The sequence below is a fragment of the Colobus angolensis genome, unplaced genomic scaffold (assembly GCF_000951035.1).
Source record: "Colobus angolensis palliatus isolate OR3802 unplaced genomic scaffold, Cang.pa_1.0 Scaffold503, whole genome shotgun sequence".
NCBI lineage: Eukaryota > Metazoa > Chordata > Mammalia > Primates > Cercopithecidae > Colobus > Colobus angolensis.
The window spans coordinates 1,403,030-1,472,336 of NW_012118522.1; the positions used below are offsets into that span (position 1 = coordinate 1,403,030).

Sequence of the window (69,307 nt, forward strand, 5' to 3'; positions counted from 1 at the left end):
TCTTGTTGCTCTCAGCTTCCAAAGAAACTGGAGAAGTAATAGGGTTCCCTAACTAGGCTCCCTTATATCAGTAGAAGGCCCAGCCTTAGCCTTCAGATTCCCAGGCCCACTCATGTCCTGCCTCAGTTCGCCTGAGGTCAGCTTAGTTCCTGACACCTCTGACTCTGGACATCATGCAGTCATGCTCTGGGGATGGTTCTGTGTAACCAAGGTGACAATACGTTGCCTTAATTACTATTTGAAGATGTTTGTTGTGAGAGGATACCAAGACAGCTTTTCCATCCCCCCACTGTTAAGAATTCTAAAGGTTAAGGCCTCTAGTAAACTGTGATTAGGAAAAAATCAACGGAATAACTGCATAATCATCCACTATGTTTAGTAGGCAAGTGATTTCCAGAGTAACCTGACATCTCTGCCCTGCAGCCTTCTTCAACCCCTCAGGAAGGCTTCTGGCCAGAACACGTGATGTGTTTCCAGCCTGGCACAAGAAATTCCTTTCTCTTCCTTTCAATGCTGGTTTGCTCTTCTTCTCCTCAAAAAAAAAAAAAAAAAAGCTGCTTTTCAGAAATTCTGTAATGTGTACCTTAGTGTGCCCTGAAATTCACTTATGGGAGGAGAGAAAAGATGATTTATTGAGTACCCACCATGTGGCAGGAACTGTCCTAGGTGTGCCATATATATAAATCGACTGAAGTATCACAACCACCCAATGAGATACTTTGCTATTATCTAATTCCCATTTTACAGATGAGAAACTGAGGCACAGAAAGACCAAGAATCTTGCCTAGAGTCACACAACTAGTAAGTGGCTGAACTGATTGCAAAATTCATACTCTCAACCTCTAAACTATTCTACATTTCAGACACTTTTCACCACCAGCAGCCCTCATTTATTAGGAAAGATTGGAGTAGAATGTTAAATCTGGCCCCTTAGAAGAACCTTTCAATCCTAGCTATGCCTGTTTGTAACCAGTGGATTGCAGGCACCCAGAAGAAAAGAATGGAAGCAGAATAGGACCAAACTGGTTTTCTAAATTATAAAGGGAAACTGTGAGAGCTGCCTACTGGGACTTTCAACCCACTTTTCTCTGCCCCCAGAATTTTATCACGGTAGAGGGGGCAGGGCTCCAAGACTCCCTGCTTTCCACCAGGCCCTCACACACTGGGTGTCTGGGTAAGATTTTGATTTAACATAGAAATTCCAGCTCAAAAAGGTCCGGAAACCACTGGGGATGGAGCAATCTCCCAGGTGTCAGCTTCCTTAATTGCTAAGCCCTTCTCATGGCTGATTTACACAGTTCTGTACTCCCTGGAGAGGCAAGGTAGGTGGGTGTAGACCCAGGGCACATTCTAGAGTCTGTCTCCCCATTACTGCCTCTGCTACTGTCAGCTGCCCTCCCTGGAAGCAGAGAGAGAGCTCCTAAGGGAAGGGGACACACTAAGGAGGACTGTGACTTTAACGTCAGCCCAGATAGGCAAGCCTAAAACATGTCTAAGGGTAAATAAAAATCAGATGAATCTGTGTGATCCCTTTCAGCAAGTGCAAAGCATTTGGATATTCATTTCTTCACCTGTCTTCAAAATTCCTTAATTTAGTTACACAGTGTTCCCCTGTGGTCTTCGTGCTATTTCTCACCTGCCTGTCTAAGCCCTGTGAAATGTTTAAGACTACCCATAAACAGGTGTGTGTGCGAGCAGGAGAGATTTCAGCCAGGCTAGCTGGCTTGTGTTCTCTGAGTACCTCTCTCAGCAGGGCTTCTGTGGATCAGAGAACCGATGCCCTGTTCCCAACATGCATCCGAACTTAGAAATTGTATTCAGGGCACTCTCAGCTTTACGGGCTCTAGGGAGGCAACAAGGCAGAGGCCCAGGGGAAATCCTGGAGCCAGAATGACGGGGCTGAGTTCACGTCCCAGTTTTGTCACTTACAAAGCTGTGGGACTTCAGGAGACTTCCTAGTGGAACCTGTTTGTCCCAGGTTAATCATCTGTAAAATGGGGATAATAATCGTGCTTAGTGGTGGAGTTGTTGTCCCATGCATAAAATGCTGGCACGTGGCAAGAGTTCCATAAGCATCAGCTATATATAGCTATGCAGCACTTCCCAGCCCCCTTGGGCCCTGCCGTGTTGGCCCTTCCCGCTCCAGTAAGAGCGTCCTGGCTTCTGTCGCTGCAGAGTACAGACGCCCACAGTTAAACAGGAAGATTAGCGCCGTCCTTGTTGGAGACAATCAGAAGTTACAAGGTTCCTGGGGGAGGCTGGCACTTCATTAGGCTTTCTTCCTGGTGTAACTTAAAATTGAAAAGGCTGCCTGAAGCATCTTGCGACTGGAACAAATATTCTTCATTCATTCACCCGTATTTATTGAGCACATCTTAAAAATATAGCCAACACTGCCTAAACACTCCTATGTAAATGCTGTGCTAAATGATTTCCATCTACTCACAACAGCTAATGTTCTTTTCGTTTTGCATATGAGGCTCAGAGAGATAAGGGAACATGCCTCAGGCCACACAGTACATGGCAGCACTAACATTCCACAGAGTGGTCTGTGCTTTCCCTCTCCTCTTCCCTGTCCCCTCTCTTATCTGTGAAATGGGAGGTTGCAAATCCTACCTCCTTTCTTGCCAGCTCATGGAAAAGTCCCTAGGCATCTGTCTACACACTGAAACCAGAAGGGAACAATGCTGGAGTAAGCATTGCTATTTAGCCACACAAAATCCAGGCTTCAGTTTAAACTTTACACACAAAACCTCTCTAATCTCTCTGCCACCACATTCAGACAGAAGGTATAAAGAGAAGCTTCCTTGTTTTCAAGCCATACAGATGTAATTGTGATAAAAAAAAAAAAATAAATTGTCTTGGGTGTGCCTGTCATAGGCTTTTTTTTTTTTTTTAATTTCAAGTAGGTAATTTGGTCTGCTTCAAGCAGAGATCTTCTTTTTTTTCCCAGAGAAATAAAATCCTTTGTTTATTGTAATTAGCAGTTAGTATTTTGTCAACTGAACAGTAACACTGGGCCCAAAGTATAGCTAGTACAATTTACACAGTATTCAAAAAGTCTCTAAAAATATTCACAATGACATTAAGTTAAATCTGTACCCCATCAGTACCCCCCACCAGCACCACTACACACACATACACAGAAAGAACGCAAGGATGCCTTGCTTGGTGATTGAGCTATACAATTCCCACACAAACTCAGTGAAACTCACATAGCTAACACCCCATGCAGTGTTCTGAAAGTTTTATTAATAAAAAATCCCATAGAGCAAATCCTGTGGTTGAAAGCATTTTTAGCACAGACGACCAGACAGGCGGCCCCGGGGGGTCTCTTGAACACAATGTCAGTCAGGCTTTTAGTCTCCCGCACACTCCGCAGTCTAGCAGGTGCTGTGTGCACCTCGATTCACAGCTACCCCACTCAGCAGGGAAGCTGTTCATTTCCCTGGCTCAAAGAACACAAGAGCTTCCCAGGCCTCTCCTGTTTCCCCAGTGGCCCAGTGAAGCTCTCTGGCCCTGAAGTGGGCAGCAATCCCAGCCTGGGTTCAACCATCTCACAGCCCACCTCCAACTGGAGGCTCCATCAGGATCACAAACCCCAACCTACTCTAGGGACAGCATGGCAGGACCAAGGAACATGCACACTAGGGGCTGGCACACTTGTGTAGGGGATATGACTCTGTCTTTTGCTAGGTTTGAGATCTCAGGCCTGTTTCTGGTCCTCTCAAAACATATTTTATCAAATACTAGGTGGTGACAGTAGTAATTACCCCATAGAGCAGTTGTCAGATAAAATACACAAAAATACTCGGTAAACACTCAATTTAATTATTCTTGCTACACTTCCCCTTCAATATATTTCCCCTCCTTTTCCTAATAAAATTTAGAATTAAAATAGGGCCAGGTGCAGTAGCTCACTCCTGTATCCTAGCACTTTGAGAGGCCAAGGCAGGAGGATCACTTGGGCCCAGGAATTCAAGGTTGCAGTGAGCTATAATTGCCACTGCACTCCAGCCTGGGTGACAGATTCTCAAAAAGGTAAAGCTAAGAAAAGAATGAAATCCTACCTACACAGAATTAGAATTCAGCTTGCCTACAGCTAGCAATGGAGGGAAAATTTATATGTGGGAAGTGGGCACGTAGACTCTGAGGTTTGCCTTCTTCTTGGAGTCTTAGGGCGACGTCCACTACCAGCATCACTCTTCTCAGGGACTTGTACTTCCCCTTTATACTCTCACCCAGACATGTACTCTCTGATAGTTCCATGTGACAAAGCAGAGACCCAGTCATAAAATTTTTAGAAAGTTAAAGTAATGGTTAAGGGATCAAAAAAGATAAATAACCAGAAAATAATAAGCAAACAGATCATCTGGTTTACACAATGTAGTTTATCCATTTTTATTTAGTAAGGGGCTAAATGTGCATGGAGATACAAGGGCACATTTAGTCCCTGCCATCCTAGAGGGTCCTCCTGAATCTCCACATCAGGGATGACCAATCCATAGCCTACATGCTGTAGTCTTCCCTAGGCTGCTCATGGCAGACAACACTAATCAACCGCACCACTCTCCCTCATTGAATGAAGACTTAGTCTTAGCACTCCAGCATCAACTACCAATCAAAGGTAAATCAGCTTTATGATCCCTGCTTGAGACCGCTCAAAGTTATTTTCAAAAAGGCCAAAGCTCAAAGAAGACCAGGGAATGCTTTTGCATGCCTGCCTAAGGTCCACAAGTCTTGGTTTCCTGTCTAAAGAACCCCTAGCCTCCAAGGGAATGACCCGCCAGGAACAATTTATGCCACGGCAGCCAACATCTGCCCACAGAGATATCCTTCTCTATTCACCACTCAAAACCACACATTTATGGGAAAGTCAATAAGAGAAAGATCCTTTCAGGAATCTCCTCTTGTAGCTTCCACCTTATCCCCAAGTCCAGAATCAACACCAGAGGCTGCTGCAGTACTGGCTGAAGATGGATATCTTCATCATGTTGCCATAAATCTACCCTGCTGTTATCATCCTCACTGGGACAAAGAGAATTCCTTTGTGCTCCACACTATACCTCCTCAAAGTGCCACCACAGAGGAGGGAAAAAATTTTTTTCCTAAAACTGGGTGAGCACCCATCTAGGAATGTGAAAATTCTGATTCTTGTGGCACAGTTATGTCAAGACCAGGCTGGTACCAGGGAATGTAAGGACTGCTCCCGCCTGTCCTCGAGTTTTCTTCTTGACCCCTTACCCCTTCCTGGGCTTTACTTATGTCATTCATTTTCACACCAACTCTGTGAGGTGTGTATTCATGATGTCCGTTTTACAAATAAGATAACTAAGATTCACAGAGGTTAAAAATTTCTTCCCAAAGTGACATTGCTAGTAAACAGTTGAGCAAGAACTTGAAAATGAGACTGTACAGCTTCAAGTCCCAGGCTCTTATAACATACTAGCCTTAGTGTCAGATCTTTCAGGGCCATACTCAGATCCAGACTGGCCCAGGACCAGGGCCCTGTTGCCATCATCCTTGGCCTTTGGGAGTACAAGAAAAAGTCTGAATCCCAAAGAAGGGCTTCAATAATATTGTACACATAATAAAGTGTTACGGGGTTGTTCGTGGAAATAGCTGGTGATGACCGAATTCTGGACTTCCTCAGTGACTCAAGAGTACCATCTCAATGCCTCTGCAGCCATCAGCATGATACAGAGAGGCAGGCAGATGATAATCATGGCTTAAGACTATTCCAGACCAAGGATGCTAACCACAACCAGTCCATCAACAAACACTGGCAGGTTACCCCTAAAACAAATCAGTTCACCTTCCTTCACTTCTACTGCCACCATCATCATATCTCTCCAGAAACTACAGTAATTCTTAAATTCATGTCCCCCTCATCTTCTCTGTGCCAAACTCATGTACACACAGCCATCACATTCCCTCCTTTAAAGCCACCAATGGCTTCTGGTTATTCTTTAGAATAAAATCCAGGAACCTTATGATGGCTTTCAAGTTTCTACCTGATCTGGCCCCTGCCTGCTGTCCTCATATTTATTTACTTCTTTATCTGTTTTGTGTCTGTTTGTCCAAGTAGAAAGTTTATTGTAGGGAAGGATATTTTTGTCTTGTATACTCCTATAATTGTAATGTCTAGCACAGTGTTTAGTTTATACTAAACCCATGAAAATATTGGTTGGGTATATAAATTACTGTCATCTGTGACATGTAGGTGAATATAAACTCTTCCCTAAAGCAATTTCCTAGAGTTGTTGGTTTGAGGATCTAAAGAAGTATAATGGCCTATAAAGCAGAAGACTTGGGTTTCAGTCATTGCATCAGTACTTTAATTAACAGTATGAGTCTAGGGAAATCCTCAACCTCAATTTCCCTATCTGTTAATGTTCTTTCCCGTGATGGATGTGATAATTCTACTCACTTAGCAAACTTTATTGAATGCCTACTATCTTCAAGGCACTATACTGGGTGCCAACAAGGCCAAGATGAATACGACACAGCACTTGTCTAGGAGAAATGCACAGGCTATTTAGGGGTGAGGTGAGAATATGTAAACAAGGAGTAAGTAAAATAATCTTATTGTGTGCTCCAACAGAAAACCAGTGAAAATACAATGCAACACAAAGAAGCAAGTACTCATTACCATTTGATGTTCAGAGTGGAGACCACCCTTGAGCTGGATTTTGATGACAGGTAGAATTTCCCCTGACAGGAGGGTCAGATTACTGCATGGACCACATGCAAAAGGAGGCGGCGTCATGTCCAGGAAACAAGAAGTAGTTCCAAAACGCTGGTTATAGAGAGTATAGAGAGGTATAGGTGGCAGGTGAGATTGCACAGGTAGAGCCTGGAGCTTTTATATCAGGCTAAGGAGTTTCCATCTTATCCTATAGGAGAAGGATTTTAAGCAGAGGCATAACTTAACTAAGTTTGTCTTTTAGAGAGTTTAGTCTGATAGCAGCCTGGAGGGTAGATTAGGAGGAACGTACAATAAAAATAGAGACTAAGGAGGGCAAGCTGTGGTAATAATCCAGGCTAGCAGGGTACCCCAGAGTATCAGAGAGAGAGAAAAGGCAGAAGAGACACGACCATTGAAAGATCAGTTAAGTCTCCACTGCCCAAGAGAGTGGAAATATCCAGGCTTGGGTGATTGGTTGATACCATTTTTCTAAACACAGGGTACAGGAGGAGGAGCCCATTTAGGAAGAAATATACAAAGTTCCTTCTTGAACCTGAGTCTACTTCTAGAAAAATACACAAGGGCAGGATATGGCTAGTGCTCTTGTTGTTTTAGGAGGGCCATAGTAGCTGGGACTCCTTAAGCAAGTGGCCGCCCATTCCTTCATCTTCTCAGCCGTGGTGAAAGCAAGTTATGATTGCTTCTTTCCTCATGGGGGTGTAGTGAGGCTTTGTTTCTCTGTTTAAAGAGCTGTGCCACATTCCGATGAAAGGAACTCTGCTAGGAGCGTAAGGAGACCATGCACAAAGGAACATTTAAAGGCTGCCTGAAGGGTAAGAGACAGGATTGCAGGGGGCTCGTTCTGGCTTCATAATTAGATTTAAAAATCCAGAGATGAAACACAAAAGATAAAGACAGCAGAAGATATGGATTAGTTCCCTCTCCAGATGGATTAACATTTGGGTTGTTTTTCCCAGATGTGACTGGCCAGGATTAAAAACCTTCCATGCTTCCCGCAAGGGGACATGCACACGGAGGCAATGAAGACCCGGGGGGCCTCTGAAGAGACAGCTGTCAGCTCATCAGCTCCCCATAGGGACCACACTCTGCAGAGGTGCAGAGGCTGGGACCTCAGGCATGAGATGCAGCCTTTTACAGCCCAGGAAGCCACCACCAGTCCCTCCACCCTCGCAAAGCCCAGGGGAACTGTGCATCAGCCACCAGTGCCCAGAAGCCTGGAAAAACAGAAAGAAGCTTGCTTGGTACTAAGCACCAGATGGCTCCCTTTCAGAAAAGACTTTCTAAGTGTCCACAACAGACTTTCTTCTCAGCTAACCTTTGAGGCAGCTTCTCCGACTGCACCTGGCTTGCACTAGTTGTTCCTCCCCACAGGCTCTGTGAAAATGGGTCAGACTTTGTGAACTCCAGAAAAACAACTCTTCTTCCAGGTTACAAATCTCTGAAAGAAACAGCCCCTTCTTCTGCTTGCATGATATGGCTTCTTCACACTCACTCTTTCCCTCCACTCTCCTCTGCCCATTTCGAGCACTTGAGTCTTATCTATCTTTAAAACCCTGACAAATCACACACTTACCCCCAAAGCCTTCCCAGATTTCCCAGTAGGATTTTCTCTCTCTCTCTCTCTCTCTCTCCTGTTGCATTTTGTTCATTATAACCCTGAGTTGTCTACCTGCATTATAGTTTCTGTGGTTCTAAGTTTCTCTCCCACTGTTGATTTTCAACCCTTTGAGAGTAGAGCTATGTTGAACTCACCCTGGTAGCCTCCAGGGAGTGTTACATTGAAGCTGTTCAGTCAATGTTTGTTGAATTCATTAGAGTAGGTGAGTAAAAGCAGCAAGTTGTGCTGCTGCAGTGAGAAGAGGCAGGTATCCTCAAAGTGATCTGTTTCTACTAGCTGCCTAGATTTCATAACCCAATGTTATTGCAGGGGGACTTAGGGATGTCTGGCAGGAGCCACAGTTATAGGTCTGAGAGTATCCACTGGCCAGACCTGCCAGCAGTTCACAGGGGCAGAGTTGTGCCCCTAGGAAGAGTTCTGGCTCAGACATGGCTTGGTTGATTCCTGGCTCCCTCCACCAATTTTGAACCCTGGAAATAATAGGCAAATCTCTCACTCTACGATTCTTCATTTCTTCATTTGTCAAATCATGATTCCTACCCTTGCAGATAATTGTAGGAGTAGTGTGAAATCTGTAGTGAGTAGGCACTTTGCACAGTGCCTGACACCAAATAGGTGTGCACCCAATTCTTTGAATAATTCATTCATTGATGGGAAATATTAACTAAGAGAAGGCACCGCCTGGAGGTGGGGATGCCCAACCTATAAACAAGGCTGGTTTTTGTGGTGCCGGTTAGTGAAAATGGTTAGGTGTCAGTGCATCTGTAATCTGAGACATGAGAGCTGAATTCTGACCTAGCTCTCCTGGCACCCCAAGAATATACTGAATAACATTTCTGAGTCTTGATCGTACCAAGTCAAAGCCATGGTTCTCACCATCTCCGCAGGGTTCTTGTGAGTAATAAACCAACACAAGGCTGTCGACTCTCTTATGAAATGCAGATGTATTGCACAGCCCCATGCTCAGCCCCTAGTAAGCAAGCCATGAATAAGAGTTAGTTTCTACTGTTATCTTTTTTCCCTCTAGACTCTAAACTCCTTGGAGCCAAGAACCATTTCAGTTTTGCTTCTCATTCTGTCCCCACATCCTTAACTCAGTGCCTGACAGATAGGGGCTCTCAATGAATGAAAAAAGAAATTAATGACCTGTCTGGTGTCTCTAAACTCTGAAGCATGGAGGCTGTGATAATTAGTAATGTTTATTTCATTGTAGTGGCATTCAATGATTGCTAGTCAGACGCAGTGACCAGTTCAAGTCAGAAAGTATTTCAGCTATTGAGTCTGTGATTGCATTGTACCATGAATGAAAATAAATCAACACTTTTCTTTTCTTTCTCAATCTAGTTATTATCTCTGTGCAATAATTGGGGATTAGGAGAAATTCTGTGTTTCTTCTTTTTTAATGTTGACCAACAAACTTGTGATCTTGAATGCATATTAATAATTAGTATTTATTAACTTGATTTATAAGCTTCGGCACATAGCTTTATATTGGAAATTCTGCAAATTATTTTCTTGACCACGGGTGCCGATAGACAGAGGACAACCTGAATCCATGACCGCCATGAGTTTTTTCTTAACCGAAGAACCACACTTCTGACCTTGTCCAAATTCATGACTCCAGAAGTAAAGAAGAAGAGGGAAGTGACCATTTTTAATGTGTCCAGACTTGTGCAAGGACGTTGCATTTGGGTAGCAGTAATTTGTGCCACCCACCAAATAAATATTTCTGGCTCTTCTGGGCACATTTCACTTCCCTCTTGAAGTTAGGTTTGGCTACATAACTTGCTTTGGACAATGAAATGTGAGAAGAAGTGATGCATGTCACTTCTGGGATGAAGTTGGACTGGAGTTTGTAGAGTCAGCATGCAATTTTGCACACTCACTTGCCCGCTGCCATGGCAATGTGCCACATCATGGCACTTCCTTCAGCCTGGGAACCAGAGTGAGGCTGATGTGAAACAGAGTCCCCAGCCAATTCCCCATGAATATGTGGCATTAGCAAGAAATCTTTCATGGTTTAAGGCACTGTGACAGTCATGTGTTGCTGCAGAATTGCCCAGCCCATTCTAACTGATAAAATATGTTAGTTCTTTAATTTTCACGAAACAAAATATATGAAGTAGATTTTGGGAGACAATCCTTCACTGGTTTCATGCATTCTGTATGTCTTGCAAGCATGGCAGTATCACCCTTTGTTCCAATATATCTTCTCAAGGACATGTGGAGAGCGAACAGCCTGAAAAAGGGAAGATAGCATCTTCTGCCAGAGAAAAAGGCAAGCATGCTTACCGCCCATTTTAAATTCCAGACACCTAAGCTTGGGGTCCCTCTTCTTTAACACAGCTCACTCTGTGAACAAGCATACATCAGAGCCATTTGCAAAGGAAATAGATACAAATATGGTGATGTTCATGTTTTGCCATGCCATGAGTAGTAAATTCCATGTATCTGACCCAAAATACCCATGTCTTCTGCAAGCATCTTTGAAAATGTGTCAGGCCACATTAGCTTGAAAGAAGGTAAAATCTCAGATTTCCCATAGTTCTTGACAGTGGGTAATAACATTACCATGTTACACATGACAAATTGAACCTCAGGGAGAATAAGTTACTCAAGGTCAGCGCACTAATGATTGGCAGATCCCATTTTTCCCATTATTCCACATCGCTTGCCAGTAAAAAAAAAACCCATAAAATACCACTAATTCATTCCTATATTCATTAATTAATTCATTTATTTGATTAATGTCTATTAAGTGACTACTTTACATCAATCACTAAGCAAAGGTACTCTTTTCTAGAGTTCCTTAAAAATCAGCATCGAATTCTCCCACCATAACTAGTTTTAAGAGTGTCTTAATCTTGGCATATACTGTACCCATTTTTAACTGCCTTTGCCCAGCAAGCAGATGACCTGGATAGTATAGCAATGAGTCAAGTTTCCCACAATTTAACATCAAGGGTACATTTTGCCTATTGGTGCAGTGATATGTCTGGGAGCAGAGGCTTAACTCAATCTCCCTGTCCTTTCCTAAGGCCTGAAACAGATGAAGAGGAGCCAGTGCTCAGCAAAACTAAGCTGCAATAGAGGTTTGCATGTCCCTCTACTGCAAAAGCCTCATGGTCTTAGGTCCCAGGAAAAGTAAGCCAAGTCTGATATCCACCCCACCCTTAAGTCAACCTTTTCTAGCAGGACATAGTGAGAAGACTTGGGCTGACAGCCCTGGGTTCAGCTCTTGATTCCAACTCTAATCTACAGCTTCAATGATTTGGGTGCAGGTTTTTTAATCTCTCCAGGCTTCCATTTTCTCATCCATAAAAGAGGGAAATAGTACCTAATTTATAAAATGTTTGTGAAGAGTAATATTAATCTTCATTAATCTTAATTAAGATTAATCCCTAGCACATAGTAGGTTTTCAAGAAATAACAATTCACATTATTACCATCATCATTTTGCTTTGACTGGGAAGACAGAACAACCCTTTAAACAAAAAGAAAATTAGAGATTAGATGCAGAGCCACTGGCTGAAAGCCAAAAGGGGAAGATAAAGTGTTATAATCACCTCCCTTGGGAAAAACAATAAATCCAGGCAGCTGTGCTGTTCCCGCTCTCATGCAACACAAGAGGAGGGCTGCGTCTGAGGACTTCTGTCTCAGAACATGTGAGTGTCCATGTACAAAGCACTCCTCAGGTGATGCCGGTGATACAGAAGGAAGCAGACACAGCCAAGCCATCCAGGAGTTTATTATCTGCCAAGATTGGGACAAAGGGAGAATTCTCCAGCCAAAGAAATCATTCTAATATGGGGCAAACTGAGAAGACAGAAGAATATGCAATAGGTATTCATGAAGAGTAAGCTTTCATTCTAGTGAAGAGGGTTAAGACAGGCCTCACGTAGGAGCGTTTGGGATAGCCACTAATCACTGATGAAATTTCAACACAGACACATGGGTAAAGGGAGGGCAATTAAGCAAGGGGAAAGTAAGAAGTCTGAAAAGGATTGGGTCCACTAGAGAACAGCAAGTAATGCCTTTTGGGTGGAAAATGCAATGGGGTAACCAGGAAACAGGGACTACACAATGGATGCCCTTGACAGTATGCTTAATCTGGTTATCAGGGAAGAGTGGAGCCTCAGGACTATGGTTAAAGAAGATTAATTTGCCAACTGGGTTCAGGACAGGTTAGAGGAAGCAGAGGTTGGCAGCAGAGAAACCAATTAACCAAGTATGCAACATTTGGCTGGGCATGGTGGCTCACGCCTGTCACCCCACCACCTTGGGAGGCTGAGGCAGGTGGATCACTTGAGGTCAAGAGCTCAAGACCAACCTGGCCAACATGGTGAAACCTCATCTATACTGTAAATACAAAAATTAGCCGGGCATGGTGGTGCATGTCTGCAATCCCAGCTACTCAGGAGGCTGAGGCAGGAGAATCACTTGAGCCTGGGAAGAGGAGGTTGCAGTGAGCCAAGATCACACCATTGCACTCCAGCCTGGGCGATATAGTGAGACTCCATCTCAAAAAAAAAAAAAAAAAAATGCAACATTTGAGGCATAAATTAATTCAGAGGAGCAGCTACGAGACTAGAAAGGATTCCAGGAAAGGTAAAAAGTCTAGATTCAAGGAAGAGAAGATGGAGAAGAAGCTTAACAATACCCAAGCCAGGTAACAAACATTCCCTGTACCAGACACAGAGAGGGCATCAGCAAAGCTTCCCTGTGATGGGGTTGTTGCCCGCACACTGTGAAGGGAAGCCAGGTGCCTGGAGAGTACCCTCACCAGGACCAAATTCATTAAGGATTTGAGGGTAAACTTCAGCAGTAACTTTCTAACAAAGAAGGGATATTATCCATCCAACAGCAAACTGAGCGAAGAACCCATGGGCTTGACTGTTTTGAAAGCTTTTAAATACAAGCATGATGGAGGATGCCATGTCACTGATCAGAAGACTTAGGATTAGATTAGCTGAGCTTTAGAGGTCAAGTTCAGGTTTAGGTAGCCTCCAAATCAGCATACACAGGACTTTCTTAGGAGGAGGTCCAAAAGGACCCACAAACCAGAGATATTTCCAACTGTCCTAGACATAGCCCAGGAGAGGAAGGAAGAGGAAACTGACTCTTGATTGACCAAGAATATTAGGATTTTGACTGCCCTTTTCACAAAAACAGCCCAGTCGGAAACCTTGGCCTGTGCAGCTTTGGGGAATGAGCTTTACAAAGCAAAGCACTGCTCCTTTTTGCAAAGCAACTTAGCAGTATGGATTAAGATTCTGACAAGTGTTTGTGTTTTGACCCAAAAATTTACTTAATCTCTCCTAAGAACATGATCAAAAATGCAGGCAAAGATTTATATTCTAAGAAGCTTATAAAGTCAAAAAATAAAATAAAATAGGAAAAACTAACTTGCAACAACAGGGAAATGATTAAATAAATTATGATATGTCTATGGAATAATTTGTAGACATTAAAAATCACATTTACTCAATGAGATAAAAACCTAAAGATCTGAGGGCCCTGTACTCATTAGCTACTGCCACAGTGAAGTTGCATAATTATCTCTTACCCTCAAAAATCATGATTTTAAAAAATAAGGGAAGCTGTCCACAAAGAATGCTAAAAGAAAAAAGCAGCCTAGTAAATTATACGTACATTAGGAACTCATAGCCGACTAAAATATACATACTTTAGGTTAGGAACATGTGTCCGTAATTATATCTTCTGTCATTCTGCATATAATGGGAAGAGAAGCAGTCTCTAAGAGGTGGAACTAAGGCAGACTTTATTTCCTTCTTCATATCTGTGTGAGCTCCCCAATTTTTCTGTGATACATATTTATTCACAACTATTTACTGAAGACTTGGTATTTACCGGGTAAGGTACTAAGAACTTTACGTATGTATCACCTCCACTTAAACCTAATTGCAACCACAAAATAAGCACAATCATCACACCCATTTTACCACTGAGGAAATAGAGGCTTAGGTTATTTGCTCCAAGTCACCTATCTGGGAAAGGGTAGAAACCAAACTTGAAATCAGACCTAAGGAGCCCCAATTCCTCCATACTTAATTATGACATTAACTCTCCCTGATGATTAGTATGTATCTGTGCGTGTACTGCTTTTAATTCAAAATTGTCCTTTCTTTATAAAGGAGTACAGAGTGTTTAATAGAGAAAAGCACGACCTTCAGGAGCTAGACTATGGTTTTCTGCCAAGTAATTCACCATTTATGTTAATGTCACTCAACACCAAAGACATGAACTTCTTTATGGTGGGAAGAATGTGAATATAAAAGGTCAAAGAAAACTACTTTCCATTGTTAGTAATTAGCTAATTAAGTCAATTATGTTAGGTAGTTAACACTAGAACTAGTAATTAGAGTTTGCAAGTAGAATAAGAACAAATTATGAAAGCGTTTTTTACTTTGAAATAAAATGAAATGAGAAAAATCCACCCATTTTCCCTTCGGGAAGCCTAAGCCTGTTTCTTTGGTAGGCAGAGCAAGGAAGGGGAAGCACGTTGATGCTCACCCAGGCTCCTGATCTAGCCCAGCCTGGCCACCTGTCAGCTGCATGAAGACCTTGGGTAGGTCGCTTATCCTCTCTGGGTCTCAATTTCCTTATCTATGGAGCAAAGGGGTGAGTCTAGGTGATGTTTTGGTTCATTTCTAGCTCTGATGATCTCTGCTTTTATGCTTCTGTGACAAAATCAATATACAGGATAAACCTATATCTGAAAAGGCTAGTCGACTATCAGGCACAGGAATCTAGCATTTTGCATGGTCCTTCTCCTGTAAAAAGCAGGGTCCCTGTCCTTCTCCCCAGCCTGGAGGCCCCAGCTGAGATCCCATGTCTTAGCCAAAGCTTTCTGCAATAGAGCAACAAAAATAGGCATGCAACTAAGGAGAAAAAAGTGGAGTCAGGGAGGGTAGAGAATAGGGTATCCTAGGGATTGCCAGAGTAATTCCCACTCAGGCTTCTCTTTTGGAATGGCAAAGAGCATTGCATTCTGGTTCCTTTTTCCCCACTCTTTACAAGCACGATCTGTGAGACTAAGGGTTCATCATTCTAGCAATTGCCAAGCTAATTTATAAAGTGAGAAAAAGAAGTTATTTTCTGTGATGTAGCATGATTTCTCCCCGATAATGCAGGCTCTGGGCTGGCAGTGCCTGGCTTGCTTCTCCTCTACACCAATTGATATTCTGCTCACAGCATTGCACACAGCAGAGTCAAGGCCAAACCCAGAGGATGCACAATAGTAACAGGGCAAGAGCAGGCTGTTTTCTGGGAGACAGATCCTGTTGCCCTCTTGGAGATAGCAAGAAGTAGAAAGAGGAGCAGTCCTTCAGCAGCGTTTGAAAGGCAAACACCTGTGCCAAATCACTACAGGATCTACCTGCAGGAACTTCAAGGAATCAAAACATAACTCTGAGCTGCATGATTTCTGGTAAACAAAACACTCCCTGTTCTTTACCCAGCTGTATTCCTCTGTTCAGCAGCCATACAACAATTGTCATTTTGTAAGCCGGGAGCCAGGCCATCCCTATGGAATATATGAAGTTGGATGAGTGGGGCTAAATCTGGATGCTGCCTGTAATGAGTATAAAAACTGAAACGAAATAAAAGGTTGACTGTGGTCATGCTCCCTTGGCCAGAAGAAAGAACATTTTTCTCTTCCGTAAGCCTCCTCCTGCTGCGCTTAAAGGTTCTTACGTACTAGAGCTGGAAGGCAGGATGAGGATAAATTGGAAACTAACATTTATTGACCATCCTATGGGGCAGACACGGTGCTAAAAACTGGAATATATTATATCAGCTAACCCTCACAACTACTACATTTCATAGTAAAGGAAACTGAGACTCAGAGTGTTTAAGAAACTTGACCAAGGTAACACAGCTCATAAACTGTGGAGCTGGGGGGATTTGAACTCAGGTTTGATTGCCTCCAAAACCAGATCTATTTGTACTATGTCATACTGTCAGCTCACCCATATGCTGAGTTCCTGCTTTGTGTGTGTGTGTATGTGTGTATGTATATGCATGTGTGTGTGTGTGTACACATATCTCCAAAGTCCCTCCTCTACAGAGAGGCCAGGACGAGTGATCACCCTTCACTTTGCTGGTGCTGGAAGCAGATGTGACTGTGTCCTCCCCCCTACTTTGAGTACCTCCATCACACAATACCCCTACTGTCTAGGCAGTGGGCAAGAACCCACTGGGTGGCTACACTACCACACAGCCACATCTTCAGCATATTGCACTCCCAAAAAGTTTCATTCAGGCCACAGGCCACAAGCAGACTAACCTGCCATGCCATTTTCCAAAGCCTTGTCCCTGCTGCCAGGCTGATGGCTTTAGTGCTAAGCAGTTATCACAGCCAGCATTGGGGGCCTGAGGAGGAATCAGGGACCCACGGACAACACGTTCCATTTTAATCTGCATTTTTGGTGCAATTTGATGTATTTTAGGCTTGCCTTGGGTTTTTTTTTTTTTCCCACTTGATTCATGTTTCTACTTGTCACTGAATTGCTATGTGAAGGTAGAAGCATGTGTCTCCTTGCAGCTTCCCCAAAACCAGACCAAAAGCAATGAAGACAGAAACAAGAGACAAAACAAATATCCTTTTTCTATGAGGTACCTATCAACAGGGTGATTATATGATTTATTGTTCAAATTGGAACCCTTCTGAGAGTAAAAGGTGCTCACTATTAATAATTATACCAGGACAACAAGCATGAACAGAGGGAGGCGAGGTCTCACTGTTGCCCAGGCTGGAGTGCAGCGGTGTGATCTTGGCTCACTGCAGCCTTGACCTCCTGGGCTCAAGCAATCCTCCCACTTCAGCCTCATGTGTAACTGGGACTACAGGCATACACCACCATGCCAGGCTAATTTTTGTTGTTGTTGTATTCTTTATAGAGATTTGGTTTTACCATGTTGCCCAATCTGGTCTCCAACCCCTGGACTCAAGCGATCCTCTTGCCTCTGCCTCCCAAAGTGCTGGGATTACAGACATGAACCACTGTACCCAACCTGTTGTTGTTAATATCCATGAAAAACAAGGGGAAATAAAAGAGTTTTTTCTTGAAAAGGGGTGGAGAAAGGAGGCCCAGCAAATGTAGGAAAAGGTGTCTCTCCAGCCTTTGTGTCTCCTTTTCCTTTCCCTTAAACTGTCCAGATGTTCCTCATCAATACCAAGCTCCACTTTCCTCAAAATCTTTATGCTCCTCATTATTCAAACTTTTCAGGCAAGTTTTAAAAAGCATTCTGAATAAATTCTCTTTGCCAAAGATATTTGCATTTTAACTGTGAACAAATCTCTAAGGCAAAGGAATGGCTCTCAGCAGCCTCGGAATCGGAATTGTACACCAGGTGGGCAGAGGCCGCCTCCGTTCTCTTGTGAGGCCCCTTCATAATGAAAAAGCACCTCCCCCTTCTTCACTTTGCCAGAGGGCTTAAAAGGAATAACCTGGCACTCACGCAGATTGAATCCTCAGGATTAACTGGCTCTCGGCTTTGTCGATACAAGGTTAATGAGAGACAGACGCCGGAGGTGCATGATGTGCCAAGCTGGCACTCTCACCTGTGCAGGAGAGGGCCACAGGACGCACACCTCTGTGATGCCTCAAGGATGTGGGGGGTCCACTCCAGAATCCCCTATTTCAGTTAGACAAAAATGAAGTTTCTCCCTGTCAGCAATGATGACAGCCATGCAGACCAGAGCTCTGCTGCTGGCCCAATCTGCAGCCAAATGACAGCAGAGCGGCACTGAGAGAGAGCTTCCAGGGTACTTCTTGATTGGGTGCATAGAGTCGGAGTCTACTAATGGCCATTTAAATACCAGTCCCATTAGCTGCTTCGCTATAGAACTACCTACCAGATGTGTAACAACCATAGTTACTGGTCTGTTTGCAGCTGGTTATACCTTCTCTGGGCTCATGCCCTATTCGTTTAAATGGCTGTTTCTCCATCTGCTTAAATGAGAGAACCATGATACAGCCCCAGGACATGTTGTCTCACACACACCCACAAGATGCCCAGTGCAGGAGCAGGAGGGAGAACAGTGTCATGGTCAGATGACTGCAACCATCTGAGTTTTATGAAAAACAACATTTAAAAAGAACAACTATCCTATTGCCTCCGGAGTATTTTATTTTTCTGCTGGGAGAAGAAAAGCTCTCTGAATGTTTTATTCAGCAGGAACTAGAACACTGTTATTACAAACTTTCTTTCCCAAACTAATTCCCTGAGCTTATGCTGCCAGAATTCCTCCTCTCCAGGGCAGTTCTGCCTTCACTCATTGACTTCTCAGATCCTGCTAGAAAATCTGCCACCCAGGCCCCAGCAAGCAACAGATCATCTCAGTGGGGCTGTAAAACTCAGAGTGGTGCAGCCCCACCCAGAATCATTCTGAGAAAACCAATACACTGCGTGGTATCATTTGAAAGAATCAAAACACCACCATAACTCATCAGGATGCTCTTCAGGTGGAGATGAGGGACTGTGGAAGGCCCCAGGGTGGTCCCCCTCCACACTGTCACCTCTCAAGAGCAGTAGCCTGTTGGCCAAATAACCCCATAATTCTTCCTGGGGAAAACTTCAGCCAGTATTTCAGGGATGATGAACAGGGGAAAATAGGGAGTATGGGATATTCCAAATTCTGGAAGCTTCTGGGTGGTTCTGATATAGGAGATAGACAGAAATTATTTAGGCAGATAGTGACGATAAAAGAGCCCTTGGCAGAATTTTCCTTTTAACAAGAAAAGCAACCCAAAATAATTTCTTTTCTAACAAAGAGCAGACTGAAAAATCGAGCTGTAGACATAGATAAGCAAGCTGGAAGCTTGCATGGGGGAATGCCGGCAGCTGCGCCAATAGAAAAGGACTACCTGAGGGCCAGGTATGTTCAACATGGAGGCTCCATCTTCCTTTTCTTTGTCACCACGTGCACAGTAAAGAAACAGGCAACATGGTGCTGGCCAGGGAGAGAACCCATCTGCATAATAAAAGATTACCCTATGCAAACGGCACACCTGGTCCAACCAATCTTTCATGCCCTACGTAAATCAGACACTGCCTGCTCAAGCTCATCTATAGAATCCACTGCATTTCACTTCAAAAGTGGAAAACCTGCTTGGGACCACTGTCTCTGCAGGAGAGAGCTTTTCTTTCTTTCACCTATTACATCTCCACTCTTAACCTCACTTCTTGTGTGTCCACATCCTTGATTTCCTCGGTATGAGACAACAAACCTTGGATATTGCCCCAGACAACACGACCACTTCAGTTCTACCCAAAAACAGAAGAGATTCTTACCCAGAGACAAAAAAGAATTGAGGGGCCTGAAGCTCTCCTAGGACACTAGTGGGTCACCAGAGAGAAATTCGCCATGTGGTGCGATGTGACTCTGATGAAGTCTGGTGTAGGGGCTATAAATTTTAAAGCCCAGCTCTTCCTCAAAAGTTCGTTTGGAGCCAGGTGCAGTGGCTCATACCTACAATCCCAGCATGAGCCACTGTGCCCAGGAGGCCAAGGTGGGAGAATCGCCTGAGGTCAGAAGTTCAAGACCAGCCTGGCCAACATGACGAAACCGAATCTCACCTAAAAATAAAAAAAAAAAATTAGCCAGGTATGGTGGCACATGGCTGCAATCCCAGCTACTCGGGAGGCTAAGGCAGGAGAATTGTTTGAACCTTGGAGGTGGAAGTTGCCATGAGCCGAGGTCACACCACTGCACTTCAGCCTGGGTGACAGAGCAAGAATCCATCTCAAAAAAAAAAAAAAAGTTTGTTTGAAAGGTTCACTGTTGGAGGAGAAAGTCTCCCCTATTATGGTGGTATCAAGCTAAGCTACCACTGGACTATGAGCGTTATAAAATAAAATAGTGACAAATGACCAGGGGATACAGTAGGTGCAAAAAGAGCAATCACCAAGCAGCAGCAATGATGAAAACAGGGGTTACTGAATGAAGTTGTTGTGCCAGGTATTGTCTATTGGCACTGGCATCAATTTTCAACGTTTCCTCTCATTTTCACTGTGTCACAGGGGAAGATTAAAACTACATTTCCCAGGCTCCTCTGTAGATACAGTTCAGGGTGATTTTAGATTCAGTCCGTGAGATCCACTTACATTCGATTTGAAAGGTGGGGGAAGGCTTACTGTGGAAGGGAGTGGGGTGGATAGGTGAGCACTAGCAGAGATGAGTGCTTGTGGCAGATAGAGTCCATAGTCCATCATCTGGTCCAGTGTGGGGGATGTGGGGATGACACACCAATAGTAGCAGCAGATGCAGTTTCTTGATTTCTAGGTTGTAGGTAGTGGAGTGACCTCAAAACCAATTGTTAAATTGCAGCCCCTAGTTGCCCTGCACCTTCAGCCTTTCCAATGATTTTGTAAGCACTGGGTTCTCTGTATTAAATCCTTTTCTTCTTGCAATACCTACAGTGGTAAGGCAGACTGGCTGGCTGTTCACCAACCTATTTTCTTTTCTCCTGTGTACCCATCAACTATATGTTTCTCAGCCTTCCTTACAGCTAGGCATGACCCTATGCTAACGGATTGTGAGCAGAAATGAACCTTTCAGATCAAACCTAAACCAACCTCTCACATAGGCTTCTTCACCATTCTTTTCCTTTCTAGCTGTTTGATGCAAATGAGCACAGTGACCTTGGAAGCTACATGTGGAGATGGTGATAACACGAGATGGAACTAGCCTGGGTCCCTGACTCACTGCTTGGAAGAGAATCATCTTGGAAGAGAAGCTCTCTCCCATTGTGGCAGCACCAGACGAAACCACAGCTGGGGGATGAGGGGGGAAAAGGGTGTTGGGATGAGAGAGATGCTAAAAGAAGCAATGACCAAGGACAAAATGATGAGAGCAGTGGTCACTGAAGTGAGGGAGAAAAAAAAAAAAACCCACTTATGCCAAGTCACTGAGACCATGAGATTTATCTAATAGAGCAGTTAGCAGCTCCAGTTAAAAGATGTTGTTTCTGTTCTTACACTCAACCCTGACAACAGCCACCAAGGTGAAAGAGAAAATCACAGGTAATGTTGATATAAAAATATTGTTGGTCACAACCAAAAAGAACACATGAGTTGGCAGAATCTAAAAAGAGAAGAGATTTGGTTAACTATGTGAGGCAACTGATATGTTAATTCACTTAATGATGGCAATTATTTAACAATGAAAACATATATCAAACATATGAAAACATATATCATGTTGTATACCTTGAATATATACAATTTTTGTTTGTCAATTTTACCTCAATAAAGCTGGGGAAAAAGAGAAGACTTGAGAAAGTTGAAGTTACTATAAATTTGATGGATGGAGGTACAGAAATCAAATTCCTTTGATGGTATATAAACCCTGGGCCCTATTCATTCTTTCATACCCATCCTCTGCCACCCTCCACATACACTGAGCTCTAGAAAAACCCCTTGGAAGTCCTCATACATACCATAGGTCTTTCCTTAATGGTCCTCAGAGCAGCTGAGGTCTGAGAAACCCTTCTACAGCAGAACTTTTGGCTCCAAGAGGTTCAGGGTGCCACCCAAGAAATCTCCCCTTTGGACAGACTGAAGGCCATCTTTCCCTACTGGACCTTGATTCCAAGGGCTATTCCCCCTGAATAAGTTCCAGGAACATATGCAGATCTCAGAGACAAGTGGGTGCATCCCGAGCTACAGATGTGGGGTCTGGCAACTGAACTGACAGCTCAAATAGCATCTCTTACCCACGAGCCAGGCCAGCTGGTCTGTTCCACTGACTAAAAGCATGCCTTAGAAATGTGCCTGCCTTTTATTTTCTGATGTGTCACAATTTACTCTTTTGTTGTTCTGGAACATTCTGGAGCACAGGAGGCTAATCACCCTCCCATAGCATGACATCTGTTTGAGATGACTGAAGGCTCAGGCACAGAACCTCCCAATGTCATCCTGAAGGCAGCCCACACAGTCACAAGACAGAGGATGAAGCTCTCCCGTTCAGTGGTTCATGAACAAGAAGGGAAGAAAAATAGACCCTTTAGATTGGCAATATAAATAAACCTTAAGAGGTAAACATATTTTACTAAAAGTGGAGTACAAAGTAAGTAACCAAGCATGTTCTGAAAAGGCCAATACCCGTGTGGACTACAGCAAAGTGAGTAGAAAAACATATGCATTTATTTGAGTCTTATCCATAGGGCTTCGTGACAGCCGGTCTTCATTTAGGTTGTCAGTGGCCCAAAAGAAATGGGAAACAGGCTTCGTTTCTGCTGCTCACATTGGTCAATCTTTTGGAGTCAAAGCATAGAAAATATCAGCTCTGAGGATCAATCTTGGAGTTGAGGACCAAGAGAGGACATTCTAGCCTTTGGAACTCTTTCATGCCAAAATGGCCCCTGCTTCAAAAAGTCACTAGTTGCAACAGCCATTATAAGGGGAAATGTAAACTTGAATCCCGGTTAGCTTTATATCTTGTCAACCCAATGCCTATTCTGAACCTAAAATTCAAAATGAAAAACAGAAATTGAAAACTCATCATAAAGGGCAGAACATGGGCCAAGGACTTTCCTAGACACTTTGTATACTTAATACCATTTAATTTACCCAACAGGCCTGTGAGGTAGGTGGTTTTATTCCACTTTTTTTTTTTTTTTTTTTTTGGGACGGAGTCTCACTCTGTTGCCCAGGCTGGAGTGCAGTGGCGTGATCTCGGCTCACTGCAATCTCCACCTCCTGGGTCCACGCCATTCTCCTGCCTCAGCCTCCCGAGTAGCTGGGACTACAGGCGCCCTCCACCACATCCAGCTAATTTTTTGTATTTTTAGTACAGACGGGGTTTCACCATGTTAGCCAGGATGGTCTTGATCTCCCGACCTCGTGATCTGCCTGCCTCGGTCTCCCAAAGTGCTGGGATTACAGGTGTGAGCCACTGCGCCTGGCCCCAGTTTTATTCCATCTTACAGAAAAAGACACTGAGTCTCACAAAAGTTAAGGCACCTTCCCAAAACCATACCACATGCAAGTAGTAGGACCAAGAGTCAAATCCATTTTGCATGACTCTGAATCCTGTGCTCATAACCACTCTATGCAATGTTAATTAATATCCTGTCTTACCTGGGTACGGATGCTTGCGGTACAGGAGTGAAGACTGGAGAACAAACATTCAACAAGCCTGGTAACAAGAAAACCTCATGCTTTGGGAGCGCTGCCTGGTAAGTTTGATTGGTGTACAGATTTAGACCCCTCCCATGGCCCTACAGGCCACTCGGGAACACTTATAAGGGCAGTAGGTCACCACAGCTCTCCATAATCCCCTACCCAACCCCAGGAAAGATAATAAACAATGCAGGGAACCCCAAGAGCACTGGTAATGCCCAGTTCCCTCTGGGGTAATTTGAACCGACTAATTCCCTTATTGAAGAAGGCAGATTCAAAAGCCTATTCACTATATAACTTCCTGTCTATGACTTTGGGGAAAAAGCAAACCGTAAGTATGGGAAACGGATCAGTGGTGGCCGGAGGCTGGAGTGTGGGGGTAGGAGTTGACTATAAAAAAAAACACACAAGAGAACATTTCACGGAGGATGAAAGTGTTTTATTTCCTAATTGTGGTAGCCTTTACACGACTCTACACTTGTCAAAACTCACTGAATTGCGCACTTAAAACTGGCAAGTTTTATCACATGTGAATTATATCTTATGTAATTTATGTTTATAATATATATATATATGTAAATTTCAAACAGGCGGTAGCTGATGAATCTGGAGCTAAAATTTCCATTGTGTAACTGCACTGCAGTAAACCCAGGAGTCTGAATCCCTGAGTCCTTCAACCTTCCCAGCAGGGAGATTTCCTGCAGGCAGTCACTGCAGGCTGATACACCATGTCCAGTGGGAAAGAGGCTGGGAAGTGAATTTTTTCGGGCAAATGCTTCTGTAGCAGTTCAAATGAGAAGCTGATTGCGAGGGTTACCTTAGCTTCCTGTCTCCTTTCCTGAATTTTCAGAGGTCATACTGTGTACTTGGTACAAAACATTCATCTGGGAAACTGCCTAGAGCCAGATTAAATATAACATCCTGGTTTTTAACTTGTATCTCACATGACATACATGTCTTTATCTTCATATCTTGTTGCATTTTGAAGGCTATACCTGTCTCTACACTCAGCCCTGAAGAGATAGGGAAAAATCTTACTAAAATACTAAATATTATAGCTTCCATCTGTCTCAAAAAGCTTGGCAAGAATCCAAAATGAGCATTTCAGGAAGACTAACTACATCGGCCCAGTGTGTCCTTCCAGCTGTAGGTCACCTGTCTTCTTACACATTCTCTTTGGTAAAGGTACCTCTCCTCCTGGTACAGCCAGTTAGTCCTTTTGCTTTCTGCCCAAGTCCTCCTGTCTGGGGAAGATCCAGAGGCTTCTGATTCATGTTAATAGCTCAATTGGAAAAGGAACATAAGCCACATAAATGTAGTCTAGCATTGGAAATAATCAGATCAGTCATGCAAATTAATAAGTGCATAAGGTCATATCCCAAAAGATAATAGGGCAGTCTTGTACAATAAAAGCTGCCAGAAAGAGTGGATTTTAAAGGGAAAGAAAAACTAAAGAGCCAGGCTAACTTTGGACTCTTATAAAAGTTATTGATATGATCTGTTTTTAGGTGTGCAATCTCCTGGCACTAGTGTTTGGGAGGTAGCCATTCTCTGAACCTCATAGAAAGATATGCACTAAGAGCATTAAGAATATTAAATATTAAATATTAAGAGCATTAAAAATATTCAAAAGTAAATAAAACAAACAATGACTTTTTTCAAAGCACATTTTAATCATATATTTTAAAAGGGAGAGTAAAGCATTTAAATAGCCAATCCTATAGACTGGGACTTGAACATCAAAGGAAAAACAAAGACCAGACAATAAAGTCATTCAAAAGCACAGAAGCACATCACATACACCAGCAAGGTTCCCAACTACTGCACTGATTAACTAGATACTCTCAATAGCTTTTCTATAGCTTGTCCTAGAAAAAAAAAATTAAATTTTCATTTTCTTACAAGTTCCAGGCTTAAACAAAGGCAAAAATGACATGCAACAATTGATATGCTCATAAGTCGCACATATGCTCCAAGGTCTTCATTATATCACAATAAATGCTAGCACTTTATCGCTTACATCAGATTTTCTTATAGTCTTAGAGCCATGTAAATAAAAGTTCATGATGAAATCAAAGAAAATTAGTTTTTCTAATCTTAGATCACTACCATAGAAAACTATTAATTTTTTTACTGCAGGCAGTAGAGAGGGGGTGGGGGGTGGGAATTGGTTAGTAAGTCTGGTTCTAATCTTCCGAGCTGCCTTTGGAAGGAAGTTATGAGGTATAGGGTTCTACTGACTTTTAGTTAGGTGGACAAAAAGAGAAAAGAAAAAGCAGGTGCCTCATCTGCAGATCCTTCTGGGATTTATTTCCCATGTACAATTTAATGCATAAAAAGGCCTCTCTCCATAAAACTCAGCACTTTACAGGTGTAGAATATATAAGCATGCCAAATTTACTTATTTGCTACATACAAAGCATCATTCCAGGTGCTAGTGAGGAAAAAAAAAAAAAAAGGTTGGTGATTTGGTCCCTCAAGGAGCTCCAGATATTAACCTACCTAACTAAGCCCCCAGGTTCCTTCCAGGCATGAAATAATTAGCGGGACTCATGGATGAGGACTGGTCACTGGGCAATCTTTCCTGTACAAAGGATCCCTAGAAGTCATACTGAGTTCTCTTTAAGTTTCTTAATTCCTAATTTAAGGCTTCTAGTGAAGCCTCCTCACGGTAGTCTTCACTAGGCCCACAGTACCCCTAGAACTCTAACAATCCTACCCTAGACAGACTTTATTGGAAAATGCACCTGAATAGGCAGATGGCTCCCAAGAGAACTCACCAAATCAAGACGAATGTCCTAGGTCTCTAGTGTGGTAGAACTATGCACCTAAATATTGCTGCAAAATGAACACACTTTTAGACATCCCTGCAGATATCTAAGTAAGCGGAGAAGACTATTTTCTCAACATACATTTTATTTCTCTTTCACCTTAACTCCTAAACAGCTTACTGCGGGTTCTGCAAGACAAAAAGATCATAATTCAGAAGGTAACCATCATTATAGACATAAAGTTTCCGGTCAAAAGGGTTATAGTTAATGCTCTGCACATTTTCCTGCATCTTATGCACTACAATGTCTAGTTTGCCCTCTTTCCCTGTGTTTGTGTCATAATAGTAAAAAATCTCTTCTGTTCTGGTGTTCAGAGTACGGGTGGCATACAGAACCCCACATACCATGAAGGCATTAGAAGCAGATGGTTTATACTGCTTGGTATACCAAGTGTTTAGCACCTGAAGTGTGGTGTCATTGAGTTTACTAATCACCATGTTACCAGTGCTGGCTTCAGTTGAATAAATCACCCACAATCCATTCTCATCCACAGCAAAGTCAATATCTTGCCAAGCAACATTAGCATATGAAAAACGGTTATTATACGCAGCATTAGGGAGAGTTTGAGTCACAGCAATCGTGTTGGTGGTCAGGTTAACTCTGGCAATATTCCCGGTGTTGTACATGTTGACGTACATGTTGTTGTTGTAAACTGCTGTACCACTACCTTGGCCATAGGTGATCCGCAACTGGCGAGCATTTGCATACAATAGCAAATCATCCAGTGTGTTGTACAGTCTGTAATACTCCAACAGTCTCCCATCTGTATTCAATGGCGCCACCCAATACAGTCCTTTGTCTGGATGCTGGGGAGAGTAATCCCTACCCCAAGCACCATACCGATAAGAAAACCCTCTCCAGTTGAGCTGAACCACAGACGGTTTGCTGATGTTCACCACACCACCATGACTACAGCTCCCTATACAAACAAGAAAATAAAACGGCATTTTTAGAGAAAAGGAACGACAGGATACAAGTAGTTTAATATCCTAAGCACCAAAGGAATCTATAAATATTTTTCCTGTCAAGGTTCAATAACAACAGTGGTTCTGATGGAGAAGAGCCAAACCTCCTCTTAGTTCAGTGCATTCAGTCTCAATGCAAACCCGATGTCAGCTCTACAGAGAACTACCTGCTGTTTCCATGGGTGGGCTTTCAATCTGGAAAATAGGAATAATGAAACTGGCAAGAACTATATTTAAAAAGTTTGGAGGCCCAGAGAGAGGAAAAGGAGACTTGGTGAATTTAATATATTTCCTTCTATCAGAAAGCATTTTGCAAATATTATCTTATTTCATTTTTCTTACAGCAAAATCAAGAAATCAAGATTATCCCACAATCCTACCCTATTTCTATAAATCCACAAGATGTTATTCACTAGGGTCAGCCCCAGAAAGAATTGTGATGAAGGAGAAGGTTTTCCCAGGCAAGGCTTCATGCCCTTCCTCGTTCTCCCCTTCCTTGGGACCCCAATTGCACATCCATGCCAGGTACCAATCCTGCTTTAAGCCATTCTCAGAAGAGGACGTCTTAAATATAGCATTTTATAGATCCAGAAAGATGGTCCTATAATGGTGGGATTTCACCCTTGAGAAGCCATAAAGTTATTTTGGGGCAACATTGCCTGCTCTGTACCCAATGCACAGCCCACCAATAAATCACTCGGCGACCGTCCTGCTGCAGAGTTACAAGGTGAGTCCTGCCGTTCATAACCCATATGCTATTGTGCCATAGAATGACATGCAAGTATTTCATCTTTCCATCCAGACACTGTCATTGTCACAATGTGTACATTCAAGTGGGACAAGATTCACTGGTCCACTGAATCTACATTCCCTGTAACACTTGGGTAAATGACCCAGTCTGGGCGATCAACCCTTCACATTGTACTCCCACTGAAATGCCTGCCATCCCAGGAGTTTATGGGCTATAAAAATAAAATAAAGTTCCTCTAGTATTTTTATAATAACTATCCAAAGAGTTGAACACACGTTTTCCGGGATCTTAACACTCAAAAAAAAAAAACTCATGAGATGTTTTATTGGATAACAAAGAAAACCCAACTTCAAGTATATTTGGGGTCATTTTCCCTCGTCCTGCTGCTCAGAGCAGCGCAGGTGAGACAGGAAAGGAGCAGAACCTAAATTGTTGGATCTGACTTGAAATGCTTGCAGGGACTCAGAGAGCCATTGAGGAACATGAGGTGAGCTGGAGCCAAAAGCAGAGCTCCAAAGAATTGCCTGAGATTAGCATGGAGCCTGGGAAGGGAGAGCAAAGCCTTTGTCTCTGGGTCTCTGCTGTGTCCAATATGCAAAGACCCATTCCTTTCCTTGCTAAATGCCTTCCCTCCCCATCCTCCTCACCCAAGGACTGCTCAAAGGTGAAACCATTACTAGAAATTCTGTTTTTATTTTTCCAATCTGCTGGGGCTTTTTGGTCCCAGAATTAAATATGTGTTCCTTAAATGGTCTCATAAATCTGCAGTTGGTGAGAAAGCCAGCCAACCATACAACAGGTAGAGAAATGAAACCACTCTGTACCCAACCTCAAAATAATTTTGCATATCATTAAGCAGAACACAGTCACAGGTTTATTTTAATAATGCATGTGCCATTTCATAAATAAAAAAGCAACGTGTGTTCAGCCAAGAGACTCTTCTCCACTGAAGAAATAATAAATAAAATTATAAATTATTATTTCTTCTACTAAAAGTGATCTCTCAGATGAATGCTTGTTTGCTTTTGTTTATGAAACAATGCATGAATTATTAAAATAAAGTTAGTGGTGTGTTCAGTTTAATGATAACAAAAACTATTCAAGTTTCCATATGCTACAAACTGGATTTTCTAGTTAAAGTATCTTCCTGAGAACTTATTTATTTAACTACATTTCACTCTGAGGAAAGTCACTTTTTTTCTTTCAGGTTGGAAGATAGAATTGTTTGCTTCATGAATCTTGCCTTCCTGAAAAGAAAATATCCCAAACCGACAGCAACAAAGTATTTAAGGAAAATTTATGATGCATATCACTTATTCAAGCACTACCAAGAGGTTAAACTATTCTGTCCCCAGATGTGGAAATTTTTAGACATGAAGGACCCAAAATAAACTTCTCAAAAAATTACTATTACCACTACTATGACCATTATACTAAATGCACTATTATTAGTATAATAGTATTAGTACTGTTACTATTGTTACTACTACTACTAATAATAGTGGCTCATCATTTCATAAGTTGGCCAGAAAATTCAAATTGCCCAGTGTAAATATTAAAATGTATGAAACTTTCTTTTTCTCACCTCCCAAACATTCCTGAACACTTTCCCGTTCATTTGTTATCCTTCTTTTATCCTCTATGGGTAAGGATAAAGGGCCATTTTTAGGGTCCTGGCTATGGTAGAAAGGAAGCAGAAATGGGGATGAGAACTCAACGTTGCTGCCAGTGCTACAAATGTGGCCACAACAATGTCAAACTAGGAAAAATGCTGTGGCAGGCTTCCTCGATTTCTGGCAGCAAACCATCTTGGACACGATACTGAAACTGACAGCCCAGTTCCCACTCTTCCTCAGAGTCCCCATCCACCCATCCCATCTTCACTGAGCTTCTTACTACCCTCCCTTATCTCATACTCCTTCCCAGCCTCTTCCTTCATGTCAAGGTCTTAGACATACTTCATTCCATACTTCATACCCAGTTTCTATCCCAACTTCACCCTGACACTTGGGCAGCAGCCCATTGCCCAATCATGATCCAAGAATTCTGAAAGACCATTGAATCATTTTGCATTTTCTGGTGGAAGAGAACACAGAGCACAAAACTGTCAGGAGCAAAAGTATCCTTTTACCTACTCCGCAAGCAAGGAGGCAAAGATAATTTGGTGTTAAGCAGATAGGTGAGTTGCTGGAATTTTCTTTTCACTCTGGAAACCACAGGTGCACCTCTCTGTTAGAGCATCTATGAAAGGCAGCCTAGTATGAAAAATACTACTAGCCAGATTCTAATTCAAAGCCTGATTCCAATAGTAGTTGTGTATCCTTGAGCAAGTTACTCAACCTTCTAAGCCTCAGTTTCCTCATGTCAGAAGAAAAATAATACCAGCTCTGCAAAATAGTTATGAAAAATACAGAGAAGGCATGTAAATGTTACTCAGTAAATGGTAAATATCTCAATATAATCACATCATGTTACAACTGGAGGTTTACATGTCTCCTTTCCTAGATAGTGGCTTCTGGAGGCTTCTTTACTCATGCTGATAACCCCAGTACCCAGAACAGGGCCAGTCACACAGTGGCACCAAATTATGTTTGTGGAATAAAGGAAGGAAAGATTAATCAAATCACCTAAACTCCGCTTACCCTTATTTATAAAACACTAGCCTTCCACCCTGCTACATATCTGGTTTTACAAAAAACCTGGTATTTACTCCATGGAACATAATTTCAGGAACCCTCTATACAAGTTTAGCCTTGGTTGGCACTCTCTTCATCATGCAATTCATTAAATGGCACCATGGTTCTCTGAAAATATCCGAGGAAGCCATAATCATGAGACTTTAAAATATTCTGACTCGGCTTTTTTAAAGTATCATAGTTAGCAGCATTTTTAAAGCCAATAATTATATGCCTGCAGAGGAAAATTAATCTTGGATCTATTAATGCACTCTCTCAACTGGGCAACTGAGCTTGGTTTGAGCCAGGAGGAGAATATGATTGACTTATAAGAATTAGGCAATTAAAACAATCAGTCACAAAATGATTAAGACTAAATTGACTCTGAAGTGTTGGATATATGCTGCTCAACACGTGGCTCTTCCCTAAGTTTGAGATTTTAGCAGATCACCCCATTTCTTTCAGACCCCATTTAATCATCAGCTACTTACTGAGCATCACTAGGGACCAGCATAGAACCTTGCATCCCCAAGCAAAATGGAGATCAGTCTCTGAGCACTCCGATCACATTTGGCCTATATGCAGTCATTTAGATTCACAGGCAAAACAGAGACAGACTGAAGTTTGAAGGGAAAAAACGTTAATGAGTAGAAGGCCAATTATTTTAGATTAGAAAGTTCTATGAAATGAGGCAGAAAAAGGATGTTGTTTGTAGCAAAAACCAAATAGGAAGCATATTTGATTGAACCTGAAATACATTCACTTGTTCTAAGTTCAAGCTGACCACTGGGTTAGCAAACTGTAGCTATGAGGGAGGGGGCCCAGAGAGCACAGAGTTACTTGAGAGCTGAGACTTGCATATAGTCTTTTTTTATTCTGTGCAACTCCGCAGTGAAAAAAGCAGACAGGCCAGATTTTAAAGTCCCATAATAGGGAGTAACTTTAATTAAAGTCTCCACAGGCTCACAAGTTTGTGGTGCCTGGGGATTTTCCAATTCTGCATTATCAACCAATCCAAACAGAAAGAGAGCAAGTGAAAGAAATTGATTTAAAAACATGACCAAAAGTCAGTTTAATATAAACATCATAAATATAATATGAACAAAGCCGGAAGAGAGCCAAGTGGCTTGGCAGGGATTCAGGTACAGTCAAGGTTGTGGGAAAGTGAGTGAAAATCTGGGTCCAATTTGCTTAAACAACACAGCTGGGTTAGGATGGATCACAGAAGTCTAAGTGTGAGGGCCTAGGGGAAAGTTCTGGGGGAAAAAACATCCAACAAAAACAACCCAACAGGCTCACTTGTTTTCCTCCCTGGGTACTAAGCAATACATTTTCTCCCCACCATTGTCCTTGGATTACTGGTGCCTGACACTCTCAGTCCTGAGCTGACCAGGGAGCAAAGACCCTTGCCTTGCACCTTCTGCTCTGTCTTTAACTACTTGTGTGGACTCAGGAAAAGCAACATCCTTACTATCCAAGTCTTCTCCTCTGAGACAAGATGGGGCTAAGTTAGATGGCCCTGAATATTGCTTCATCTAAAATGTCCTCATTCTAAGGGATGCATAGAAAATTGTGCCAGAAAAATCCATTCCATGAGGAAGATTTGCAAGGGGTGTTGGGGAGCTAGTTCAGGTATTATCAGGAGTTGTCATTGCTTCAGCCTCTGCCTCAGTGAGCCCTCTGTGGTCCAGCAGAAACAGCTCTCATTTGCTACATTTTTGCACCACTAATCCCAGACTAAATTTAGCCTTAGTTTATTACAGAGGACAGACCATGCTGTCTGCCCTAAACCTCCTCTGCAGGTTGAGAAATTTGAACAGTTGTTCAAATTTATGTTACCTCCTTTCTGGAGAAGTTGAAAGGCCATTTTGTTCTGGGGCAGGATTCTGACCATTAGATGACACCTGTCACAGTAGGATAGACTCCTATTTGTAGAGGGAGGAAAAAGATCTGCCTGAACAAGACCAAGAGGCTTATATCCATGGCTATACCTATTTAATAATTGAAGCCTTAAAAAAATCAGTTACACTGACAAGAATTCAGAAACACAGCCTAAAAGAAAGCAGGTGTGAAGATTGGAATTAATAAAAATAAAAGGGTTGCATGATTTGATGAAAAGACACAGTCCCCATTCAGGCTAAGATGCTCAGGACCTGCAGAGAGAAGTTCCCTGTGTCATCCATATCTCTAAAGGACGGGGCTGAACACTGTGGCTGAGAGGCTTTAGTTTACCTGGAGGGATGCATTGCAGGGCACAGTGATCTGGCACTGCTTTTGTTTTGTTGCAAGGTTTTCGCTTCAATTATCAACATTATTAATAATATCCATTGCCAGCGTGTGAATGCCGATCATAAGGCTCTGAGCTTCCCAAGCATTGACTCATTAATCCCCACAGCCACCCTGCAAGGCAGGCACTATTATTTTCCCATTTTACAAATGAAGATATTAAGGATCCTTTTTGCTGCAGCCACCTAGCTGAGAAGCTCAGGTCTTTGGGATTCTAAAGCTATGCTCTTGAACCCTACACTCCACTGCCTCCATTTATGGGCATATTTGCAGAACACCCACCTCTGTGCTGTACTTAACCCCAGTGACAACTCATTAGAGACTAACATGCCACCCCTACCCTCCAAGCACTCACAATCCATGAGCAATGGCAAGACACACCCACAAGCACGTGATATGTGGGGTCATTCCCTTAATCCTCACTGACTCTCAAGACACATAATACAACAGGTATTCAGCATGCATTTATAGAAGTAAAAAGGAAAAATTGAAGAGGAGAAAGGGAAGGAGAGAGAGAAGATGGGAGCATTGAAGGCATAAACCCAGCTCATCAGATAAGTGAGCCAATCAGCCCTTAAATACACAGGAACGTGGATGCCACACACAAATTCCAGAGGCTTTCCCCTGAGGCCCCTGACAGTGCCTCCATCACCATAGAGATTTCTGTTCCCTGTTAGAAAATGCAAAGAGAATACGTGTAACTTGTGGATTTTGTTTAAATCACTCATTGTTTGTGCTCTTTCTCTGTGAAACCCGGAATATGATAGCATGTAGAATACTCGGGAGAAAGGGACTTTTAAAACATGGAAGAGAAAACTGAGAACTGCAAAAAACTAAAAACAGAAAACCACCTTCTTCTTTCACCATTGCGATCCCCAATCCCTTCCCCACCCCACTCACAGCTCCTTATGGGGTCTGGCACAAGTGGTGAAAAAAGTAACACGCTTACCTGGAGTGGGAGAAGGGTGGACGACAGGTGTGTTTTGATCTTTAGAGGCCTCACACTCTTTCAGCTTGGTCTTCAGAGCCACGATTTCTCGGCGAATGGCAAGGACATTGTTTTTGTCTAGCGTCTCAAGCTTCTCTACCAGGAGAGTAATATTCCTTATCTAAGGAAATAAAAATTCAGAGTGACTTTATATTATGGTGCAATTTCTTTCATACCATTCCAGGGCTGAATTTGTCATTTAGTGAAACATTGCCAGAGAATACACCAGAGATTCTTCTGAATGGTTTCATTTGGAAGAATACGTTTTATGGTTTAGTGTGAACGCCTGTCAGATCTCAGGCAGATGTGTGTGACAAGAAGAAAATGGCAAAGATTTTAACGGCTTTAATAATAGAGCCCAAGCTCATTCTCAGCATCCACAAATGTCCATTAAAGTTCATTTCTAATAACGCTCCCCTATAAACTTGTGTTTACTCATGTTGTATTATAATTAAGATTCTAATGAATGGTGAGGGCCAGAGAAAGCTTAAATTCTAAAATATGTAACTAGAATTCTCAATTATAGCCCATGTCATGACTGTGCTAGTAAATTCTCATTGATATAAATTACCCAACCATAAATGTGATGGTCTTTATCCACAGATCTTAAAAGCCTTCAAAGAAATATACAAGAAATTTATTAAAGGAGGTTTCCAGTTTGTGGAGAAGGATTCCAGGTTATTCAAAAGGAGAAACAAACCTAACAAGTTTACCACAATCAGGTATATTATGGATTTCCAGTTCCAATCGAGAGCAGAGAAGACACCTCATATAGCTTGGCCATGAACAGTTGTTCGAATTTATGTCACCTCCTTTTCAGAGAAGTTGAAAGGGCATTTTATTCTGGGGCAGGATTCTGACCGTTAGACGATACCTGCTCCTAAGTCAGCACGTTCCCAATGTGCTTAACTTACTATTCAAACACAGGCGCTTATCCAAAATAGAACATAGTGATATGCCATGTGGCCATGAGAAAGTAGAGAATTAGAAGTTGGAAGAGAGAGTTTTATTTCCTGGTCCTAGTACTTGCTTATAGTCACTGAAGGGAGTTTATTATTAATTTACCAAGAAGTGAGTTCACTCCTTACCTCCACCTCCAGCTGGTCAACAATTTCTGAGCTTCCACCAAAACTCTCCTTCAGCTGTACGACCAGTTTCGCCATCTCCTTCACTTCTACCTTGATCAGCTCAAAGTCCAGCTCAGTGTAAGAAATGGTATCCTTCTCCATGATCTCAATTCGGACAGTTAGGTTTAACAGTTTCTTTTCATACACACTGATTAATTTGACATATTCCTTTACCTGAAAGAAAATCAAAAGGTTCAAGCCAATTCCCTGAGTAGCGTCACACCATCTTCTTCCACTACCAAGCCCTTGAGCTGAGAACTATTTGATTCTTGCCAATCATTGTTTTTTGTAAAGAAATAGATCAAAAATATATTTAGCTAGATTTTTAAAATCTATCCATATACAAAGACATTATTACTCCAATTGAAGGGAGGTAGATTTTATATTTTGCTAGACTAAAAATAATTTTGCGTCAGCATCATCATTTGCAGGTATACTTTAATCTTCATTTTTTAAAAAGCTTTTAGGTTTGGGGTACATATGCAGGTTTGTTAGGTAAGTAAACTCATGTCATAGGGGTTTGTTGTATAGATTATTTTGTCTCCCAGGTACTAAGCCTAGCACCCAAGAGATTTTTTGTTGTTGTTCCTCTCCCTCCTTTCACCCTCCACCTTCAAGTAGGCCTCTGTTGTTCTCCTCTTTGTGTCCATGTGTTCTCATCATTTAGCTCTCACTTATACATGACAACATGTGGTATTTGGTTTTCTGTTCCTGTGTTAATTTGCTTAGGATAATGGCTTCCAGCTCCATGCATGTTCCTACAAAAAACATGATCTCATCCTTTTGTATGGCTGCAAAGTATTCCATGGTGTATATGGCCCACATTTTCTTTATCCAGTGTAGCATTGATGAGCATTTAGGTTGATTTCATGTCTTTGCTCTTGTGAATAGTACTGCAATGAACATACACACCCATGTATCTTTATGGGAGAACAATTTATATTCCTTTGGGTATATACCCAGTAAGGGGATTGCTAGGTTGAATAATAGTTCTTTTCAGTTCTTCGAGTCACCACACTGCTTTCCACGATGGCTGAACTAATTTACACTCCCACCAACAGTGTATAAGTGTTCCCTTTTCTCTGCCACCTCACCAGCATCTGTTATTTTTTGGCTTTTTAATGATAGCCATTCTGGACTGGTGTGAGATGGTATCTTACTGTGGCTTCGATTTGCATTTCTCTAATGATCAGGTGATATTGAGCTCTTTTTTCTTAATCTCCATTTTAATGTTTGAAGACATTAGCTCCCCAAACTAAACTGGTTTGTATCATATTCTCTCGCCATCTCTCCTCCTTTCAACACACTTACTCTAATTGTTGGCATTTGGGACTGGATTGCCATTTCTTGTGGGGGTTGTGCTGTGAATTATACAATATTGAGCAGCATCCCTGGCCTCTTGATGCCAGTTGCATCCACCTACTCCCCAGTTATGATAACCAAAAACATCTCTGGACATTGCTAAATGTTCCCTGGGGACAAAATCATTGCCGCCGTCACCACCACCTCCTTCCATTTAGAACCACGGCTCTAAATATAAGTATTTTCTGGAAGAGGGAGAAATGCACTATGCCGAATTCCTTCTTTGATCACCATATGCAATTAGTTTTGATCCCCTCTGCCTTTTACAAAGTGGCATAAAGATCCAACCTACTACACAATATGTGAGTGTGTGTGCCCTGTAGAGTACACATTTCATTAAGTGCACCTACATTTATTCCAAGAACTGATTACTGCAATCAGACCTTTAAATTACACATTTGTTGCATATATTTGAATGTCTGATCATTAAGTTAAAATACTTCCAAAAATTCCCTTGGTGGTTTAGTGTATAATTGGAATCTCCAAATGGATATTTTAATAAACACAGTTGGTGGTTCTTTCTGTGTCTGATCTCTAAAGAAAATGCCATGGCTTTTTTAACGACCTGCTCATTAAAAGTTGCTGGCTTTATATGCTTTTTAAAAATTTGAACAGAAGTGATACTTTTCCCAAAACTACACTAATATCAAGTAGCTGATCCACAGTGCCTGGATGAATTTAGAGCCAGATGTTGGCCTCTAATCCTTCTAATACCAAAAGCAATCCTAACTTCTGTCATTTCAGCCCTTCCACTTAACCCCATTGTGCAAATTAAAGTAGACTCATAGACCACAGACCTAAAGAGCTAGGGCTTCAGGCAAAAAGGATTTTAATGAAAGTTGAAAAAACAGCCCTTGGCACTGCTAGTGTATCTCCTCAGGCAACTGATGCTCACTGCCATCGGATGTACCATAACTCGGAGGATGACAAGGCTGGTGATATTTTGGTGGATAGGGAGGTTTAAACATACATGCCACCACCCCTCTGTATCCATGGGGGACTGGTTTCAGAACCTCCCAAAAATAACAAAATTCAAGGATGCTCAAGACTCTGATAGAAAATGGTACAGTATTTGCCTACAATCTACACACATCCTCCCAAATACTTTAAATCATCTCTAGATTACTTATAATACCTAAAACAATGTAAATGCTATATAAACAGTTGTTGTATTGCTTTTATTTGTATAATTTCTCTTGTTACATGGTGATTTTTATTAGTTTTTTTCTGTGAAATTTTTCAATCTGAGGTTGGTTGTATCTGCAGATGAAGAACCAAGGCCATGGAGGGCTGACTGTATATAAAACCTAACAAGTCCCCCTCAAAAGTGCACTGCAGATACAGGACTGCAAGGTTTCAGTGTCTACAAAAATCAGGCATAAAACCGTGACTATGATAAAAATAAATAAATAAAGTGCCAATCCATTACAGAAATGGAAGTTTGAGAAATAAATATGCTTGTTGGCATTTGGCCTTGCCAGCTCTTGGAACAAATGAAACACCCTCAGCTTCTCTGGAACATTTTGGTGGCACATCGCAGCTGTTGCTCTACAGAAATGAGTGATTCAACTGTCATCTCTGCTAAATAAAATGTGGTTCTCCCAGATTTTCACAAAAAAAAAGCAAGGCATATTCTGGAGTTTGTTACCTATAAAAATGTGTGGTGTGCCTATCCTGGTGCAGACAAAATGAAGGGTCTGTAAAGATCCATTTGAGCAAAAAACTCAAGGTTCTTCAGAAGACACTTAAAAGACGCTCAGTAGTGTTCAGGAAAACGGCAATAGTCCGTGGAGTTAGAGAAGACACAAAAGAGCTTGGGGATGGGCCAGAAAGACTTCAGAGTGTGAACTTTACTAATTTAAGTAAATCATTCATATGAACCTTTCACATATATGAAGCTGTAGCTTTGGGAATGCGTGGACAATGCTGAGCACAAGCCATCTCCTCCTGGGAGGTGCAGTCTTGGGAGAGGCAGCCCAGCCTGCCTGGGAGCCTCCAGTCCCACATCCCTGGCACTTGGGGCACTTTCTGCATTTTTTGCTTCTTCTAGAAAATACAGTCGTTTGTTGCATAACAACATTTCTGTCAATGACAGACCACATATATGACAGTGGTACCATGAGATTATAAATATCATATTTTTACTGTACCTTTTCTATGTTTAGAAATATATGCATACATAAAAACTTACCACTGTATTATAGTTGCCTACAGTATTCAGTACAGTCACAGGCTGTACAGGTTTGTAGCCTGGCAATAGGCTGTATCATATAGCCTGAGTGAGTGTGTAGTTGGCTACACCCTCTAGGTTTGTGTAAGCATACAGTGATGTTCACCAATGTTAAAATCACCCAACGATGCATTTCTCAGAATATATCCCTGTCTTTAGAAGACCTATGGCTGTATTTTGATCTAGAACAGTTGTTCTAAATGGAGGGAGGGTGGCAGTGGTGATGATTTTGTCTTGGTTCTCATAACTGGGGGAAGGGCGGGTGCTATCGGCATCTAAAGGCCAGGGACGCTGGTAAACATTCTATCAAGAGTATGGGTCTAGCTTTGAGAGGACACATCCTGTATCAACATCTTTACCTCGAAGCTCCTCATCACAACATGTCTGAGCACTAGACGGCTTATCTATGTTTTAGTTGACTCTTTAAGCCACCAGCCTAACATTCACAGCTTCCATTTTATTTTGCTTGTTATGCACATACTATGTCATTGATGAGGAATAAAATTTGTGTGAGGGTTGGTTTTGGGGTGCTTGTTATTGTTCCTTGTAATTAATGTGGTCTTGTAATAAATAAGGATGTAGTGCTAGTAATCTGGTTCTTGTTTTCTGCCAGTCTCTCAAAACCTGTGATTATAACTATGGCCGGACTATTTGAAATAAGTAAGTTTACTTTGCAACATACTACTGTTTTCAATATATGTTTCAAAGTAAATGTAACAGGGTTCATTGAGCCTGAAGTGACTGTAAAGACATGTAAAGTACTTTGTAGCTAGACCCAACTAGACTCAACTCTAACTTCAGTACTTAGTGAGCAAATCACTTAATTTCTCTAACCTTTAGTTTCCTGTAAACTGGGGGTAATGATATTGAGTTTACAAGATTATCATAAAGACTAGAGATAATGTACATTAAGTGCCTAGCTAATGGAGGCCCTATGAATTATAGAAATTAGTAGAGAAACAGTAGTTTCAGCGTTTTTCAATCTAACCTTTTAATTTATTTTATTTCACTACACAAAATATGGCTCAATCAGTGTTGTTTCTTTATGGGTTGCCTTGATGTCTCCTCAACCTTCCCATGCATGAGGATCTACTAGCAAATGTATCATATTAAACAACTTACCCCAAAGACCATAAGCCTCCAGAGAAAGAGAAAATCTTGAGCTGCCTTTTGTACCATCCCTTTCCTAAGTATAGTCACAAAAGGACATATTGTGAACAACAGAAAAGTATAAAATGCTTTCAGCATCTTATGCAGAGGCAGCTCCCTGTCTTCTCTGTGTACTGACAGATAATGAATCAATGTAAGGCAGTCAAAAACCTTTTCTACTGGCCTGTCCTAAACGGGCATTCTCCCAGACCCCCAGATAAATGATGATTTTCAAGGCAACCTAGGGACAGCTGTAATAATTCACTTGGAAATTTGAAAGCCCTCAGCTAAAGAGATAACTTTGGATTTGAAGGCATTACTGACCTACTGCATCTCTTCCTGGGCCTACCCTGGAGGGTGCTGACAGCATGGCCAAGAGGAAAGAGAGTTGGGATCATTTTGAAGACTCGAATTCTGACCTGGTTTAACCAGCCAAGAGAGGAATGACCTTGGGCAAGTCTCCTTACCTTTATGAACTGCAGTTTTTCCTTCTCTAAAATGGGAGAGACAACACCTGGCCTATCTGCCTTAAAGGGTTACTTGAGAGGAAAATAGAACTGGAAGTATTTGAAAAAGCACAAACAAACTGCTACTATTATTGTTGTTATTATCACCTGCCACACTAAATAGATTACATAAATCCTAGCTAGCAGATACGCTTTTTCCTTAGGCCACAATCACAGATATTTTTAGGATCAGAGTGGCCACTGACACATTCAGAACTAAAACTTTCCACCTACTCTGCATTTCGTCCTTACCTGTTACAAGCAAAGCAGATGCTACCAGACCCCCGTACAGTATTGGAATTGAATGTCCCATATTCACAAACCTGGCAAGCCACATACTCTCCCTGGAGCACATAAGGTTTCAAACTGCCCTTCACACTGCTGCCAGCAAAGATGACATGTAAATCAGTCGTTTCCACTATTTCAAAGCAAATGACTCTAACTGAAAAAATCTCTACCTAGGACTTTCCTCTACTTGTTATGTTTTTATGCATAACTTCTTATCTGTACTTGATTATGCTGGAATAAGGCTATGAATATTAATGGTTAGAATTTATAATTTAGTGCTGTGCCTTTTCTGCTGATTAATTCAAGGACATTTTATTTCTTAAGCAGCTAGATTTCTAGAGTAGTCAAACACATTTTCCTGGACACTCATTTAAACTTAGAATATTTATCTACCAATTCAGGCTGAAAGTAGGGTCTCAGCCTCATCATAATTTTTGTTTTAAAGGATAACTATGTTGGATGTTGAGGTGGAAAAGCTTAAATTTCTTAGGAAAACTTATTCTGAATCTTGCAGTAAAGCCAGAGCTCCTTGTAAATTAATGGAGTTGTATTAAATAATGCATAAGGTGATTATAGCCTAGCTTGAACTTCACCTGTGCAGAAAATAGGAACTTTTCTAATTGATTTTTAACTTGGGCTGAAAAGGTGGAAGGGGTCAAAAGTAGAATGCTAAGTCACATTGTGCCAGCCAGTCCAGAGAAAGGCAAACCCTTTAAGATAACTTCCTCTGGCTAAAGAAAAAAACAGTAATCAGAGTTCAAGACAGTGTTTTCACCAAGGCTGAGAAACCTACTAGTCTTGATTCAAATTCCCAGGGAAGCCTTCAATTTTTGTCTGACGTTGGACACATCAAATGTAATGTTCCTGCTGAGACAATAGAAGACAACCATCAAGAAAGAGAGATGGAGGGTGAGGATGGAAGTGGGGATGGTTAAAGGGTAAAAAATAAAAGTAGCTAGAAAGAATAAAAAAGACCTAGTATTCAACAGCACAACAGGGTGACTATAGTCAATAATAATTTCATTGTACATTTTAAAATAAGTAAGAGAGTCTAATTGGATGGTTTGTAACACCAAGGATAAATGCTTGAGGGGATGGACACTCCATTTTCCATGATGTGATTATTATGCATTGCATGCCTGTCTCAGGGTATCTCATGTACCCCATTATCATATACACGTACTATATACCTAGAAAAAATTAAAATTAAAAATAAAGAGACTACAACCTTGGGTTTCACTTGGAGAAAAGAGAAAAAAATTAAAGAGACTACAACTTATTGTCACAAAAAAAAGAAAGAGAGTGAAGGAGAGAGAGAAGGAAGTGAGCAATTTGTAAAAGGGTTAAAGAAAAGAGAGAGGGAGGGGAGGAGGATGAGAGGGAGAGGATTTGAAGGAGTGGAAGTGGAGGAAGAGGAAAAGAAGGAGGGAAAAAAAGACCATCTAAAAGTAAGAAAATACCCAAAAATGCCCCCCCCCAAAACAAAAGAATTAACCAGGAAAGGAAAAGATAGATTAGAAGGGATGAATAAGGGCAAGGATTGAGGCAAGAGAAATAAGAAACTAAATGATGCAGGAATGGAATAGAAATAGAAGAAAAGGAAAAAGAGAAGAGAGATAGAATAGAACTAAAGGGGATAGAGGAGAAGAAAAAAAAGAAATGAAAGCTTGAGGAAAGATCTAGAAGACCAAAAGGAATAAGAAGCATCAAAACAAAATAAAAATTGCAGGTTGGGGTTTGCAGGGAGAGCTCAAGGCTTCTTTCCAACTGCGTAAATACCACAATACTATAGTGAGTTTATCCACAGCGTGAACAATCTGAACCCCACTTTCTTCCTGTGTTCTCATTTCCCCTGCCTTAATAAGAACTCCATTGGTGTCCTCTAAAATAAATACTAAAATCACCATAGAATAAAAATGTGATGTCTTTGATACAGTGAAGAATGGCTGCTTATAAAATCCTAAATTAAAACACGTTTTGTTTTGTTTCTTTTTATCAAGATATTGTTTGAGAAGAAAATGCTTACTTTAGAAAGCTCTTTCTCGAACTTCTGAGAAAGAACATGAGCTGTGAATTCCAAGCGTTCCACTCTGTCCACGGGAAAGGTGGTGTCTGGCAGGAAAACAGAGCACTGGCAGGTCCCACGGTCATCCACGGAGCCGGTGACATTGGAAAACAACTGTAAATAATAACAAGTTGAACATCAGTAACAAGCTGGAATCTGAGCTTTTTGGCAACTGGAGTGACAGAAATTGGCTTGTCAGGAGTACTTACAGGCAAGCAAGTGGAGTCCAATACATAAATGAATAGAATCATAGAAACAAGCTAAAACAGCTTTGTTTTCACAGGTGGCGGCCACACAGCGTTTAGCCACATCGCCACTGGTTGTACGAAAACCACTATGTCAGCGGACTTTCCCGAAAGGAAGATTCTCCATTCTGGAGTCTTAAAGGAAATTATTCCTATCTCTATGCAAGGAAAGGGAAATAAAGAAGCTATGAGAGTGATAAGTTCGAATTTCAATTCTAGCACTTGCTAGATGTGAAACCTCCTTAATTCTTAGTTTCTTCATCTGTAGAATAGAGATAACCTACTTCACAGGGTTGTCCTCAGTGTTAACGGAGTAATGTGAGCCAAGTCTCTGGCACAGGGTAAGTGATCAGAAAATGTCACATTCTCTTTCCTTCTACTGCTCATTTTCTCTTCCTCACCTTCACCCCAACCCCAATCCAATTCCTTTTCATCAGAATGAGGGAATCACCAAGGATGCAGGCTACAATGAAAATATATGATGCAAATTCGTATCCTCTCATCGTCTGGGAAATTGTAAATTAACATCCTTCAAAATGAGAGCCAGCCATTTGTTAGAAACTGAATAGCATATGAGCTTGAAGGTTTTATGCAATTTTTTTAGTAAAAGTTTTTTTCCAGCTTACCATTTGCAGAAAAAGTCATTTTAAAATATTTGATGTTTCTTTAAGATATTCAGACTCACACTTCAGTGCCACTGCATATTTTTAAATGACACGTTTGAAAGATCCTGTTTTTCTTTTGTCCCCTTTCAACTTCCCCAAGAGGATCCCAGTGCAATTAACATTTTTTCATTACTACTGTTGCCTTACAGAGTAACCCTTGGCAGCCAATTTGCTGTGCCTTTTAATGATCTCATCTGAAGGCCAACCCAAAGCTCACCTGTGGAACATCAGCCTGAAGGGACTTTTTATGAAACCACTAAGGAGACAGCAATGGTCTTCAGAGCTAGAAGACACTCTGGCCATGTCTCTCAAAGTTCAGGTCAGCCAGCTGCAGGTGGTGTCATGTATCCTGTGCATTTAATGGCCACCAACCTCCATGATGCCTGAACAAGCTGGGTCTAGATGCTTCTGTAATGAAGACTTATTTTATCACTGGCCTCGGGGCCAATCAAGGCTTTTGCACCTAAGTTGTTTTTAATTTAATTTAAGTTTCAAGATGAGCAAAAAATATATATGTGTGTGTGTGTATCCAAAAGTCTCTATATGTGTTTAGTCAAAATTTATGACCTTGGCCTCAATTTTCTTTTCCAATCACATCCCCACACGGGAAAGAGTTCAGGAGTAGGGAGGAGAAACAAGCAGATTTATGTCGAACATAGGGGTGGACAGCAGGATTTGAATAGGGCAAAGGTCTTTGCTAGAGATGAATAAAGACTGGACAAGATACACCAGGAACCTATCAGAGAGGCCAGCGTCCCTTGAAACCAGCTTTACTCATTTCTCCAAAGACAGAAAGACTCCAACTCAAGCATGCCAAGGCTTTTGCAGAAAAGATCGGCATATCATGGACTTTTGAAGAAATAGCTTATTATAATAACTGTCTAGCAAAAAAAAAAAAAATTATTGCATTGCATTTTAACAAGGGGAGTTTAATTAGCTGCACAAAACAGGGTTGGGCCATTCGCAGAGTTCTCTGAAAAACTCTGCCAACTGAGAAAACAGTGGATATCATCAAGCAATCTCTAGACAGTCAACTAGGAACCACTAGCTAACAACTTTTAGTCCTGAAGTTCACTTGAAAGACAGGCAAATACTTATGAGCCCTGCTGACAGCCATTCCATCGGTTTCTATTGAACATCTCTGTCCCAGTGCTGTGGACTCCCCCAGCTTCCATCCTGCTTATCATCAGCCCAGCATGCTCAGCTGACATCAAAATGGTCCATAAGTTTGATCAGTGTCTCCCATTAGAGATATTTCTGCTCCTCGCATTCAAAGACAATGAAGCTAATGGTGATGAGTCTCTCTCTGCGGTGAATGCTCAAACTCTATGTGAATGAAGCCTGGGGGATGGGAGACAAAGACAAGCGCTTGTCCCCTTGGCCTTTGGAAGAATATGCGATTCCCCTTGTGTAGGGCAAATAGGACCCCGAGTTCCCCACAAGACACCTTATACTGGTAGGTTTTCATTAAGCATGTGTTCAATTAACATTTACTGATGTCTACACTATGCCAGGCTCTGGCTTTAGGGAGACGATTAAGACTCAATTTCTGCCCAGGAATCAGGCCCACTGTCACTATGAAAGCCCTACTTGTTTTTTCAAACCAGCCTTGTAGCCTGATGAGAACAAAACACATGACTCGCTGCAGTTCCTACTATACCAGTTACTGTGTGGAGCGGAGCATTGAGCCTTTTCCTAGTCTTGCGAATTGAGGACCCTGCAGAGGCCCCTCCTCAGGAGGCAGACGTCTGAGGCAGGGAGTACTCTGAGTGCTTACAACAGAAGGTACAACTCACATTTAAGGTGATTTAAGGTTGCAATTGGCTCTAATTAGTAGCCAAGGCTAGACATCAGCAAAGATTCAAGGTATAAAATAATGGTACTCAACATTTTCAAAGTACAGAAAATGATATGTTTGGAACTTACTCAGTGACAGTTATAAAAGGGTTTTCCACCACCTTCCAAAGAGCTCATCAAGCTGACAGCCAGCCCCAGAAAATTAGGTTGATAGTGAAATTGACTCCCAGTCCACTATAAAAAAAAGTTGGAGTTGTGATACTGACTCTCCAGGGAGAGATAAGTAAAAAGGAAAATTAAAACCTCTAAGTACAATTTAACTACCATGTTTCATCTACTTTTAAATATTTGTCTTTTTACCAGACAATAGGCATTTTGGATTTCTCTGTTTCTTGATCTATATTTTCTATTATTATAGCTGATAATCTTACCCAAATGCTGGTTTCTGATGGAGAAATATTGACGGAGCTTCATAATAAATGATTATTGTTAACCTCAGTTCAAACAAGAGTGCTAGCCAATTCTGATCATCTCCAGAAATCACTGAGTATCACGGAATAAAATTATGTATCTGATTTCTGACTGCAAAGAATCCTTGTGCCTACTTATGATTCCCGAGACTCCCTCCTCTAAAAAATAAGCAATTTTCATCTATACTCCTTGGAAATACAGAAACCTGCATGTGCAGACATGGTGAAGAGAATGGACAGACTAATTTCAAGCTATATGACTTGCTAGCTTAATGACTTAAAGCCAATGACTTCACCTTGCTAAGCCTCAGTTTTCACATCTCTAAAATGGGACTATTAATTTTACCTACCTCTTAGGCTTAAATAAGATAATATAGGCCAGGCACGGTGGCTCATGCCTGTAATCCCAGCACTTTGGGTGGCTGAGGCGGGCCTCACAAGGTCAGGAGTTCAAGACCAGCCTGACCACACGGTGAAACCCCGTCTCTACTAAAAATACAAAAATTAGCCAGGCATGGTGACACGCACCTGTAATCCCAGCTACTCAGGAGGCTGAGGCAGGACAATCACTTGAACCTGGTAGGCAGAGGTTGCAGTGAGCCCACATCGTGCCACTGCACTCCAGCCTGGGCGACAGAGTGAGACTCTGTCTCAAAAAACAGAAAAACAACAACAAAAAAAGAAACAAACAAAAAAGATATATATTATGTACTTAACCTAGTCCTGGCATGTATTAGACACACAGTAAATGTTATTGCTGCTGTTTCTATCTAGACCCTATCCAAACCATTTGTTAATTATCAAATTTTTAATATATGCATATTTCTGATGGTCAAAATGAAAACAAATAAAAGCCTTTTCCTCCCCTTTCTCCCATTTGCCCTTCCATTCAGACATGATCATGTAAGCAGCCACCTGACCTGTGAGTAAAGATCCTAGAGGTTTAGAGAGAGGAGCTTTGGCCCAGATAAGACTCCCCCACCCCAAGTTATACCTTAGTGAGAATAGCGTGGGAGGTTTGCAGAGTGGGGCTCCCACAGAAAGGCCCAGAGTGAAATGAATAACTGCTTCTTACCTCCTAACCCCTCATGCCCTCCAGCCTATTCTCCCTTCTTTAAAGGAGATCCAAAGAGGACCCACCCCCAAGGAACTGGGCTCACTATGCCTTCTATGCACTTAGCCTAGCTGTACCAGTCTCTTTGTAATGCATGACTTTTGGTTTTGTTTGTTGCTGCTGTTGTTTGGAGCTGGAAATGGCTCTGAAGATTCCCTATAAAGAAGACTGCAAAGAGCGAACACTCCCCTAGGGAAATGTCCCCTTGTAGTAACACTTTGCTAAAGACCAGTAACTCCCCTGCTTATTTCTGACACCCATCTACTTTACCAACCAGGCCAAGAGAAATGGTCAGGGCTTCAACTAGAGCACTGTGGCTCTCACTCCCTCAAGGGCTACTATTCACCATCCCAGGACCCTGCCAGGCAGCAAATCAACTGGACAAACTTTCCTGGAGCTGCAACCCACAGAGTCTTTTCCTAACAGTTCCCATCCTGGCCTGTATATTAGAATCACCTGGGCAGAGGTTTTTTAAACTATCTGATTTCTATACATCTATGCAGGATTTTTTTAAGTACAGAATCCAGGCATCTATACTTTTAGAGTCCCCCTGGCCACCCATCCTAATGTGCAGCCAGATTTGAGAATTCCTCTAAAGCATAGATTTTCTCAAAAGTCCCAGCTGGAGAACGGAGATGTCGTCTCTCTTGCTAACAATTTAATTATTTTACTGAGGCTTTAATTCATTTCCAGGGCACCTATAGTTAACACAAGGAGTCGTAAATCTTTTAGAGTGCCCAGGTCTAGCCATCCATGAAATTGTATTCAGGTCCCCAAAAGCAAGAGGAAGGGAATGAAGGCAGCTCAGATTCTGGGGCCTCCTCACCTGGGACACAGAACCTCCGCTGCCTGAGCTGCCGTTGTAGCTGGAGCCCGACATGGAGCTGGAGCTGAAGCTGGAGCCAGAGTCAACGCCTGGGAAGGTGCTGAAGCTAGGGCTAGGAATTGGGGGTCCCGCATCCCCCAAATCCCCTGCAGCCTGGCCGAGGAAGAACAGAAGGACTAGGAGAAATGAGAGGCCAGGCCTCATCTTGTCCTCTTAGCTGGAGCCACCGGCTCTGCACAGAGCCCAGGGGCTTCTTATAGGGCCCAGTGGGGATTTCCCCATGGCCAGCATGTAGGAAAAGAGGAAGTGGCCAGGGAACATGTGACCTGCCCCAGGAGGGTCAGGACACCCAGGAATCTGAGTCACGGCCCACACCTTGTCAGTGAGGCCCACTCTGTGAGCTGCCCTTGGATCCAGAGATCCCCTGCCAAACATTAACTCCAATGTGCTTTGTAAAGCCCAGTATTTGGTTTCCCGCTTGGTACTTCCTTGAAAGAGATGGGATCGAAGTAGTCTTTGTGGATGAGACAGAGTTTGGAGGCTCCAGGGAGGAAAAGCAACCCTCAGTCCTTTGCCTCGCAGCACTTCTAGTGTGGAAAGCACAGTGCTTTCCACGGACAGGGAACTCGCCTTAGGGGCTGTGGCTCTCCTCCCCATGTTACTGCACACCGCTGCTTTCCACAGACAGGGAACTCGCCTTAGGGACTGTGGCTCTCCTCCCCATGTTACTGCCTACTGCTTTCCAGAGACAGGGAACTCGCCTTAGGGACTGTGGCTCTCCTCCGGGAGAGACTGAGCTTCCCTCTTCAGTTCCTACTGCCCAAGTTGTCGTTGACCTGTCCCTTACAGTGACTGTTTCTAGACAAAGTTGTCTAACAACCCCACTCTAAAGGAAAGATCAGGGACGTTTTGTTGCCTGGCAAACCAGGTAGGACTCTGTCCTATCAAGCACTCACCACTGTATGCTTCATGTAGGGGAGATAAAACACCCAAATAAACAAAGGGATCCCGATGACCCACTGCCTGCTCTCCCAGGCCAGGACACTGCCCCAAACCCAGTCAAGGAGAACCCCAGGAGCAGTTTCTCCCTCCAGAAAACTTTGACTGACCTCTGTTACCCCTCAGCTTCTTGTAAGCCAGCCAGGCATTCAAGATCTCAAGCTTATTCTTCATAAAACTGAGAAATAGGACGCATTTTCTCTTGCTCAGCAGCCCTGACCCTGGGCTCCAGGATCCATTTGCCCTGCTCAACATTTCACACACCTTTGTGGCCTCTGCCTTCTCCCCTGGAGAATGAAAAAGGCGTTCGTCTCAGTATTAAGACTCAGCTCTGGGCTGGGGAGGCTGGCTCACACCTGTAATCCCAGCACTTTGGGAGACCAAGGTGGGAGGATGACTTGAGTTCAAGAGTTTGAGACCAGTCTGGGCAACATGGTGAGACCCTGTCTCTACAAAAAAATGAAAAAGGTAGCCAAGTGTGGTGGTATGCACCTGGTCCCAGCTACTTGGGAGGCTGAGGTGGGAGGATCACCTGAGCTCAGGAGGTTGAGGCTGTGGTGAGCCATGTTCATACCACTGCACTGCAGCCTAGGTGACAGAGTAAGACTGTCTAAAAAAAACAAAAACAAACAAAAAAGCTTTGTCACAATGAGTCAGTGGCTTTGGGCATGTCACTTAGCCCCTCTAGAGTTGTAACAATTCCTAAATTGTTTGAATTAAATGAAGTATTGTATGGGAAGTTGCTTATAAGCTTTGACGTGCCATAAAAATGTCAGCTTTTTCATTGTTTAATTTCCTGAAGACTAGATCAATATGTAAGATTGTTGGGTTCAAAACAAGGACAGAAGGTTCATGCCCCACTCTGTCGCCACCCCACCCCACCCTCCCCAGAAGCTCCACACATACTCTCAGAATAAGCACAGTGCTAAGGTGACAAACAGGGTCTTAAACCCCTGGTACACTATTCAGAAACTGGGGTTGTGGGGAGGGGGAAGGGGGGACAGGAAAACCACAAATAGATGAATAGAGAGTGAAGAAGAACAAATACGGAGAAATGTGGGCTGTAAAGTTCATTGTTCTCTGTGGGAAGCAATTCAGCCTTGGCCTCTTTGGTCAAATGTTCTAACCACTTAGATGCCCAGTCCAAGGCAGGGAATGTGTATAGAATGTGTGAGAATGAAAACTGGGAGACTGTATCCATTATCCTAAGATTGAATGCTATGAATATGGACATAAGAAGGAGAGTGTATCTCTCCCTCCCAACACAATTCCCCTCTTCCTCCCGATTCCCACCAAAGCAAAGGGCAAATTTGTTCTCATTTGCTAGTAGCCTCCGCATGTAGCTGTAATGAGCCTTCCTTTTACCTTTTTTCAAGGAGCATGTTGGTGCCCTGTCAGAAAGAAAATCTCATTAACAATAGTATAGCCTGTAGTCATGACTACCTTTAAGGGCTCCTATGGCCAATTCATTAGAAGACCCCTTACCAGAGGGGTTGCAATGCTGCAGAAATAGGACAGCAGTTCTCCCAAGCACAAATGTGCCTTAGCCAGGGAAGAACCACCACCCACTGTGCTCGTAAGCTTCTTTGTTCTTGTATGGCTCCGGAGTTTCCAGAATAAAACTTTAATCTATTTGGTACCCTCAAATGCACAAAAGCATTGGTGATGCCTCAGTAATGAGATTATTAATAATAATGAGATTATTAATAAAAATAGTTTGATCAGTTTCCTTGCAAATACCTTTGTCCTAAGAAACAAGCAGCCTCCTGGTTATTTGGCAGACTCAAAGACAGGAACAAAATTCAGAGCTGCAAAACAAAGAAAGCAAAGTGTATTATTTGTAAAAATGTGTTCTATCCTGGGTTCCTTCTAGAGCAAGGGGTCACTGAAATTCAATTGAGTAATACAGCAATCTTCATTGACAGCTTGAAAGAAAATTACTATTTATGCACTTCATTAGGGAACCTCCCCAAACCATACTTCTTGAACAGTTGCAACACACGAGGAAGACATCCGTGTAGATATAACTTTAATTTAATCCTCCCGTCATTAAAAATCAAACATACTGCTGCACTTTTGCAAGAGGTTGTCTACAGGGTATCTGGTGTATACAGAGGTAACAGAGGCTGTGTTTAGTCTATAGATTGGCAATAGAGGCTTTTCATTTCAGTTGACTACGTCGTCAACAACCCTCAAATTTCTATTAGCAATATCAATAATGGTGTGTATAAGTAATAATCAGCTGACCCCATTTATTTACCTTAGAAAGTGGTCCCTCAGTTAACAATGTGTATTAGAGCCTACTCTGTGCAGAATACCAGGCCCTATGATGATAAGGAAAGAAGAAAGTATAATTTTTTCTTATGAAAATGCCTAGTCACTTATGGAAGACAGGCCACTTCTACTAGGAATTAACACAAATTGAACACAAAACCAGTTAAATGAATACTGAGAAATGACTGGATAGACTCCAGTGACTCAAAGTGGGTTGAAGTGTGAAGAATTTGCCAGGTGCTGAGTTTCTTAGGGATGGAGACCATGGCTTCACTGGTTTTCAATCTCTGGCACCTAGCCCAGTGCTCGGCATTTGGTGTCTAATAAATATTTGTACACTGAGGAATATATTTAATAAATGAATGCATGCATGCATGAGTGAATGGATTGATTTAATAAGAATTGTGAAGGAAATTCTTAAATAACTATTGGAGAAAATACTTATTTTTTTAAAATTAGTGTCGAAGAAAAGGGAGTGATTTCCAAGCAAGAGAAATTATACAAGTAAAATAACATAGGCAACCCAAATTCTCTCCAGGGTCATGATTATGCCCTCGAACCTACAATCTCATGTAGCCCACTCTAGCAACTCATACTTGGATTCAAGTTCTTAAGGTTATTCCTCAGCCTGACCTGAACCCCAAATCAACATTCTCACTCCCTAAGCATATCCTATATCAAGAACTACCTAAATTTTACCATGTTATTTTGGTTTAGAAGATTAAAACCCCCAATTACAGAATTTTCAGCCAAATACTTATGTTTTCAATCTGCAGCAAAATCATTCCTGTTGACAAAATGCAGAACCAAACTAGTAAAAATGGCAACTAATGGAAACCAGGGCAAACGTCTATGCAAATGCAGAAAGGCAACAATAACCAAAGGGTTGAAACGTAGCATATACTAATTTGGGGGGAAAAGAGAAGCCTTATACCCTCCACAGAGAAAGTTTGGACTAATGAACCATAACAGTGCCCAGAAGCATTTCCCTACCACCACCACAAGGGAGACACCAAACTTCAGGTTTATCTCTGGACCCCACTAGATGGAATCTGCCCAGAGACCTAGAACCAGACTACCCTCTAAATTCCTCTTGCCATCTCCTGACTAAGCATTGAAGCACACCTTCACTTCACCTCAACATCAATACCTGGGTTTTTCATATCCCATACCTCTTGGATATTGTAAATCACCCACAGGTTCCTCCAAGGCCAGGTGAGTTGGTTTCTGCAGCCAGAGGCAAAGAGCACCTTCTCCTTGCTCATCTGCCCCAATACAGAAGCCTTTGCCTGCCTCCCTTCCAAACCACCTGAGTTCTGAGTGATACCTGTTGTCTCTGTAGTTAGTTGCACGTGTCTAACCCCCACACCTCTTGCTGTGAGAAAGAGGCAAACTCTTGCTACACCTATTGGACACTGTTACCCAGAAATTTTAAATACGACCACTGCAACTATTTTAAGCATTTTCAAATTTAGTCATACCTTCTATTTTTCTGTTGCTGTTACTTTCCTGCCCAAATATTCTCAAACTGTGTTATGGACTAAATGTTTGTGTCTGCAAAATTCAAGATTGAAATCTTAAGCCCTAAGTGATGGAATCAGGAGGCAGGGCCTTTGGAAGGTGATTAGCTCATGAGGGTGGAGTCCTCATAAGGGAATTGGTGTCCTTATGAAAGGAATCCCAGGCAGCCTTTTTTGTCCTCTTTCCTCCATGTGAGGAAAAGCCGACAGTCTATAGCCTGGAAGAAGCTCCTCACTAGAACTCGGCCATGTTGACATCCTGATCTCAGAATTCCATGTTCCAGAAGTATCTGAAATAAATTTGTGTTGTTAATAAGCCACCCAATCTATGGCATTTTGTGACAGGAGCCCAAACTAAGATACCAGGCAAATGCTAAACCCCAGCTGGGTGTCAGAATTCTGCACTTAATACTTCTGGGTAAATCAATGGAGTCAGAAGGGCAAAGAGTCCAAATTACTAAGCAAAACTATTAAATCTACCAACTTCCTGAGTGACTGAGTGCAAAAGCACAGCACGACCTGAACCTTACAATATGGCAGCCACTAGCCCTGTATGGCTATTGAACACTTGAAATGCAGCTAGTCTGAATTGAGATATGTTTTAAGTAGAAAATATACACAGGATTTTTTTGATGTAGTATAAAAGAAAAGAAGGCCGGGCGCAGTGGCTCAAGCCTGTAATCCCAGCACTTTGGGAGGCCGAGACGGGCGGATCACGAGGTCAGGAGATCGAGACCATCCTGGCAAACACGGTGAAACCCCGTCTCCACTAAAAATACAAAAAACTAGCCGGGCGAGGTGGCGGGCGCCTGTAGTCCCAGCTACTGAGGAGGCTGAGGCGGGAGAATGGCGTAAACCCGGGAGGCGGAGCTTGCAGTGAGCTGAGATCCGGCCACTGCACTCCAGCCTGGGCGACAGAGCGAGACTCCGTCTCAAAAAAAGAAAAAAGAAAAGAAAAGAAGGTAAAATATCTCAATAATTTTTATATTGATCACAGGTTGAAATGGTAATATTTTAGATACAGTTAAAATATTTTATTAAAATTAATTTCACTTGTCTCTTTTTTTTAATGTGGCTGCTATAGACAAATTTTAATTGCATTTGTGGCTTCCATTATGTTTCTATTGCACAGTGCTGCACAGAGCACATAGCACAATTAGCTATGATGGAGACGCTCCTGGAGGTTGCCAGAACATCGGAAGTTGTACCAAATGTCTCTTCCCACTCACAGGAGGTTAGCTAACCAGGTGGGTTGCTGTCATTGGATTTCAAACCTAACATTTCTTCACAAATGTTAAATGTTACAGAATTTCTCTCTAAGGAACCTCAAGATGAAACTAGACACGTTTTACTCCTTATATTAAAAAGTTTATCAAACAAGAGAAATGAAAAATATGTCAGTGCTAGTTGGAACAAAGTGAAGGAATTATGAATTTCACTTATGAAAAATTTTCACAAAGTGAAAAATTACCTCTGCAATAGTAACCACATGGTGCTTTACTTGGGCCCATGTTTTCAAAAAGCAAGAGATTTCACATAAATTTCTATGTTTGAGGTCCCTTTGTTGGAGAAAGAAATATCTCATAACACCAGGCCTGCATTCCCCATGATCTCAGTGAGCTGGAGTGACAGCAGAGGCCCTTTGAGTAGCACATGCTCTCCAGTTTGCCACAGACCCCATCATCCACATCTGGTCTCTTTCTTTTAGGTACATGACCTGTCTAGTCTTTATAAGCCCTTGGGTATGCAATTATTGTTTTAAGATTTCAACTTTGAAAAATGAACTTTTCAGAAGCAAAGAAAATTTAAAGGTAAAAAGAATGCAGCAATTAGGATATTGCATTTCCCCCACTTTCATCAGAATAACAGCATAATGTTAAAATGTATTACCAAGGATAACATGCCATGTCACTAAACTTGGATTTATGAGCTCTGGAAAACAATCAGAACATAATGAAATGAATTTTGAAACTGCTATTTAAATGGAACAAAATTTAATGAATCATTAAATGAAGCAATGGCCAAACATGTGCAGGAAATTTATGCAAATAAATTTCATAAAACTACCAAATAACTCAACCTCATCTATGATCGTTTAAACATAATTGAAGCTGGATCTTGCTTTGTTCATCCTGGTCCTTCCTTAGTGCTTCTTACTTCACCCGCTATGACTTATTGGTATGAGTTGGCCACTGTGGGGCACAGAGCAAAATGAAAATGTGGGGCCTTTGTTCAAAAATGATGAAGAATGTTAAAACAGTGATAGCAAAGCATTAAACCAAGTGTGAGGCCCTTCTAAAGGTGGGGACCTGTGTGACTCACAGGTGGCACATCCATGAAGCCAGCCCTAACTGCAAGGGGGATCTAATCAGTTCTGGGGGGCTAAGAAAGTCTTCCAGCAAAAGGGAAAGAAATTTCAAAATGAGACTTGAAACATGATTTTCTCATCTGTATAATCTAAAACTGGGCTTCACAGCATCATGGTGGAAGAGGTACCCTCTGAGCTGTCACTCGTGCCTATTAAGCAGCATTTGGCAACCTACTGCTGAAACCTCGAGGATCCAGAAATATTGGCATGAGAGAGCCTGAGGCTTCTCTAATTGAGTCTCATGTTTAAGAATTTTGCACTTCTATTGCCATGAAGTTTCAAACTTCCTGATGACAAATAAATCTTGCTATTGTGCTGAGAGTTAATGACTATTGCTTTTATGTCATTGTGAAAATATTTAACGAAAAGTTTACCCAATGATTTTAAAATATACATTTTTAAAACATTAGCCTAAATGTTTTTAGTTTGTGGCTTACTTAGAAGCCTCTTTTGGTAACCAGACCAAACAGACCTAACACAAGTGGTCTACACCCTATCTTGACCCAGCGTTCTTACCCTCTCCGCAAGTCAAACACTTTAGTTATGCTATACCTGTGCTGGGTTAAGTTTTATTTTGTATGTGTACGTGTCTGTCTGTCTGTGCGTGTCTCTGTGTGCGTGTATGTGTGTGTTGTGTATGTGTGTATATGTGTGAATATTTGGTTTGGTTTCGGGTCTTGCTGAGCTCTCAATTCCTTCATGTAGTGGAGAAAAGAAGAAGAACAATGCTTATTTTCTAGGACTGTTCATTTATTTACAAATACTTAATGAGCTTGCCTTGTAGGTAAGGCTGTTCTAGGTGTTGGGGGACACAGCAATGGAAATAAAAACCATTGCCCTCATGCATCTGACAGTTTAATTGAGACAGATGATTGATGATAAAAATTAAGCAAAATATATAGTATGTTAGATGGCATTAAGTGCCATGGGGAAAAAAATTACATAGGAAAGGGGAGTAGGGAAAGGTAGACATCAGGGGTTGCCTGTTTAAAGTAGGGTGGTCAGGGAAGTTCTCAGTGGAAAGGAGACATTTGAGTAAAAGGTATAAAGGAGAAAAGGGAGAAAGACATGAGGCTCTCTGAAGAGAAATCATTCCAGAGAAAAGCAAATGCAAAACTGCAAGACAGACATGTGACCTAGAACTGAATGACAAAGCAGGGAGGCCAGTATGGCTGGTGTGGAACAAAGTGGAGGAGAATAGTCTGAGGTCAGGGGAGTGCCACATTGTATAGGGCCTCTAAGTTCCTATGCAATGGTCCTGGAAGGATTTTGGTTTTACTCTGGTTGTGTGGCAGCTGGTTGAGTAAAGGAGCAACATGATCCGACTCTTATTTTAACAGGATCACTCTGAGAGCTCTGTTGAGATCAGAATGTGCTGAGTAAGAGCAAAAATGGGAAACCAGCATGGAGACTTCTGAGATAATCCAGGCAGGAGATGATGGTGGTTCACACCAGGGTGACAGCAATAGAAACTATGAGACATGGCCACATTCAGGATGAGACAATGTTAGAGGCTGTGAAGAAAGACAAGACCCAGATACTCTGAGGTGTTTGCTCTTAGCAAGAGGAAGAATGAGGTTGGCATTAAATGAAAAGAAGACCACAGAAGGAAGCCCAGGGCATCAGTTTGGGAATGTAAAGTTGGAGATGTTTTTAGACAACCAGGTAGAGGTAGTATGTTGGTAGTTGGATATATGAAACTGGAATTAAGAGGAGAGATATAGGCTCTTCAAAACTCTTTAGGAATTGTTAGCTTATTAATGATATTTAAAACCATGAGACTCGGTGAAATCACCAGTGAAGTGAGTATAGCTAAAAAAGACAAGACATCTGAGATCTGAGGCCTAGGAGGCTCCAGGATTAAAAGTCAGGGAAATAGCCGGGCATGGTGGCTCACACCTGTAATCCCAGCACTTTGGGAGGATGAGACAGGAGGGTCAGCAGGAGGGTAGCTTGAGCTAAAGAGTTCTGGACCAGTCTGGGTTACATAGTGAGAGCCCATCTCTATAAAAAATTAAAAATTAGCCAGGCATGGTGGTGTGACCCTGTAGTCCCAACTATTCAGGAGGCTGAGTTGGGAGAATTGCTTGAGCCCAGGAGGTAGAGGCTGCAGTGAGCAAGGATCATGCCACTGTATTCCAGCCTGGGTGACACAGTGACACCCTGTCTCAAAAAAAAAAAAAAAAAAAAAAGGTGGGGAGGAACATGGAGCTAACAGCCAAGGAGATGAGAGGAACTGCCTGTGGGGTCAGAGAAAAGCCAGGCATGCATGACATCCTTGAAGCCAAATGAAAAAAGAATTTCAAGTAGGAGAGAGGAATCAACTGTGTCAAATGACTCAATTGGGTCAAATGAGATGAGAAGACTGAAAATGACAATGGGACTTAGCAACATTGTGCATCATGGAAACTTTTCATGAGAGTTGTGTCAACAGAGTGGTGGGTCTGGAGGCACAATTTAGGGGCTTTAATGAAGAGTCAGAAGAAAGAATTGAAGACAGCAAGTGTACGCATCTCTGAGAAGAGTTTTGTTAAAAAGGGGACTGAAGGTATGGACCAAATGAGATACTGTGTGTGAAAGCATTTTGGAAATTGCAAAAGCACTCTGTAAATGCTGAGTATAATTGTAAGATCTGAGACCTGTTGTATACTAAAAATAAGGCTTTCAAAATATCAACCAGACTCAAGAATTTCTGTGCCCAGTTAGAACTGTAACATCTCCAGAAAACTGTGTTCTCACTGCACCCATAGCTGTTCCAAGTAATCACTAAATCCTCAGGAAATCAGAGTTCAAAGACTCCTAATAGTGATAAGCAGTCTCCTAAACTCCTCCTTCCAACCTGCCTACACAATGACCCCATAAAGTACAGAATGAGGAAAAAGCCAAAGTTCTACACACAAAGGAAAGGTACAGTTACTGTTTAAGAAAAGGGTTCTTTGTTCTTTTATGGTTGCAGAGCTTTCCTTGAAAAATCTAATCTAATCAGTACATCTTGCTTGATTACAGAATCAAAATATTACAAAACGAGAAATTTCAAGTAAGAAATGTGTCCTCACCTAGTGCCAGTAAGAATGAACACCCTTTACGGTATCATGAGATGTTGCAATCGATCAAAATGAGCATCTGTTCTGTTCAGTTTAGAAAGTCATGTTAATATTTTATTCCTGGAAATATGGACACAGGTGCACAAGGTTCCTGCAAGTCAGAGTCCATAGGCTTAAAGTAGGGTGTTCCATCCCAGGTTACTCCAACTCTAAGGGACTCGTGTCTACAGACCACTGATAGCCAGGCTGCCCAGCTCTAAGCACTGAGCATGAGCGGGCTGCGGGGTCATATTTGGAGCAAAGCAACATGAGCTGAGCCTGAGGTGGGAAGACAGTTACCTACCCTTTCACACAGATCCATCTACCAGTTTGTTCATTAAGCAGATGTGCCAGGCACTACACGCCATACCAGTGCAGCCTAACAGAAACATAATGTGAGTCATAAATGCAAGACTTATATGTGATTTTAAATTTTAGATTTCTAGTCAACACATTCAAAAGATTAAAATGAAACAGGTAAAATTAATAATACGCTTTATTTAACATAGTGTGTATGCCCTAAGACATCACTCCAACAAGTAGTCAATATAAAAAGTGATGAACGAGAATGTAAAATTATTTTACATTTTTTTGGTACAAAGTCTTTGAAATCCAGTGTGGATTTGACACTTCCAGCACATTTCAATTCAGAGTAGCCACATTTCAAGTGCCCAATAGCCACCTGTAGCTAGGGGTGACCCTGCTAGACAGTGCAATTCTAGGCATGAGGATTCTACAGGAACAAACCACATGTCTTACCTTCCGAAAGTGGACAGACCCTATGAGGTAAAGATGACTCAGACAAGTAAACAGAGCATTAGAATCGCACCCAAATCAAGTTCATACCCTGCAAGAAAGTAGCCCCCAACCAATTCTGAGCAGGAGGGGGTCAGAAGGGCTGCTTCAGGAAGTGAAGACTTAGCAGAGCCCCCCAAAAGCAAGTAAGAGTCTAAGGGATTAAGAGGCAGAAAGGGCTCAGGAAAGCCATGGCGACAGAGGAGCAGTCCTGGGAATAAGGGAGAATAGGGTATGTTCTGGGAGCTTCAAGGCATTCATTTTTGCCAGACCACAGAGTTTCAAAAGGTGAATAAAAACAAAGGCCTCAAGGTAAAGCTTGACCAGACCATGAAGTGCATTGTGAGCCATAATGAGAAGGCTGCGCCTCCTCCTGAGGGTGTTGGGAGTCCTGAGAGAGTTCTGAGTCGGGGTCCTTGGTTGCCTGCTTTTCTAACCCTGTCTACTCCAGCCCGGTCTGTCACAGTGAGGAATGGAGCCCCACAGAAGGAGGATTCCCAGCTGGCTGGTGGCAGAGCTGAGGCCAGAACTCTGATCGTGGTCATGATGTCTCAAGGCCCTTACACTGCCCACGTGCCAGAAGCTAACTGTGTCAGAGCAGAAGGGGAAGCACCATTGCTCCACACAACAGATGGAGGTAACACAGCTGATCACACCAGGAGGCAAGAGGATCAGGAACTAAGCCTTGGGGGGAAAAAAGGGAGAAGTGTGGCCATCCCAGAGGGCAAGCAGGCAGCCAGGACTCTGCTCACCTGCCTGAGCCCAGGGTGCAGTTAAAGGGAGAAGTCCCATCTCTGGTGAGAAGGGAAAGTGCAAGGGAAAGTGCAAGAAGGGAAAGTCCCATCTCTGGTGAGAAGGGAAAAGCAAGGCCCTCAGCCTGGGACCTGCTGGCTGCAACTCCAGGCCCCCTCTGGAAATGGGGATGGAGCAGTCTGCATAGAAATTCAGCAAGTGAGGCAATTTGCCTGGAATGCATTCATGTTTGTTTTAATATAAAAATATCATTTATAATAGAGACAACTGGAAGATGCACCTCATTTATTCTATGGCTTTCCACACTCTTCGGCACAGTGGGGTAAGACTACCCCAGTCTGAGGTGCTCAGTTCGGCTGCCCTGTGAGATGAGCAGAGCTTCTTGAGCTCTTCTCAGGGTCAGAAAGGTTATGTGGTTTCTCTAATGACACCCAGGATGTTGGTGGAGAAGCAAAGGTTAGGGTCCATGTCTTCTGTCCCCTTATCCTCCAGAGGGTTAGGACCACGCCATCAACATCATCACCTGGATGTTCCACCACTATCCCTTAGTGCCTTTGAGTGTGGGTCTGTTTATAACTACAGGGCTAGCCTTTTATATGCAAATATTCCCAGGAAGGGTCCAACCTTGAGATATCATTCATTAATAGAGATTAAATAAAATCAGGAATGAAACAAGGAAAAGTTTGATGACCAGGGGCCAGAATGGCAGCCGAGGAGGGCATTAAGGGGCTCTGAGGGCAGAAGGAGGCATGAAAGCCAGCTTTGCCCTCTTTACCACGCTTCCTGGAACCATACAGCAAACATTAACTGAGTGCTTAAGGTATATAAGGCACTATGCCACACCCTGTGGGGTACATAAAGAAGCATAAGGAATGTCTCTGCCCTCTCAGTGCTTAAAATCTAGCTGGAGAGTATCAGTTTTCCATGGCCACTGTAACAAATTACCACAAAATTAGGGGTTGAAATCAATGCAAATTTTTAATCTTACAGTTAGGGAGGTCAGAAGTCTGGCACAGATCTCAGTGGGCCAAAATGAAGGTGTTGCCATGGCCGCGTTCCTTCCCCACTGAGAAAGAATCTCTAAAGGAGCATCCGACATTCAATGCCTTTTCCAGCTAGAGACCACCCACATTCCTTGGCTTGTGACCCCTTCCTCCATCTTCACAGCCAGTATGGCTGGTAGCACCTCTCACATCACATCACACCACTCTCACACTGACTCTTCTGCCTCCCTCCTCCACTGTGATGATACCAGGTCCACACGGATAATCCAGGATTATCTCCTCATCTCAAAGCCAGCTGATTAGCAGCCTCAACTCCATCTGCAACGTAATTCCCCTTTGCCGTGTAACATAATATAGCCACAGGTTCCAGAGACTCGGAAGTGTACGTCCTTGGAGGAGGAGAGAGAGTTGGCCCTATTCTGTCTACCACAGGAAGGCTGAATATTCAGATACAAAATTAACTCTAGTACAAGGTAAGAGCCACATGGTTAAGTGCAGTGGAGTTCAAGAAGGGAAAGATCACTTCCGGCTGGGATCATCCATTCGGAAAAGCTCTGCAAGACAATGGGCTGGTGGCATGCAGGAAATACCAGGATGCCCTGTGAGAGGAGGGGCTGGAGCTCTGTGATTCCCCTGTGTCTGTCCAGCTCTAAAGCACTATGTCCCACAGAAGCAGCACCAGCAAACATGGCAGGCATGGAAAAGGCAGAAGTGCAACTGGGATGCCTGGAAAATCATGGATTCTCCACTGAGCTGAGTGGCTGGGGATATGTCCTGGAGGGCTTGGGATGGCAGGCCAGCTAATGATGCTTTGTCCCCTAGGCACTGAGCAGCAATTGAAGGTTGACCCTAAAAAGGCATCAGATGATGAGGAAGGGAATCTGGAGATGGAGAGGGATGAGGCAGGAAGGGCAGTGAACACTGTCAGCGCTCTAGATAGAGCTACGCAGGGAGAGTAAAAGGGTGGTGGCGAGGGGCCTGGGAAGACGAGCGGCACATGGGGATCCTGCAGGCAGAAGAAAGAGGACTGGCGACTGGTGGGTTGGGGAGAGCTGGGCAAGGACAGTGGCACAATGATGGCAGGAGAAAAGAGGATGTTTTTAGGAGCAGGAGTCTGAGGCATCGGCCAGAAGCCTATGAGAAATGGTCCCACTGGCTAGTGGAAATGCAGGTTGGGCCTGGGATAACGTTGGGATGGCAGGAGGTATGAGAGGAACTAAGATCTGTGATGAAAAGTAATGTAATAAAGGACAGGAGGATACAGCCTTGGGTGATAACCTACTTAAGGTCTGGAAGAGGAAAGAAGGCACTGAAGGAGATGAAGACACACCCCCACAGGCAGCCCCACTGGAGCAGAGAGCTTCATTGGCTCACAGTGCCTTATCAAGAGGGTGCAGTGTGGGAAACTGATAACCACAATGCTTATCAGCAACTAGTCTGTCAGGGACCAGCAGCTCACAGAGAACAAGAGGTCCCCGAGAGGTGAGAACAGGTGGGTCAAGGGTGACAGCAACTTAGCTGGGACTCTGCCAAGGAGGACAAGTTCCCACGAGTTCCTGAAGCACCGCTTCTCCACAGGGCCAATCAGGAGGGCTGCTCTCCCTTACAGGGGCTTCCTCAAAGGGTGCAGGAGGGGGCTGAAGCCAGCCTGTTTTGAGAACTGCCCTGAGCCTGCCTGGCTGAGGCAGGGCCCCTTCCCAGTTTCCCCACAAAGCCTCTGATTGCTGTTCTGTAACATCTCTTGGGCAACTACATATGTCCACAGTCTCTGGCACAATGTCCCATGTGTAACAGAGAAGCCACGCTTGCAAAGACAGATGGAAGGAAGGGACAAAGTTGCTCAGAGTATTTCCAGCATGGTCTTTCCCACATGCAAAACTATGCTATGGTGGAAAAAAAAAAATGCATTGTCCCATTACATAAAATTCAACAAAAGAAAATGCAAAACACATGTCTGGTGCTAGAAGTTAGAACAGAGGTGGGGCTTGGGGCTGGGGAGAGGGACCAGTGCAGCAACAGGAGGGAGGTTCCTGGGAGTGCTGATGCTCTACATCCCAGTCTGGGGCTGGTTACATAAGGAGGCTCATAATGAATTTGGTGAAAATGCATTGAGCTGCAGTCTTATGGTTTGTGCATTTTTCTGCACGTATGTAATACTTTTATTAAAAAGTGGGCCAGGCACAGTGGCTCACGCCTGTAATCCCAGCACTTTGGGAGGCCAAGGCGCTGATCACGAGGTCAGGAGTTCAAGACCAGCCTGACCAACATGGTGAAACCCCATCTCTACTAAAAATACAAAAATTAGTCGGGCGTGATGGCACACGCCTGTAATCCCAGCTACTCAGGAGGCTGAGGCAGGAGAATGGTTTGAACCCAGTAGGCAGAGGTTGCAGTGAGCCAAGATTGTGCCACTGCACTCCAGCCTGGGAAACAGAGCGAGACTCCATCCCAAAATAAATAAATAAATATAAAAATTTTTTTTAAAGTGTACTTTTAAATGCTGTTGTAAGAGAGGGCCCTGCGTATCTGCATGGGAGGTCAGGAGAGCTGGATAGAAAGACAAGAAGTGATGGCCAAAAAAAAAAAAGGAGGCGGGCGCTGGGTGCAGTGGCTTACGCCTATAATCCCAGCACTTTGGGAGGCCGAGATGGGTGAATCACCTGAGTCAGGAGTTCAAGACCAGCCTGGCCAACATGGTGAAAACCCATCTCTACTAAAAAAATACCAAAAAAAAAATTAGCCGGGCGTGGTGGTAGGTGCCTGTAGTCCCAGCTACTCAGGAGGCTGAGGTGGAAAACTGCTTGAACCCAGAGGCAGAGGTTGCAGTGAGCAGAGATCATGCCACTGCACTCCAGCCTGGGCGACAGGGTGAGACTCTGTCTCAAAAAAAAAAGAGAGAGAGAGAGAAAAGGAAGAGCACAGGGAAAAAAAAACCCAAACCCCGGCCATCCTGCAAGGGCCACATGTAGCTTTTCTCCAAAGGAGGGAATCTGGTTGACAGAAGAAATCACCAATTAACCAAGCTCACAATGCATGGTCAGTGGTGGGGCAGGCACACCTGAGAGCCCACTGCTTGTCATGTGAAGAAAGCATCACAGACTCCACAGTCAGCAGGACAAGTGGTCTCTGCAACGGTCAATTTCATGTGTCAACTTGGCTAGACCATGGTGTCCATTTGTTTGGTCAGACACAATCTGGGTGTTTCAGTGAAGGCATTTTAAAAATGTGATTAACATTTACAATCAGTTGGATTTAAAGCAGATTATCCTCCATAATATGCACGGGTCAGTTGAAGGCCTTAGATTCCTGAAAAAAGAAGAAATTCTACCACCAGACAGCAACATAGACATTGTGCCTGAGTTTTCAACCTTCAGAGGCAATACTGCAACGTCAACTCTTACAGAATTTCCAACTTGCTCTAAAGATTTTGGACTTGCCAGAACCCACAATTATGTGAGCCAATTCCTTGTGTATGTATGTGTGTGTGTTGTATGTATATGTTCAATCGGTTCTGTTTCTCTGGAGAACCCAAATACAATTTCTAACAGGCTGTTCCTCCAGGAGCCCAGATCATCTTTCTTGGGCCTCCCATGAAAGCAGACAAGGTGGGAAAGCACTTCAGTTTAAGGGCTGCAGCCTCAAGTCAGGAGCTCTTCTTTAGGAGAAAAGAAATCCCCAGCCAGTCCAGGGATCTAAACGCTGGCTTTTTCCTCTTTGCGCTTATTTCAGCTAATGTCACCAGGCACACTCTAGCTAGCACCAGTGTGAAAAAGGGGAAGTACTGTGAAAAGGAAATATTGAGAGAAACCTGCATATTTCCAGTTTCTTCTGCTAGGGTTGCTTATGTGACTTTGTCAGAGAGTCCCCAGAAACTCCAAATAAACAGCCACATTGCTGAACCCACCTAAACTCTGACCCAGTTAGATACAGCAGAGAGAGAGGATAAAACAAACACAAATGTTTGCGGGTGCTTTAATCTTCTCCAAACACCGAAATATTGTTGAGATGTTTTATCTTCCATTGCACACAGAGGAGATTAAAAAGCCGTGATAAATAGCATGCTTTCTGGGAGGGAATGCCATATATAGGACAATACATAATTTCCTGCTTCTGGTACCGTTTGGGATAATTGTTCTGGTAACGTGAAAACAGGAGGAATATTAATTTAAGATTAAAGCACAATTATAAGCTCTGTCATACTGTTAATTTCTTTTAAATGTTCCTCTGAATAATTCCACCTTTGCAAGATGGAATAAGCATACAATTAAAAACTGCATTAAATAAATGAATAACTAATTAATGAATAAAAAGAACTCTGAAAATAAAATGGGTCATGCAAATTCTAAACAATAACTTTAACAACAGGCCAGATCTTAATCCTTCAGACCTTTGAAAGAACAGTATTGGGGTGCAGATAGATAGCATCTCTCTGTAGATTCTGATCTGGAATTGCTGTGTTCTCTGTGCACACACTGCCCAGGGATAGCTTTAGGTACAGGCATTGCAGGGAACTGAGGTGCTGCAGAGCAAGGCATAATTGACCAACCTGAACATCACACTACCTCTCCAACTTTATTACCAATGCCTCTCCCATAATGCCTGCAATTCTACACTTTCCTTTATCCTCCAGCCAGAAGTTCTACCAGGGTGATTCTTCCGTGGATTAGGAATCCAGCTGGAAAATACAAATATTCCCATGGGGGAAATATTCCTGTAAGAGTTAAAGATCGATGGTTCATGAGCATATTGATAATGAATTCCGCTAAACAGATTGCTTTCCTCCCAACACCTAATTGAGGCCAGCCTCTTTGGGGGAGTGAGATGAGGGAGAGAGGAGTGGTCATTTTGCATTAAAGGGGAATAGTAGGCTGAGAATGGTGGAACTACTTGAGTGTGGCCTGGAGTAGAGGTATTCTGAGAGCCCAAGGAGCCTGAGAGCATAAAAATTCCATAATGAGCCACCATGACATATCGACAAGGGAGTTAAGACTTTCAGGACAAGACACACGGGTGAGGGAGAAAGGGAGGAAAATATTGCCTAAGATTGCCTTGATGTGTCAAATAAAATCAATATGATTATATACATTTTAATAGTTGAGAAGTTATTATCCGTGACCACACAATAATGTCGTAAACGGGAGAGAAGAAATTAAAACTTTGTTCATTTGAGCCCCAAATCCATTCTCTTTGAACCATAGCACACTTTCACACAGCAGTCTTATGCGTATGGGATGATTGACCCATTTTTAAGATGAGCAAATCAAGGCTTTCAGAGATGAAAGAAGAGGCTATTTCCAGACATGAAAACATCAGGCATGTCCAGTAACTGCAAATACTCTGGGTCCTTGTACTGAGTGTTTACATGGCAGGAGATGAGGCTAAAATGTTGTAGGTCAGCTGGGCCCGGTGGCTTATGCCTGTAATCCCAACACTTTGAGAGGCCAAGACAGGTGAATCACCTGAGGTCGGGAGTTCAAGACCAGCCTGGGCAACACGGTGAAACCCCATCTCTACTAAAAATGCAAAAATTACCCAGGCATGGTAGTGGGCACCTGTAATCCCGGCTACTTGGGAGGCTGAGGCGGGAGAATAGCTTGAACCTAGCAGGCAGAGGTTGCAGCAAACTGAGATCGCACCATTGCACTCCAGGCTGGGCAACAGAGCAAGACTGCATCTAAAAAAAAAAAAAAATATATAGGTGAGACTATGGGAACCACGAAAAACTGCTGATGTTGACCACAAGTGTATGAGTCAGGCTTCCAGATCTTCGCCTCCAGACTCTAACAGGATATTCTGACCTTGAACTAAGTCAAGTTGCCAAACCTGGGAAAGAGTCCAAGCTACACCTGAAAGCATTGTTCTCACTTCAAACCAGCTTGCTCTAACAGGCATTGATAAGAGCTGCAATTAACAGCTCTGTTCTGAGGGACCAATTACCAACATAAAATCCTGCAGTTATTAAAATTATCACTTAACTCTGGGAGAGGATTGTGAGATAACCCACTTTGTCAGGTGCCAGGGAAAGAATGAGAACACTGGGCTTAAGAAAAGGCCTGGGACTCACATCCAAAGAATGTTCTCATGAGGGCAACTAGAGGCAGGACCCCATGGGAAGTCCTCCAAGGCTAGGAGCCTGCTAGCAGCCTGGGCTGAGTGCCCACCTGACCATGCCTTCTCAGCTTGCCACCCCCAATTCCACCGGGTCCTCAGGTCATCCTGCTACCTTCTCTGCTCCAGCTGATGCTTCAAGTTCTAGCTCTTTTCCAGCTCCCCCTGCTCCTGTGACATTCTCCTTTCCTGGCAACTCCACCCACTAAGCTTTCCAGACCTGCTAGGTTCAAGGAAGGAGTCTCAGCAAGACCCACTCTTTCCTTATCAATCCCCAGTTCCCTGCAACCCATGCCCATCTCCCCAGTCTCTTCTCCTTTCTGGAGCTAATCTGACAAACTCACTCGGGTTCCTGCTACTCCTCACCTTTAGCACTTACACTCTGCAGAGAGTTGTGGCAATGCCTAGGCCCATCCGTTTATTAAGTTCCCACCATGTTCTGGGTACTGTGGGGGGCCCAGGGGTAGAGTGGTGAACAAAAAGGCACCACCTTGGCCCTGCCAGTCTCCCATGGATTGTAAATGCCTTTGAAGGCAGGGCCAAAATTGTGTTTATCTGTATAATCCTGGTCCCTAGTAAGGGCCAATAATGCTATTGGACTACTACTGTATGCATAGTAGTAGTCCAACAGCAATATTAAAGCTAAAAGGTATAATTACAGTTTACAGAGGTCTTTGATTATAGTCTTCAAGTGCTTAGATGTTAATGACCAAACAGAATCAATAGGCTTTCCACCATAGATAACAGATTTGCATCTTAATGAAAACCATTAATCCCTTAAACCTCACTCTCTGACCTTACTTTCCTCTAAGTCCTAATGGTTATCATTTCAGTTCCTGGGAGGCCTAAAAGGGTGATATTTGAACAAGACCCTCCAAACTATACTACATTTATAGTCTTCTACTCTAGGCACATAAAAACTAGGCCTTGGTCGTCCCATCTGGACTCCTCAAACAATAGCTAATAAATAAAATGCCCAACATTATATTTTTCAGGAATCTACAACTTGCGAGCCAAAGCTAGATTTAACCCTCAGATGTTTTTGTAAGACTCCACTTGTTTCATAAATTTTGAATTTTACAAAATGCATGTTTCTGTTTGCCACAGACCTCACCATTCTCTATTACCTTACTCCTGGCGCTAATCAACAGACTTGTTACTCATCTATTCCTACCGCTGGAAACATACAGGTTTTTAAATCTCAAATAATATGTAACAGTTTAAGACTAATCTGTTGCCCACAATAACCCTGTGGGCTAAGCAGGGGAATATTATTATCTCAACTTTATGGTTAAGGAATCTGAAACCCAGGGAAGAGGTGAATGACTTTCCCATTTTTATTCAGTTTTCTGCAATCTGTGTCAGCCTGGCTTGTGGGGTTTAGATAATAGTGGCAATTACCAATGACTTGTGGCAATCACCAATGACTGTCTCCGAGGCAGTGATGACCTCTAGGGTCTGGATTCCTTCAGGGATTTTTAACCTGATCTCCAGACACCCCTATAGAGGTTCTAGAAATGAGGCTACAAATGTTCCATGGGTCCCCTGGAATAGCACACAATTTTGTGTGGATGTGCATATGCAGGGGGAAATGCCTGTAGTTTCATCAGCTTCTCTCGGAATATATAATAGCAGTGTGAGGTAACTACCTGGTTGGCAGTTGTTTCCTGGAGAAGATCTATCTCCAGTCCACAACGTGCAAAGCCATCTGGTAGGGCATGGAAGGGTCCCTGGGTGGGGGGAGGGGGGTGTTACAGTTAACCAAATAAATGAATCTTTTTCTGTTCTTGCCAGTAATCCCCTGGCTTATCTCTGTGGCTGGAAGATGGGAGTACAACAGGATGGGGTGGTCTAGCTGGCCCTGAAGAGTATCTCACCTGAAAGGGGGCCAGGACCTTTTTGAATTATCTGCTATGAATAGCAACATAAAATATTGCTCAGGAACAGAGAAAGGGGATACAGTGTCTCAGCAAAATTTATCAAAACCAACAGCAAGTAAGGCACTGAAAGTTTCCTGAAGATGGTGTGAGAGGGGCAAATCTAGAAGGCAAAAATGGCCACACAACACAGATTCAACAGGCTTCAGCAAGACCACCAAATGAGTCCCTTCTCCTGCTGGAACTTCTTCCAAGACTTTGTCCCTTTCCTCACATGCAAAATCTTCATGATCCAGCGGCCTTCCCTCAATCCATCAACATCAACTCCAAAGAAAGAATATAAATCTGGTTTCACTAAAGTCTTAAAGGATTGATGAGGCTTAATAATGTCCTACTGTGCTTTTCCTTACAGACTTTGTGTTTTATGGGAATGAAATGTTAAGTCAAAAGAATTAATCTCTACCTGTGGAATTCCTAACATCAATCCACCAGTGGGTGGGAACAAGACATTTTTGTTGCCTTTAAGAGAGCATCTGGACAGGCATGAAGAAGGGCAGCCAAATACATAAGACTTGGATTTATAGTTAGAACAATTAAATTATCTTACATATTGGGTTGCTTATGGGCTTCCAGTTTAAAAAAAAAAAAAAAAATCCTGGCTGGGCACAGTGACTCACGCCTATAATCCCAGAGTTTTGGAAGGCCAAGG

General features: G+C 42.6%; 1 protein-coding gene across 2 annotated transcripts; it reads right to left on the reverse strand.

Annotated features, from left to right (window-relative positions):
- Window positions 1-25,126: 25,126 nt before the first annotated feature.
- Window positions 25,127-48,117, reverse strand: OLFM4 (olfactomedin 4). 2 transcript variants are annotated; one of them, XM_011960094.1, is made up of 5 exons: window positions 47,818-48,117; window positions 42,662-42,814; window positions 35,062-35,274; window positions 33,935-34,094; window positions 25,127-27,227 (listed from the first exon to the last, which is right to left on the reverse strand). In XM_011960094.1, the coding sequence occupies exons 1-5, from the start codon at window positions 48,019-48,021 to the stop codon at window positions 26,425-26,427; spliced, it is 1,533 nt and encodes a 510-aa protein (XP_011815484.1). In that variant the 5' UTR covers window positions 48,022-48,117; the 3' UTR covers window positions 25,127-26,424. The 2 variants fall into 2 exon arrangements, with proteins under 2 accessions (XP_011815484.1, XP_011815485.1); XM_011960095.1 differs by lacking the exon at window positions 47,818-48,117 and adding an exon at window positions 42,910-42,933.
- Window positions 48,118-69,307: the final 21,190 nt, after the last annotated feature.

Coding starts and splice junctions, on each gene's coding strand:
- OLFM4 (XM_011960094.1), bottom strand. CDS start 48,021: ATGAGGCCTGGCCTCTCATTTCTCCTAGTCCTTCTGTTCTTCCTCGGC. Junction 42,815..47,817: donor GCGGAGGTTCTGTGTCCCAG/GTGAGGAGGCCC, acceptor TATTATTTACAG/TTGTTTTCCAATGTCACCGG. Junction 27,228..33,934: donor CCACCCTTCTCCCACTCCAG/GTAAGCGTGTTA, acceptor TTGTTTGTATAG/GGAGCTGTAGTCATGGTGGT.